Source organism: Rhodamnia argentea, chromosome 10 (assembly GCF_020921035.1).
Source record: "Rhodamnia argentea isolate NSW1041297 chromosome 10, ASM2092103v1, whole genome shotgun sequence".
In the NCBI taxonomy this organism is placed as follows: Eukaryota; Viridiplantae; Streptophyta; class Magnoliopsida; order Myrtales; family Myrtaceae; genus Rhodamnia; species Rhodamnia argentea.
Window position 1 is genome coordinate 22,450,703 of NC_063159.1, and position 70,981 is coordinate 22,521,683.

At 41.8% G+C, this 70,981-nt stretch overlaps 4 protein-coding genes across 6 annotated transcripts; 2 read left to right on the plus strand and 2 right to left on the minus strand.

Moving 5' to 3' along the window:
• The first annotated feature begins 7,327 nt into the window (after window positions 1–7,327).
• On the plus strand, window positions 7,328–29,680 carry LOC115735033 (bifunctional TH2 protein, mitochondrial-like). 3 transcript variants are annotated; one of them, XM_048271929.1, is made up of 6 exons: window positions 7,328–7,555; window positions 7,950–8,070; window positions 8,671–8,934; window positions 27,791–28,226; window positions 28,399–28,659; window positions 29,182–29,680. In XM_048271929.1, exons 2-6 carry the CDS (start codon window positions 8,002–8,004, stop codon window positions 29,598–29,600), a joined length of 1,449 nt encoding a protein of 482 aa, XP_048127886.1. In that variant the 5' UTR covers window positions 7,328–7,555; window positions 7,950–8,001; the 3' UTR covers window positions 29,601–29,680. The 3 variants fall into 3 exon arrangements, with proteins under 3 accessions (XP_048127886.1, XP_048127887.1, XP_048127885.1); XM_048271930.1 differs by lacking the exons at window positions 7,950–8,070; window positions 8,671–8,934 and adding exons at window positions 26,636–26,744; window positions 27,374–27,664; XM_048271928.1 differs by lacking the exons at window positions 7,328–7,555; window positions 7,950–8,070; window positions 8,671–8,934 and adding exons at window positions 26,172–26,490; window positions 26,636–26,744; window positions 27,374–27,664.
• Window positions 29,681–41,500: 11,820 nt separating this feature from the next.
• Window positions 41,501–43,114, plus strand: LOC115735081 (thioredoxin-like 3-3). Its single transcript, XM_030666149.2, has 3 exons — window positions 41,501–41,842; window positions 41,960–41,985; window positions 42,750–43,114. The coding sequence occupies exons 1-3, from the start codon at window positions 41,501–41,503 to the stop codon at window positions 42,967–42,969; spliced, it is 588 nt and encodes a 195-aa protein (XP_030522009.2). The 3' UTR covers window positions 42,970–43,114.
• Window positions 43,115–43,672: 558 nt separating this feature from the next.
• On the minus strand, window positions 43,673–45,662 carry LOC115735080. The gene is made up of 6 exons (XM_030666148.2): window positions 45,289–45,662; window positions 44,822–44,919; window positions 44,551–44,622; window positions 44,334–44,458; window positions 44,106–44,178; window positions 43,673–43,985 (listed from the first exon to the last, which is right to left on the minus strand). The coding sequence occupies exons 1-6, from the start codon at window positions 45,614–45,616 to the stop codon at window positions 43,881–43,883; spliced, it is 801 nt and encodes a 266-aa protein (XP_030522008.1). The 5' UTR covers window positions 45,617–45,662; the 3' UTR covers window positions 43,673–43,880.
• A 1,318-nt stretch (window positions 45,663–46,980) lies between these two features.
• Window positions 46,981–54,211, minus strand: LOC115735079 (protein PTST homolog 3, chloroplastic). Its single transcript, XM_048271574.1, has 13 exons — window positions 53,885–54,211; window positions 53,633–53,752; window positions 52,662–52,814; window positions 52,071–52,582; window positions 50,934–51,144; window positions 50,434–50,497; window positions 50,291–50,341; window positions 50,123–50,176; window positions 49,728–49,847; window positions 49,203–49,321; window positions 47,880–47,931; window positions 47,632–47,789; window positions 46,981–47,158 (listed from the first exon to the last, which is right to left on the minus strand). Exons 1-12 carry the CDS (start codon window positions 54,064–54,066, stop codon window positions 47,691–47,693), a joined length of 1,737 nt encoding a protein of 578 aa, XP_048127531.1. The 5' UTR covers window positions 54,067–54,211; the 3' UTR covers window positions 46,981–47,158; window positions 47,632–47,690.
• Between the last annotated feature and the right edge of the window lie 16,770 nt (window positions 54,212–70,981).

Sequence of the window (70,981 nt, forward strand, 5' to 3'; positions counted from 1 at the left end):
TACCTGCATTTCAATTGCTTTGCCTTTACAACCATTTATTTTCTTGTCCCAAATGAAAAAAAAAAAAAATCCATTTTCCTTAGAATTCACCGATTTCATCCTTATTTTAGAATTTTCACAATTGTAGGACTACCCCCCTTTTTTTTTTTGGTCGGATAGGACTACCCTTTTCATTGTAAACATTTTGTACCGCAATCCATGGGATTATGCAATTACCATATTTACTTTATCGGTTCTTTAGAAGTTAGAAATATATATTCTCACGCATTATGCATATCTTTAATTTGTTCAATTTTAGTTTATTTTTAACATAGTAGATGTATCAAATCGACTGAAATTCTAAAACATATTATAAAATGTGTAAGAAAAATTGGATTTAAATTTAATTTTCAATTAAGTTTATCCGTCAATGTTGCAACCTCTTTGTGTGTCTAATAGGGGGATAAAATTGCAATAATAAAATGAGTGATTTTTTTCCCCAAACATAAGACATGTCATCTTCAAAATTTTTATTAAATTTATTTCATTATTCAAATTGAGAAAAAATTACCAAAAAAAAAAAAAGATACTCAGTTCATAATTGAGTGTTTACAGTATCTAAATTTTTGTTTGTGTCGTAAAAAGATAATGAATAATTTGGAAGATAATTTCCTGAAAATAATTACTCGTATTGTTTGAAATAATTAGTCAATAAAAAAATTTCTTCATTTTAGATAACAGTATATGTTTAAACATTTTCCTGAAGGATAAAAATATTTTTATTTTATTTATTTTTGTTAAATGATATAAGCAATCGGTTACATAAAAATGTGAGCATTGTTTTTTTGTATTGGGTTTGGGGGACTTTATTAGCGCTTAATCCTCCTGTTTAACAAAGTATATTCCCATTTAACTTTGTGCTTGTGCTTGACACAGCCAGAGGTGTCAATATGAGTTCAAAACTTATATTTCATCTACTTTATTGAAAATGGGTCAAATATGAGTTAGTCAAATTTTATAAAATGTGAATAAAATTATAAAATGGGTTAGCCTAATTATATGTGATTCGTAAATGGGTTTGTCTTCTAACTAATTTATCAGAAATAATAAGTAAAAGAAAGAAAGAAAAATAAAAAATAAAATTGAAAATTTGAAAAAGCGATAATGTCACCCCCCTCTATTGATCACCACTGTCGTCCACTGCCGCCAACCACCTTCCTCCGCAGCTATCTGTCGCCGTCCCCACTGTCCATCGCCGACTAGGGGTGAGCAAATTGGACCGGACAAACCGGGTTGGTCCGGTCCTTGAGGGGGTGGTCCGGTCCCCCGATTCCATGGTGGATGGGATAGGAGTGGCCCCCCTAAAGTATGTATAATTATAAGTTAGAATTGAGTCTGATGAGAATAATATTCTACGACTAGAAATTCATTATACACACACATAAACAATTAAACAGATTAGAAAATTTGAAGAAGCTCAATACTCACTCCTCTCCTCTCGCTCGACGCTTGGGTCTTGCTTTCATAGCGTAGCTCTGTTCGGCGCTCGCTCCTCTCGCCTTTGTCTCTCCGCTCGCTCCTCTTGCCTTTGTCTCTTCGCTCGCTCTTCTTGCCATCCCATCTCTCGCTCTTCGGCATCGTCGCTCTACTAGCATCTTGCAGCCACTAGTTGACACCTACCGCGGCACCGGCATCGTCGACTCGTTGCTTCCTCTCCTCGTCTCTATCCTCACTCGATCGCTTTGATCTCATATGATAGTTGTACGATGGTCATGTTTATGTATTATTAGGTTGGTTGGTTGAGATTGAAAGATATTAGTTTATATCCAAAAGTTAGATTTCTATAAGCTACTAGTGTTAGTAGTCCTCTTGGGATTGGATCGCCGATCCTGGTGCGGTTTGGCCCCGGTTACATCTCCGGTCCCAAAAATTTAAGGACTGGGATTAGTGGTCCGATCCTTGGTTCCATACCGGGATCGAACCGGCCCGGACCATGCATGCCGCTATTGCCGACTACCTTCGTCCATCGCTAAAGAAAAAAGGAAAGGAAAATACAAAATGATTTTAAAAAAGAATAAAAAATTAATTTTAAAAAACAAATTAAAATATAAAAATAATTAATAATTTTTCATAATAACAATAAAAAATTGAAAAAGAAAATCGTTAAATTTGTATTGTATGTGTCACGCCCCAACTCTCGAGTATGCGGCATCCTTACCAAAACGCCTACGGTCATAAAAGATAATGCCCCAAGTATGTTATTGACCGTCCATACTATAGCGCACATGCGGAAACGCGAATTCTCCCAAATCAAGAAAAACAGTAGGGATAGAAATAAAGTCAATAACATCGGTCATATATCAGAACAACTGTCAATACAGTACTAAAAGCGGATGATCATTAACCCTATAGAGCTATAGTCACATATATAACCCCATTCTTCGGAGTGGCTCTCTAAGACCAACAAAAAAGTATAAGGGTCGGGTAGGGTTAAATTCTCATCTACTTCCAAAATTCACATAAGTACCTATCCAAAAACCTACGAACCCTTGAAGTCATGGTGAAGGGTCGTTGCATCACTGTGGACCTGAAATGGTTAACACGGGGTAAGATAAAAATCTCCGTGAGTCAACGCCTAAGCCCGGCTAAGGCGTTGATTCGTCCGAAGGGTCCTAACAGTCAATCACATACAACATATATTTATTTCAATCACATGTAGCTCACATGCTGGAAATCACACAGTATGCAATATTTGACATAATATACCACACATAACAAACCATGATTGTCACGTCAATCACACACGCAGACACCACACGTGGTCCGATTATTAACGACCATCCGGTTCAATTGCACACGACGGGTGTGACTTTACACTACGACGGGCGGTGTTTATTAGCAGAACCAGGCTTCATCCCTTACTTCCGGTGATGGCATTTGGTAGCCCATGTGACTCGTACGACCGGCATGACACGACACTACCAGGAATCCCAAGAAGGGCTTCGATCCATCACAGGTTGTGACCGGCATCCGACAATCCGTGTAATCCGTACGACCGGCACGACATGAATTGACGTGCATCCGACAAGTCGTATGGTTCCGTACGACCGGCATGGTACAAACTTGACAGAAATAATCCATCGTGTGACCACTCAAGCATACTCAGCAAATAGCCAATTTATAATCCGCATTTAGTCAAATGCTCATGCGATATGCTCACACCGCAAAATTCTTGAGTAATCACACAAATGCATATGTTATCCATGCGACCTCGCATCCTTAAATCAAGTGATCGAACTCCAACCAATCAATCAATTTAACTAGCCATCCATCAAGACATTTCATCAATTAATCCACATAAATTATAATGGAGCGTAGATCAATAATTCTATGACAAACATTCAATCCAATCGTACATAATTAAATCCAAATCATCAATCGGTCATACGCTCATTCTTGACCTATTATTCGCTCTCGATCAAGCAATGTCAATCAATTAATCAATTATTCCGTCCAAACTAGCCACAATTAAATTAATTCAACTAATTAGGGCCATTTAACTTAAACCGAGTTTTTAGCCTAAACCGGCCCTAATTAATCTACCAAAACACCCTAATAATCTAATTAAACTAATCCAAACATAATTAACGACCTAACCAAGGATTAGAGGTTGACTCACCGTTAATTACGCGAGGTTAAGCCGATGACGATCCTCCGAAAAATCCTTGGCACAAACTTTGGGCTCGAACGGGTCGCGAACCAAAATCCTCGAACTACGGACCCAACTTCTGATTTAATGTGTCCACGGGCTTGATATAAGGCCCAACTTTGTGCCCAAATTAATTGGGCCTCAGCCCAGCTCGCGGGCCCACAGATTTGGGCTCAACAGACTTGGTCCAGCCCAAAAACAAAGCATCCACTTGCAGAAACAGGGCGGGGCACAGCTAAGGGGAGGTTGTTCTGGGGGTCTAGGGTTGGTGGTGGCTGTGTGGGGTGGTCGGAGGAAGATAGTGGTGGCCGGCGGTGGTTCACGGTGGCTGGAGCAGACGTCGACAGTAGCCAAAACAGGTGTAGAGCAGTTTCGTTGGTACAAAGGAGCAGAAACAGGGGAGGTGGTCGGGGACTGTTTCGGGGCTCTGGTGGCGGCGGAACTTCACGAGGCTGGTGGGGATGGTTCGAGGGGGTTTTGGGGAGTGTTTGGTGGCCGGAGGTGGGCGGAGTAGGGCGGCGTGGCTGCGGATGAGGGCTGAGCACAGAATCGGGTATCATAGGGGTCAAAACAGGGCAGACTGTGGTTCGGGGCTGTTCCAGCCTTTCCGGCGACCTCGCGGCGGCTGCAAGCAGTGGAACGGCGTCACAGAAGATCAAAGGAGATGGCTGGAGGTCGAGGTGGTGGTCGTGGGGGTGGCAGTAGCTCGGAGCAGCTGCACCACTTTTGCAACCCCAATCCCGGCAGAAAATAGGGTATGTTGCTGAAGCTTCTAGCAGCCGGCTTTCCGGCGACTCCGGCGGTACGATGGTGGTCCGGCGGTGTTGAGGGAGTTCTATGGGTGTTATAGTATGGTGTGGTGGTTGTTTTCAAGGGTGGTTGTCACTGAGAATGAAGAAACGACGGGAGGAAGAAGGGCTGGAGTAAGTCGGCTAAATGAGGGGGGGTTATACGTGTGCAGCAAAAGAGAGGGAGAGAGAGAATTCTGGAGAGATGACTAAGGGCTGAGTTGGTCATGTGGGGTCCACTGAATTAATGGCCTTGTCCCTTAGCTCATAAAACCCTAGGGGTATTTTCGTAATTTCACACTTTGGCAGGGGGTATTTTGGTAATTTCGCACCCTAGGTAATTCCGGCGTCCAGAAACCGGACGGAGGGTTATTTAATCCAAACTCGAGTCAAAATAGCCCGAACGAAGATTAATATGAAATTTTCTAATTCTAAGACGCAATTACTCATTTAATCGGAATTTATTCCTATTTGAGTAACGGTCCCGGAAATTTCCGATTTCCGATTTCTAATTTCTTAACATCCAACCTTGAGCATCAAATTAAAATTTTCTAGTCGTTCCATAGACTAGATCTCACTATTTTGATTGCCCAAATTTTCAGGGTGTTACAGTATGGAAGTGTTTTAACAATATTATTTTTCTTAAAATTTATAAAAAAAAAAAAAATTCATGATTTGGTTAAATATAAAAGTGTTTAAGTAACACAGATTGGGTATGAGTAATTAGATTTGAATTGCATGAAAATTGGTTAATATAGATTAAATGGGTCAATATAGGTTGGACCATATTCAGCCCGACCCAAATCTGGCCCGACCCACCAATTTGACCCCTCTAGTCATAGCACACGTAATCCTCGTTTATCTCAACGGAAAGCGTGGGTGAACTAATTACGGAAATCCATAATATAGATTCTGATTTAGCTAAGGCGATGAGGAAAAAAGAAGAAGATGAAACTAACATAAAATACGGGGAAAACTTCAATTAAGGGTCTTAAGTGTAATTATTTTCTCAATTAAGGGCTTGAACTGGAATTTGTTTCAAATAAGTGCCTAAAGTGCCCTATTTATTTCAAAAAAGGGCATAACCGAAGAGCATTTTCGTCCTTTACTCTTTTTTGACAATTTTCTCCTTTTTTTTTTTCTTGCTCTGCTTTTCTTTTCCATTTCTTTTTTTCTTTTTCATTTTCTTTTCCTTTTCCTCTCCCTCTCCTCTCCTATCTTCTCCTCCCCTCCCCCTGCCATTGCTGGCCTCAGGCGATGGCCGCCCTCGCCAACGTCTGGCAGGCAACCCTCGGTGGACCCCTCGCCTGGGTCGGCGTCGGGCAACTCTAGCCCGAAGCCCTGGTCAGGCGAGGGCTACCCACCAGAGAAGGCTTCTTGTTCAGGAACTCAGCAGTGAAACAATGAAAGATGCAGGCACAGAGGTCCACCACAGAGACGCAGGCGCAGAGATGACTCCACTGGGCAGTTCCACCAACCTCAGAGAGACGTCTGAGTTCGTCAAGTCATTTCCTGTGGTGGGAACCATTAGCTATGACAACACCAGCAACAGCAACAGCAACCCGACAGAAGGTGGTGGCGTTCTTGAGGTTTCAGGGCAGAGGAGGAGAGATGGAGCGAGCTCGATCACGAGTAGGAGGACAGAGACCACCGCGACTCTGCTTCAGGATTCTTCAACCCTTTCTAGGCCTTTTTCAGCTTCAGCGTGGGAAAAAACTTGTCCAGAAGGAACTTCCCTTCCAAGTGGGACGACGCGGAGAAGTGGCTCATGAGCAGTTCTTCTTGCCACACCTCGCCCGCGCATGCCCTGAAGCCACTCGAACCACCTAGAATGTCCAGGCATTGTGATGGGTTCAGGCACAGCAACAACAACATCGAGGTATTTGCTGAGAAGTCAAGGGTCACCGAGGAAGAAGTCAAAGTGGTCTCTCAGTTTCAAGTGTCTCTGTCTTTGGGCCATGAAAATCTAGCCAGCGCATTGAATGGGATCTCAACTGCCTCTGCAGATGTACTCCTAAAAGGTATAATATACTTCCTTGGAAAAAAAAAAACTTCGATGGAGAGGCTTTGACCCTTTTCGGCTCTTTCACTTAAAACTGTTAACATCTTGGGCTCCCCTAGGGTCACCATCTTCCCCAACTCTCATTCACCATTAGCGCTGACTTTTTCTTTTCAATTTCTTGTTTCATTTCTGCTTTGCGTATGTTTTTAACCTGCTCTGCAAAAGGTGAGTCTAGGAATGTAAAGAAAGGAAAAGAGGCACACTCTGGTTCTATTCGTCAAATTCTACTGATCTTTCTTTTGAAAAGAGAAGTTGATTTCCATGGACATCAAGCAGAAATTCTGCATGCTCAATTTCTTCTTTCTTTCGAAGGCTGGGAGAAGGGGAGGAGAGGAGAGGGGAGAGGAAAAAAAAAAGGAAAAAGAAAAGGAAAAAATTGCAAAAAAAGTAAAGGACAAAAATGGCCCGTCGGTCAAGCCCTTCTTTGAAACAAAGAGAGCACTTCGAACTATTTTTTGAAACAATATTCACTTCGAGCCCTTTTTTGAAACAATATTCACTTCGAGCCCTTAATTGAGAAAGTGAGGGGACTCGAGGCCCTTCAATGAAATTTTCCCTAAAATAAATGAGTAATCTGAAGGGCAAAAAGGAAAATTAGAAAAGTTGCACCAGAAAACCGTTTTCTGTTAATACAAACTCCGAACTGAAAACTGTCAACTAACTCACATATCTTTCATTTTGGCGCTCTCTTCACTGTTTTGCCTTCCACTCTCACTTTACTGTTGCTTCACTGCGATCTCCAATGGCGTCTCCTTCTCCAACGGCGTATCATCTCTCTCCCATGGCGTCTCGCACTTCTTCTCCCACGTTTTCACCAGAAACACCTTGGTTGATCGAAACTCTGCTCGAGGACGACCGTAACCTCGCTCAGGGGCTCCGCGTCCACTCCAGCGTGGAGGCGGTCTTCATCAAGTTCACTCCCTTCGTCATCGCTCTGGCCGCCGGGAACTTGAGCCTCGACTCGTTCCGCCATTTCATCTCTCAGGGCAAGAACTTTCTCAAAGCGCAGGCAGATGCGTATGTCCTCCTAGTCCTCTACCGCCTTCTTTCTTCCTCTGTCCATTGTTAGCTGGCGGATTCTTCGTCTTGGTTGTGTTGATTGTCCTAGTTGAAGATGAGTCCACGTATTACGATCTCAAGAAGTCGTGTCACGACACTTTCGATTCTATCCCAATGCGAGCCCTCTTGTGGGTAGTCTTCTTTCTTATTCTGTTCATTGTTTGTTCGAAGAATCTGGGCTCCGGAGGTGTCGATGGTCGTAGGAATTGAAGATCGGTATTGGCTTTTGGAGAAATTCAAAGTGAACGTCACTGATTCTTGCTTTAGACATCTGAAATTTGGATGGCATGGAATTATAAGTGACGATTAGTTTCTATTTTTGATATTTGTCTCATATCCCAACATTTGTCAGGTACGAATCCGCAGGGAACCGTACGGACAATCCACGATATAACAACATTGCTATGATCAAATTGTGCAAGTTAAGAATTATCGTTTTGGAGGAAATGGTAATGCATGATTCATTCCTGCAGGTAAGAGCGAGGCCATTCTGTTTGTCAACGACGGGAGAGTGAGGCCATGCTTGTTTTATTCTCTTTGAATGCATCAATCAGATTGAAAGAAATTTCTGGTTAAAAATAAGCAAGATTTCTGATTTAACATCACGGTAGAGCGAAGATCTTCTTCATGATTTCTTCGGTTTTCTTTGCACGGCTAAAGAAAATTCTTGCGTTATCATGGTTGATAGCAGAGAGAAATGCCTGTCGTTACCGTAATGGTATTAAGGAGGTGTTCCAATGAAAGCAGCACGCTGCATCACCAAGATTCTCCCGGAACAACTCATGCTGGAAGCTTTGTGAAACTCGAACTGTTCACTGTTAATAGTTTGATGAATTTGACGAAGAAAACCTCTGTGCAATGAAAGTTCTTCTCTTTTCTGTGCTTCAGTGGTTTTATCAATGTTCATGCCAGTCAGAATAACTGCCAAACTTCTTGTCAGTTACCTCATGTCTAAGCCATTGAGTTCTCATTACTACAACTCGTTGTGTCATGGCAATGTTTAGGCTTTCTGTCATTGATTCCCGGCAAGTGCTCTATCGGTGAACTCATGATGTAGCTCTTTTCATGGACAGGAATGGGGTTTGGACGTTACCAAAGACGCCACACCCGATCCTGCAACGGCGAATTGCACTGAATTTTTACTGGGGAAAGGTGTCGTCAATCTGAAAACTCCGCTTGAGAAGACAATTGCTGCAATTTTCACGCTTGGCGCCCTAACACCTAGCGTTCAACTATGCCCTTTTTTGGCGGCGGAGCTCCGGATGTTGCCAAGTTTTAGGGCAGATAGTCACCCTTATCGGAACTGGATCAAAATGTATACATCTGAAAGTCACCAGGTTGGTCTCATTTGATTTTCAGCATCAGTTTCAATCCAGTTATTCTTTGCTTATACTAAGGAAGTGAAAACATAATCAGCATAAAGCAGAAATTGTCGGTACTAAGAGTTCATTCATTCTTTTCTGTGATTCAGGAGTTGGTCGTGAAAACTGATGAGTTGCTGGATATACTGTCTGTCAACTTGACGGAAGATGAGATGGATGTGCTTTCCGAACTGTATCAACGGACGATGTTACTTGGAATAAACTTCTTCAATTCTCTACCATTTGCTCAGCCCACAGTAGTTCCTGTGACAAAGGGACTTAACTCTGCAGAAGATCGGTTGATGGTTCTTTCTGATTTTGATCTGACTTGCACAGTTCATGATTCATCAACAATTTTGGCAAACATGGCCCTAGTAACTGCTGCGAATTCTCATCGTAGTTCATCTGCGAGTCCTCTTGCTCGGATGTCATGGGGTGACCTGCGAAATACGTGGGTGGAAATCTGCAACCAGTACGCACAAGAATGTGAAGAATGCATCGAAAGCATTATTCCAGCTGAAAGAGGTAAGCACGCTGTGAATTGGATTATGCTCTGAAACTCAACACCATGAGATGAGTGCTGAACAGTGTTCGATTATTTTGATTTTCCTACCTCCTGTAGTGGAATTTAATCATAGTTCGCTGGTTCAAGCGCTTGAGCAAGTGGCAGAGTTCGAGAAAAGAGCGAACTCCAGAGTTATCGAGTCTGGGGCTCTTAGAGGTCTGAAACTTGAAGACATAATAAGAGCTGGTAAAAGCCTCCTTCTTCAGGATGGTTGTATTAGTTTCTATCAGAAACTCACTCAGATTAATGTGGATGCTAACGTTCACATTCTATCGTACTGCTGGTGCGGTGTTCTCATTCGGTCATCTCTTTCGTCAGGTGCGTTCCTCAAAACTTTTACATTCAAGTGACATTCTGATTTCCTCTAATTTCATTCCCCTCGCACCATTCGACATGTAAAACCCAACTTATCAAAGATGGCACTTCTTAACAATCTTCAATGACTCATGTGGGTTAGTGATGATTCTTCTGGCTTTTGATGCTTTGGTGCAAGTGCTACCAAGGTTTGTGGCTCTATTCTGCTTCGTTTCTCCTGAGTTTAAGCATCCTCTCCTAGAGAGCACCTAAAGGCCCTCGCTTCAGTCTTGCGGGTCGAGCGATTTAATCCTGATGCAATGTAGGAAAGAAGCAGAGATAGTAACTGCAAATGCCCCCTAAGGGAATTATGTGAATGGGAGGCATGTAGATGTTCCCAAGCATTTCCTTTTAATCCACGGCTGCATCTTTTTGGTGTTTCTGATAAGGTTCATGTAAACGTTTTGCCACTTGAAGAATAGGGAATATATATCTACCTGATTCTCTTATTTTGATGGGGAGCAGTGGGTTTCGATCCCTCAAATGTCCACTCGAACGAGTTGATATTCAATGAGGAGCTTCTGAGCACCGGAAAAATGGTTCGGAAGGTCGAGTCCCCCATCGACAAGCTCCAAATGTACAACCACATCTTGGAGAAGGACGCGGACAAGCCAAACAAGTTAACCGTCTACGTGGGCTACTGCGTCGGAGACATACTGTGCCTGCTCGAAGCTGATATAGGGATAGTGATAGGGTCGAGCGTAAGGTTGAGGAGGGTGGCGAGCCAGTTCGGAGTGACTTTCGTCTCACTTTTCGCGGCCACGGTCGAGAAGCAGGAAGAACTCACTAACGGGGGCTCTCTGGACTGGAAGGGAGCGAGGTCGGGAATTCTTTACACGGCCTCGAGCTGGACAGAGATACATGCTTTCTTGTTGGGGTGGTAGGACACTATTGTTTCGCTGGGCGCAAACAAACATTAGAAGATAGAACACACATGTACATAGTTGAATACTCGAAATCAGACAACAAGATGGTGGTTGATTTTACTTGATCAAGTCATGTTTTTATTTTATTTTATTTTTCTTTTCTTTCAGCCATTGTCGGTCGCCGGTGAGCAAGAAAAAAAAAAGAGAAAAAAAAGAGAAAAGAAAGATTGAAAATAATTGAAAATTCGAATGGTAAGTTCCTCGAGGAAAATTGGGAAAATATTCTCCTATTCATTTGGCCAAATAATGATAAATATTAGTATTTTCTTGAAAAATGATTTTTTGAAAAATAGTTTCTAGAAAAGTTTCATTTTCTGCGAAGCAAACGGAGCCTAAGTATTGGAAAAAAGAAAGAAAGAAAGAAAACAGTGCCAAAGTAAGGATGAAACGTATTATAGATCAGATAAAATCAATGTTAATTACTTCTTAAGAAAAATTTAGTTTATTGTTGAGCATATACTTCACTTTTCCGACAAATGGAATATTGGTATTTTCATGGTGGCCCCGTGCGCTCCACACTTGTCTTAATTAAGAGCTTGTCAAAAGCGAGACATACATACGTCTCCCTACCTCATTGTTTATGTACTAAATTACACCTCGCGCTTAAGATGACGAAGCCCGTGCTCTGCTCGTGACTAACGTGAACCCGTCTATCTCGACCAATTACGAGAGGATTGGCTCACAATAAAAGGTGGTCGTGGCTCCCGTCCCATGATTCCAGCTAACGATATACATCACGGTGGTTCTCCTTCTCCCTCAATCGTGCTTGATGCTCAGCAAGGAAAGATTCTATAATAAGCCGGTTTGACGAGAGCGGGTTGTGGTCGTCGGAGCCAGAAAGGGCATGAACAAGGAACGGCTCCTAGCAGGATTTTAGGATGGCGAATGGGGCAAGAATGAACTGAACTATGCACCGAACATGAGGCAACGATTTTGCAATACATACGTGAAAATTGAAATTAACTCATGGAGTCGCATTTTTTTTTTTTGTGGAAACTCATGAGGGCGCCTTTTGACGTAACATAAATATTTAGCTTTGAAACTTCAAAGTTAAGCATACTCAAATTAGAGCAATATCAGGATGGTTGACTCTTTGAAACTTCAAAGTTAAGCATACTCAAATTAGAACAATATCGGGATGGTTGACTACTTCGGAAAGTGCCGGCCTATATGCACAAAATCATAAGATTTGGTATGAGACTAGTCAAAGCGGACAATATCTTTTATGAGTTAATCCAAGATATCACAAATTTCGAGGCATATATTTCTAGGGCTCTGTCTTACTTAATTAATGTTATCTTATATGACATTGCCTTTTGGAGGTTTTATCCATCTTGCTTGGTGTACGGGGTTGCCTGTCACTAAATTAGCCCCAAAGAACAATTATTGGATTCCTCTCTATTCAGTGTTAAATTAATCTTGGGAGAAGTTGATGACAGTCGTCAAACTCGTGCGGAGAATCATCTGTTGCATATCGTTGGCTAATATATGAGTTTGGATACTCTTATCTCTGCATAGTCCTATCTTTGGTGTCTCAATATGGAGGGGGTACATATAGATCGTTAACACTCTTTGTAAATCGTAGTAAAATCGGGTAAAAGTGATATAATTAATTAATTATGATCCCACATTAATAAAATATTGATATTTAAATTACATCAACGTTATTATGCACATTAAATTATGTGATAACTGTCTTGGTGGGTGAAAGTTTTCTATAGGAGCATACCTTAGTTTAAATGGGTAATCTAAGTCAAACCCCCTACGTCGGTTACAAAAAACAATTACAATGACAAAAGGAACATTACATTTATAGAGAATGTACGTTGTTTAAAGAGAAAGCACACTCTGGCTCAAATAAAAAAACAAGAAAAAAGAGAAAGCACACTAACACTTCGGAGGGCCAATTGGCTAGTAGCATTCGTTTTCGCCGATCGTTCAAAGCTCTATGTCCGTATCTATGCATTACGCGTTTAAAATCCTTCGACTAAACCCAAACGAGTTCTTGGACTTTGGCCCAAATAAGGTTGAGGCTCAAAAGGATTATCCACGCGGGAATCTTTTATCGAACTTAATCCGTTCGTTTTCCAATAAGGAGTTCCGGGTTAGTTTTGGACAAAGAGTGTCAAATGCGAAAGATATTTATATTGAGACGGAGGGCATGATACAAACTCTTGGCAATCCGTCAGCCCACTTGTTCGACAATGAGACCAACTTCGACGCACCAAGATTCAAGGTACGACTCCAGAGTTTAATCGACGATGCCAAACCAAATTGTAGGACACAATGCCAGGATCTAATCGACGACTTTGGACGGTGGATGTAGAACACAATACTGGAATTTAATCGACGATATTGGACAAGATGAGTGACGAGTACAACACTGGAATTGAATCGACGATCTTGGACTTAATGAGCCGACGCCGGAATTTAATCAACGACACCTAGCTCTCGGTATGACCCTCACCGGAATTGAATCGATGATGGGAATATGAAAACTACAGTTAAACTAGAAACTAGGTAAAAGCTAGGTAAAAGAGTTAAGGCTTGTTTGTTGAGTTGTTCGGGGGTCTTTTCTCGTTGAATGACCCGCGATATTTATAGGGAGTTTCCTAGTAACTCGCCTCGATCCTCTACTCCCGCACGGTCTCCCGTTCTTCGACGGTTTTCATCGACGGTTCCCGGATTCGCGTGCCACTTCCTCTCCACCTTTTGGGATTACCGCCATTTCGCGTAACCGCTTTGATCGTGGTTTCTTCGCGCGTCTTTTCCCTCTACTTTTGGGAATTGCAGCTTCTGACGCGTGGCACCCTCTTGATCCATCAGAGCCCGATTCCGGCACGCCTAGCTATAGATAATCATACCTTCCTCACGTACCTGTCACGTGACACCCTAGGGGATTCTAGGTGTCAACATTATGCCCCCTTTTTAAAAGAGGATTAATCGAAGATTTATCTATTTTAAAAGATATCCTTCGATTCGAGCGTAATCGGCTGCATCCTCATGATTACTCCTTTTCCATCTCTATTCCCAAAGCGCGGTCGTTTCGGATTTCCCGTCCTATTTGTTTTCCCACATCATCTAGGCTTTTGATTCGGACCTCTTTTCCACTTGTGTAAAAAGTCCTCCGTCGTCGTCTTCCCGCTTTCCAAAACCCTAAACCCTTTGGGGCTTTGTTTCAATTCTTTTCATGGCGACTCAAACCTTCGAACTCACGCCCGGGCAGCTTGTTGGTCGCTTTGACAATCTAATCAATAGTGAAGATGCTAACAATTGCTTTCTCAAGTTGCTGAACACCGCCGGAGAGCACGCTGGATTTATTTTGGGCTATAGTCTTCGAGATCACAACCGCACCCCAACATTTCTTCAGCCTTGTTTTCCAACGAGGAAAAATGAGAAGCTTCCCATTCAGGCTATGCCTCCGAGGGATATATGGTCGTCCCCATCTCCTCGATTTAGAAGCTTTCCCTCGTATGATGACAAGTTCTACTCCTGGTTTCAACGCCCGCGGAATGACCCACCAACCGTTTCTTCTTGGGCAGCTTCGGAAATAACAACAGCCCTTGAGGTTAGCATGTTAGCACAAGATTTGAATAGAGGACTACTAGGTTCTATTGTGAGTTTCTGGTTGGCATCGACCAACCGCTTCTTCTTCCTGTGGGGCCCTATGTCGGTCACCCTTTTGGATAAGTTCGCGATAGCTGGCCTTACTTCTCATGGAACCCCTACTGTTGACCTTGACGGCTTCGACGATTGCCCTATCTCCGAGGATGCTCTTGCTTATGGGAAGTTCTTGGACGCCTTCTGTAAAACTTCCGGCCCGGTAACTCTTATCGAGCGGATGACTTTCCTCCTCTTTTGGTTATCAAAGTACGTGTTCTTTAGTCCAACACTCAAGGTTTCCAAAAACTACACTATCTTGGCTTCCAATCTAGCATGGGGGAGAAACATTGCTCTTGGGCCCTTGGTTTTAGCAATCCTGTACCGTAGCATTACCCTTGCTTCCTTGTCGATGATGTCTAAGGATGAAGGCGTACTATCTGGTTCGCTTTGGATTTTGCAAGCTTGGGCGGCGTTCTATTTCCCTTTCTTGTTCGAGAGTATACCCCGTCATCGGGGAAGTGGGCCACTTTTTTCCTTCGGCGTACGATTGCTTATGGCTGCCCAATTACAGATTCCCGCTGGCATTTCATCTTTGTATTTTTACCTCCAACAAATTTTATCATTCGATGTGGCGATGGTAGACATGTTCCCTTATTCTTCTGCCAACTTTGATTCCATTTTTGATTCCGGATCGTCTAAATCGTATAGCTTTCGCGAGTTCTGGACCTGTATTCTGTCCCCTGTTGATTTGCCCATATGGATTTGCTCTAAAGGTAGATTCTATCCTAGTTTCGAACCTTACTTCCCTCAATACTGCGCTAGGCAGTTTGGTCTTCGACAAGCTATTCCTATGCCCACTCCATATTCTGTAGACTTTCCTTGGATGGCTAGGAAACCCTACAATCTTAAAGTCGATGCGCCTTTCGCCTGTTGCACTCGGGTTACCAACTTGATTCACCAGCGTTTCTCTAGGGACATTCCGGGAATTCTTCGATCTAGCCTTAGGGTCACGCCGGGGTTCACAAACCGGTGGTTGTCATTTGCCTTCGAGAGCCCTTATGAAGACGCGATCTCATTGCTTCTGAAGGATGGCGGGATAAAACTTCCCAGCTCCCTACCAAAGAAAGCCGACAAAAAGGGTGCCGCCAAGGCTCTCCGATTCGTTGATCCCAAACCAATGGCAACTCCCTCTGCCGGTAAGCTTATCTATTCTTCAGAGCTCGATGAACCTAGGGAAATCGACTTACCTATTTTCTATCCGTCGGATGAAGGTTCGGATGATGATGGCAGAATAGTCGGTGAGACGATCGCCTCGCTCAAGTAGCAGAAGAGGGCTCCTCGGTCTACAGCAAAATGTCACAAACCTTCGACGAAATCTCCAATCGCCCAGGCTTCTCGGGCCGCGTCTTCCCTTTACAAGAATACGCTGGTCATCGAAAGGTTGGATGACATTTTATCCATCGATGACCTACCTGTTTCCGCAGGATCGCCTACAATCCTTGCTCCGTCGCCATTAGTGACTTGTGGCGAGCCTTCTCCAACCCTTATTGCTTACCGGGCGTCATCATTAGGCGACCCAACGCTAAGCCGTGAAGATCCTCCTGCTTCTTCCTCAGCCCCGGTTATCTTTCAATTAGTGGCTGGTGACGCTCCGGATATTGGTGCTGCTCAAGACACTCCGACGGCATCCACCTCCTCGATACCCCAAGAAGATTTACAATCATTCTTGGTAGGCGCCACTCACCCTTTGGAGGAAGGTGATCCCTATGGTGTAGGGCAGGGGGACGTCTCTGTGGGATCGGCAGCCCTTAGCAAACCGAAGGTTGCATTATCTCGTTCTTTGGACCTTGCCCATTGCGGAGTTGGTTCATTTATCAATAATCCATCGACGCTTTAGGGCATTAAATCTATGTTTGCTGAACTGGTAAAAGACGAGATTAGCGTGCTGCTTCCCTCGGACGTGGTCACGCGGCTTAAACTCTTCCAAGAGCACTTCTCTAGCGTCTTCCGCCAGTTTCGACTGCATTGGGATCAAGTTACAGCTCTTGCTAACCTTGCAGACCAATCTCTTGGGTCGAACGTCGAGATACTGGAGGCCGAGCAGGTGGTAAGCTAGAGACGACGATCTCTACAATCTGTTGTTGATGAGATAACCGAGCTGGACGAAATAGAACTCGTCCTCGAGCAGCAGAAGATGGCAATTGAAAAGGAGATAGAGGAGATTCGACGCCAAAAGTCCGTCAAACTTCTCCGCTGATCTAATGTCGAGGACCGATTGAAGGCGTCAATGACCTCTTTGGAAGAGAAAAGGTAAGCTAATCTTTCCAAGATCGTGCAACAAGAAGCAGAACATTATCGAACTAGGAGTGCTTGTTTGGTTCGGAACCATAAGTTTGAGGATCTTTTTCGTAACTTGCTTATGGATGTACAAAAAGCCATGTATTCTGAAAGATCCCAATGAAACTGTTTTTTCGCGCCAATACTCCCACGATCTCCCCATGTTCACGATGCTGGCTTACTAGCATGAGTCGGTTTCCTTAACGTTTCCAATATATATATATATAATGACCATTTTTGATTATCCAGTGACATCTCATCATGGCAGGCCATCATCCAAATTTTGTAGGAGTCCATGCAGCTTCTTATTTATCTCGTTTCGATGATCTTTCATGCTGTGAGGATAAGGGTGAATTATCTTTGTCTTTCATGGATTACCAACCTGATAATGGCCACATTGTCCTCGGTCCACATCTCAATCGTTTGTCCCCTCCTTTGATGCTAGTAGAGTGTTTCCCTCGTCATTATGAAGAGGTCTTTCCCATCGAACAATCAACCATCTGTGCTGCCCCCTGGTTAACGTGCAATCACCGATTTGATTCTTACCCATCCTTTGATGACCGATTCTTTCGTTGGTACATCAGGTTGAGGGAGAATTTTCCGACATATGGGATCAAGCTCGGATTGGTAGAGCGTTGCGGTTACGTGGAATGTCCGTCGATCCTTTGGAATATGGCCTTGTCGGTAGCTCGTGTTGGTTTTGGTCACCCTCGTCTAATTGTTTCTTTCTTCCCACCGGTCCGGTGACTATTACCTTGCTCGACGTTTGGTCTATTGCTGGCCTTTCTCCCTTCCTTGAGTGCAATAATCAACTAGCGGATACTCAACCTCCTTTCAACACTTGTCGGCATCTAGACCTTCCTTATGATGAATTTGTAAATCACCATGCTAGGCTTTCGGGACCCATTTCTCCAAAAGAGCATCTAGCCTTCCTTTTATGCTGGTTAAGTCGACACATCTTCTGTCTCCCCACCTTGCAAATATCTTCAGAGTTTCTATATTTAGCATGTACGATTGCTCGTGGGATCAACGTAGGGCTAGGTCGTATGGCTTTAACTTCACTATATCGTGGCTTATCGGCTGCACAAACTTCTTTGACCGGGGAGCACCTCCATGTCTTTTCGGTCCACTTGTGGATCTTGCATGGGTGGTTGCGAATCTACTTTCCCCAGTTGTTTCAAGAAGGCACGACTCTGCTCCGTCAAACTACAATGCTTGAGTTGACTATTATCAACGATTCCGAGCTGGAGTTGTTCAATCGAATACTTTGCCCATTACCCGATAGCTTCCCTTCTTTCGACTGCTTTCTCAATATATTGCTATCTCTCACCGACTTTGAGTTCTTCCGGCTGGCTGTCAATGAAGGAGTCCATAATCCATCAAGTGACAATCCTAATGTTCATCTGTTTTGGATGAGCATCTTGACCCCATCCGATCTGTCATTGAACTTGTCCGGCGGTGGCACATTCTCGTCGGGCTTTGAAGTCTATAATCCTCACTACCGTGCTCGCCAATTTGGGCTTACCCAAGGCATTCCAATGCCCGTGGTGTATTCGATGAACTTTCCTATCTCCGATCATCGGGAAATGAAAGTAGACATAGTTTGTCACATTGATATTGCGCATGCCATCCTCGAACGTGCTCACTTCATCATTTTTTTCGGTCATCCATGTAGTTCCCTACTTTTTGACAAATGGTGGGCTGATTATCGTCTTGCTCTATTCTCTGAGCACGCCGACGATGTCCTCTTGAAAGTTCATTGGGCTCCATTGGGTTTGTTACACCCTTTTACGAAATGTGTTGTGTCACCTATGTCGTATGTGAATATGGAGTCCTCAGCTGATGAAGGTACTTGTTCCCTTGCTTTGTTGGCTATATTCGACTTAAGCATTGACTAACTCATTTTCAATACAGGTGATTCGATGGCTTCGGATGGCAATTCCGAAAGTGCCCTGGATACTCCCTGGGTGGCCCATACTAACATGGTAAGTGTTTCACATGGATCGTCGACTCGGTCCTCCAATGACTATCATCTCATCCGTGCTAAGTGGCTGCGACTTCATGACTTGCTGGGAAGAGAATATGCCAGCATATGCAACGACATGGTCGTGGAAGATGAAATTAAGGCTCTCCTCACTTTCTTGGCTCATTTGCCGTATGCTTTTCAATGTCGAGTCCTTGAGCCCATTGTTAATGAGCTTTTCTTTACATTTAGCTCGACTTCGAGATCATACAGGGCGCGACAAAAAGATCTGAAGGTCATCATCAAGCTAGATAAAGATGCTCTTTTTGCTACCGAAGAACTCGCGTGCTCTCAAGATATTCTTGATACTGCGGAAAACGACGGACATATTCCTCTGCGGACCTTATCCGCTCGGTTAATGGCAACCCACAAGTAAAAGATTCTTTGCAATTCTCTGAAGCTTGATCTTCTACAGGCCAATTTCTAGAGAGAAGCCATTATTGATGCCAATCGTAACAATGATATGAAGCTTCATAGGTTTGTTTTAAACATCCAGCAATATGTATTATAATTCATCGCCTATGGCTTTTAATGTGACCCTTGTCGACTTCATTGCCCCATTGTTTGGGTTTGTCTTCAACGAGCATTCTTTGTCTTATTGTCAAATCCGCGTAGCCCATCATGACGCTATCTCGAAAGATCTCTTTTTCCCTCGCAGCATTTAATGATAGACACCGTTTCGAGTACTTCTTTTCAAATGGAATAGTTGCGACGCTTCGATGATGGTAACGATTAGCTAGGGAACCGTCACCCACGTCATTATGGTCATTTGCATCTTTCCACTTTTCACGATGCACTCCTCCTCCTCGTAACTCGATAATCGTCCATTAACTTTATTGCCTTGACCATCGGAGGGTCGTGGGCAGATACGTGGCATCGTGGGGGCAACTGCTCTTGATCTTTGCCTATAAATAGCATGGTTTTCCAGTGGTGAGTCTTCACTCATACTTTGGCCCTTGCAAACTCAGAGCACATCTTTTCAAAGCCATCATGAAGCCTTCGTCTTCCTCTTCGTCAAAAGGTACCTCATGGCTTGTCTCTTGAAATCCTTACTTCGAGGGCTTAGGTTCCTCGGGTAGTTCACAATGGGGGTCCTCCATCCCAGTTGACTATCCTAGACTTCTTAGCCCTCGATTGGTTTGCTTTGAACCATCATCACCCGACCCTCTATCGAAGGTAATACCTTTGTCCGGGTGATTATGTGGTTTGCAAGTTCTTTCGATATCTTGTACCCGGACGCCATCCGAGCCAATTCGTTAGCTTTCCAATTCTTGCTTCTTTTGACATGGATCAATTCATATTCCGGAAAGTTCGACTGCAATCCCTTCGCCAAATCATGATGTAGAATGATATTTTTGCTGAGACATTGGTATTCTCCATTGAGTTTCTTTATAACCAACCGTGAGTCTCCTTTGATTCTCGCCGACCCGATCCTCATGTCAATCAAAATATTCAACCCCACAATCAAAGCCTCGTATTCAGCTTGGTTATTTAAGCATTCGAAGTCCAATCTAAACATGAGCTTCGTTTTTTGTTGACGAGGGGATATGATCATAATCCCCGCTCCGGATGATCATAATCCATGGTGCGATATGAAGATAATTTTCGTCATCTTCTATTTTCAAGCTTACGGGTACTTCGTGATAAAATCGGATATCGCCTGCCCTTTTACTGCTTTGAGCGGCATGTAAATTAAATCGATTTTTATTAGAGTAAACGCCCATTTTGCAATCCGGCCTCTTATGATTGGCCCGGACAACATGTACTTAATTACATCTGTTTTGCAAATTACATATACCGTGGTTGGCAACATGTAATGTCGTAATTTCATACAAGCGAAGTACAATGATAAGCACAACTTTTCGATGGGCGTGTATCTTGTCTCAGCATCATTAAGTATCCTACTCGGGTAATAAATGACCTGTTCTTTACCCTCTTCATTTTCTTGGGCCAGCATACTCCCTATCGTTGTATCACCTGCGGATAAATATAACTTCAATGGACTTCCTGCCTTTGGTGGTATCAACACTGGTAGCTTGATCCGGTATTTTTTTAACTTGTCGAAAGCCACATGATGTTTCTCCTCCCATACGAACTCTTGTTCATTCTTCAATCTGAGTAGCGAAGAAAAGACTTCGATCTTTCTTGACAAGTCGCCTATAAAACGTCGCAGGAAATTCAATTTTTCAATTAACATCCGTAGCTGCTTCTTATTCATGGGGGGCGGCAATTCTAAAATAACTTCAACTTTGTTCTTGTCTATTTCTATACCTTTCTAATGAACCAGAAAGCCTAGGAAATTACCAGCCCTTATCCCAAAAACACATTTCAAAAGATTCATTTTTAATTTGAACTTGCGCATTCTAACAAAAGCCTATTCTAATTGGTTTAAATGACTTACATGATCTATCTTAAGGATGACATCGTTAATGTAGACCTCCATGAACCTTCCAATCATGTCATGGGAAATAAAGTTCATTGCCCTTTGATAAGTGGCACTAGCATTCTTTAGTCCAAACGGCATGACGATCCACTCGAAAGTACCGATAGCCCCAGGACACCCGAAAGCTGTCTTGTGGACGTCTTCAGCTGCTATGAAGATCCGATTGTATCTAGAGTGTCCATCCATAAGAGACATAATCTCATTATTGGAAGCCGAGTCAATCAGCACATCGGCCTTAGCATTTGATACTCGTCCTTCGGTGTAGCCGCATTGAGATCATGAAAGTCAATGCATACTCCGAGCTTACCATTTTTCTTTTTGATTGGCACGATATTAGACAGCCATTCGACATACCTTGCCGTCCTTATAAAGCCAGCAGAAAGGAGACGCTCAATTTCCTCCTTAATTTTGAGGACCACTTCCGGAGCAAACCTTCTCGGAGCATGTTAGTGTGGTCGAAACCCCATTTTGATTGGTAGTCGATGCTCAACCACCTTTCTATTCAGGCTAGGCATTTCATGGTATTTTCAAGCGAAACAATCATTATATTCCCTTAATAGCCTCACCAACTGATCTTTAAACCGCTGATCAAGCAATTTATCGATGTAAGTTGGTTGTGGACAAGCATCATATCCGAGGTTTACCTTTTCTAACGGGTCTTGAGCTTGAACCGCCTTTGCGTCTTCCTCCATTGGAGAATTGTCGAACTCCCGAATTCCCTCTATCATCTCGTCTGATTGTCTAGCTTGTTCGGCCTTGTAGGCCGAATGCCCCCTAACGAAGGCTTCTACTAATAACTTGGCTCCCATCGACCAACCGGGTGGGTGACTCCGCCGGTTCCTTCCTTGGGATCTACTCGGTATTTCCCTTGTCGAAACGGCAGAATGCGATATTTCTTGGGTCAACCTCGGGAGGTTCAAATATGCGAAGGCGATCATCCGTTATGACCTTATCTCGCCCAAATATACGAATCCAAGTCACACAAGTTTGCGAGTTAGCCCTTACATATTCTACCTTATCACCATTCCAAAATGCTAGCATTTGGTGCAATGTTGATGGGACACACTTGTTTTCGTGTATCCAGTCTCTCCCTAGAAGTAGATTATATGACCTGTCAGCATCCACGATGCAAAAAGATGTCCTCGATGTTTTAAATCTGACGGTCAAGTTTGCCACATACATGCCTTTTACTTTAATGATCTCGCCGGTGAAATCGGACAACTGGATGTTCGATGGGATAATCTCATCATCGTTCCTTCCTATTTTCTTGAAGAAACGATATGTGATGAGATTTAATGTTGAACCTCCATCTACCAACACCTTCATTATTGGTCGCCCATTAATCTTGGCATTTATATTGAGCGACTTCAAATGATTCGAGATCTTCTCCAGTGGTTTCTTGAACTATATGATTTCTTCGTCATCGAAGCGTAACCGAGCACTCTCCTTTTCTTGTACTATTGCTTCCTCATTGTGACTAGTCAAGGGCGGCTCCGATCGAAACTCATTAGGCAACTTAACTTGGACCATACAAGAGCTTAGAGGCGATACTAACTTGCTTGTGCGATCTCCGAATTGAGATTTTGGTTTGGGGGAGCTCTTGAATTCAATTTGTCCGCAACCACCCTTAGTTGGTGGCACCTCCTCGGGTTTGCGTCTCCGGACCAAATTTCTCGCTCTTCGAGGTCTAGGACGACCTAGAGCCGTGGTCACCGGCTCGGGGTTAAGCAGTGTAACCCGTCGTTGTAATATGTGAGCTCTTCCTTTCCCTTGCAGCCTCCTTTTTCTGGTGCGGGTCATGACCCCTTTTTCCTTTTGAAGCTCTATCGCCTCATATCGGGATCCCTCCAAGGGGTCGCTGGGGATTTTAAGAGTCTTATGGTATCGAGGCCCGACTGAAGCATAATAATCTGATTGGGCGTTGTTGTCGAATCGCTTTTTCCACCCGTTCTTTCCTTGAGGGTAAGCTGGTGGAGGGCCATAACTCACGTAATAGTCAAACTTTCCGCTTGGTTCTCCCAACGTGTCAATCATAGGATCCCCTTCTCTGTACCGCCCAATCGGATTATTGCTCTGTTGGGCGGAGCGAGTCCTTTCTCGCTCGGCAGTCTTAGTGCCGAACGAGAAAGGCGCTCAGCACTTTAGATGCCGAGCGGATTCTAAATCGGTAAATATTTTTTTTTATACCTAATTTGATAAATATTTTTGTTTTTTTTTGCATAATTTGGAAAAAAGCCCATCGGCGAGAGCAAAGTTCGCTCAAACTAGAGGCTATCAATGAACAGAACTCTTGGCGAGCTATAAGACTCTTTGATAGTGCAAGATGTCGACACGACAAGATGGTGAGAATAGTACAGAAAATATGAACGAGAGCCTTCACGAGTCGACAACTGGAAGAAGATTGTTCGACAAAGTCATCGACGACGAGTTCAACCAGATATATGGCTAAGCGTCAAGGCAATGTAATTAGTGAACAAACAGAGGTTCGTCAACACGTCAATCAGAAGACGAAAGTAGTGGATCGACTCAAGCGCATGATTGCCAGATAATTACACCAACAATCTAACAGATTTGTAACTACTTGGATAATCTAAAAGCCCACGCTGTAATCATTGTAAACTCTCTCGCACAATTAATCACAGAATTGCATATTCATATTCCTCCTTAATTTTCCGGCAAATTTACATTCCCAACACTTCACCTTTCTTGCAACCTTTGGTTTGCCATACTTGCATTTCAATGTTTTTACTTTTTACAACCCTTTACTTTCTTATCCGAAATTATTGACCCATCAATTTCGACAAGCCATTTAGGTATCTATCGGGATAATTACCAAAAAGTCATAAACCTATTGTAATTGTGCTAATTCAGTCTTAAACCTTTTGCATTTATATCAATTCAGTTCATCCGGCCAATTTTGACCTGCCGACGCCGGCATGAAATTTTTTTAATAATATTTTAATATTTCAAAACTTTTAATTAATTTTTTATTTTTATTTATTAATTTCTCATTCCTTCTTTGCTTTCTGTTTGTGGCCAGCGAGGTTCATTGGAGCTCGCGAGTCACCGGGCGAGGGTCGTGGGTGAGGCCGCCTCATCCAGATTTGGGCAATTAAAAAAAATAAAACAAATTAAAGTATTATTAAAAAAATTCACATTAGCTCTGGCATATAAAAATTGACTAGATAGACTTAATTGGTACAAATGCAAAAGTTTTAGGACTCAATTGTCAAAATAATGGTTTAGACTGAATTGTCACAATTATAATAGGTTTAGAACTGTTTTGGTAATTTTTTCAGTATCCATTGAATAGAAAATTACGAATCAACCCCGACCCCTGAAACAAAAAATTGTTAGCTTGCATTTGCATATAGATACTAGGACCATTTCAATGAAACTCAAGTAAATTGTATCGAACTGGAGCTCATGGACTTAAACAGGGAAGCTCTGAGCTTAATCTAATTATCTGGACGAAAGCCCGCGAAAGTGTGATTTTCGGCCAAGCTTATTGAATGCCTCAATAACTGAAATTCGCATATGGGAAGCAGATTAGGAAAGATTGATTTCTCGATCAAACTTGAGAAGCAATTAGGCTATTAGAAAAACAAAATTACGGTTCACATGGCGAATAAAAGCAATTGGCATAATCTTCAAGATACTCTTACGCGCGCAGCTATTTGGAATAAATAAGAAAGTACTTAGATTTGAGAGATCGGTGGATTTCTTTATTATTCTCGGACCATCCCATATATTCGTGTTTCCCCTTCTACAATACAAAAGAGGAAATATGAGCATACGTAGACAAGAATAAGATTAGAAAGTACGTGGACTCCGTGCATCAACCATACCGCCACGGCCTTGGTGATGATAGTCACGACCCTGTTGCTGCGGAATCTCGCAGTTCACTTCGGTCTGAACCCGCTGATCGTCGTCATCGCCTCGACGTCTCGCGCCCATCTCGCTTAGTGGATCTCAACTCCAACCGACAGGCTAAGTCGAGCGTCGCTTTCTTCTGTTTGATCGGGTGCGGTTTCACTTTGTGTTCGATTCATTGTGATAGTGTGATATTCAGCCCACGCGCCACCACCTTTCGCCGGAGCTGCGTCACAACAAGTCTCTGTTTTTGTCGTCGCGGATCTGCAAAAGTCCGTCGGCCACTCTTCTCGATGTGTGATGCCTCTGCCCCATCCTCGTTCGTCACGGGCACCCGTAGTGGTCGACACAAGTCTTTATACCACGGATCAGCTTTTGGGTAACATCTCATCTCACATACTCATTATTTTCTCAACGGACTTTATATCTTTAGGACTCCTCTTATTCAATTGATTGTCTTTCAGCAATACGATGATGTTGATTCATGAAGTGGTCATGCTTGGAAATTATACGATTGAAGGAGGAGTTAGAAGATGGATAGAAAGTTTGGTCAAATTGGTGTCGAAATCGTTGCTCTTAGATTCTAAGTCAGTTTGGTGCAGTGCTTTTTCGTGCTTTGCAATATTGAATGGCAACCAATTCAGTCCTAAATCCATTAATTGTGCCGCTTCATTATTTGACAGTTTAATCATAAACCTTTTGACAATTTATAGTGATATAATTATATATGACCTATACATGTAGGAATGGCATTCCATGTGGGCCGGTATACTTAGGCATTAATAAGTATATAATAATTTGCATTATTAGAATATTCCCTGAATAGGTGTGAGTTGTAAATTTACTTGCATGAATTATTGACGATAGTAGAAATACTTTCCATCGGCGAATTATTTCAAGCGATCGATATTAGAAAAATATTTTTTAAATCATTTAATTTTCGCGAAATAAATGAATTTTAACATATATCATCTTTAAAAAAAAAAAAAAAAAGATACTGAACGTTGCGACGGTTGCACCAGAGGATCTCTTTCTGTTTTGACAAACCCCCAACTGGCAACTGTCAACTCATTTTGGCGCTCTCTTCCCTGTTTTTGACTTACCACGCTCGCCTTTGTTCACTGCAATCTCGAATGGCGTCTCGTCCTCCGATGGCGTCTCGCTCTCCCATGGCGTCTGGCTCTCCTTCTTCCACGTCATCTTCACCAAGAACACCTTCGATGGCGAAAAGGCTGCTCGAGAACGACCTCAACCTTGCTCGGCAGCTCCGCATCCACTCCAACAGGGAGGTGATCTTCATCAAGTTCACTCCCTTCGCCATTGCACTGGCCGCCGGGAACTTGAGCCTCGACACGTTCCAGCATTTCATCACCCAGGGCAAGAACTTTCTCAAAGCGTTCGCTCAAGCGTAAGTGCTCCTAGTCCTCCATCGTCTTCTTTCTTTCTCTGTCCATTGTTGGGTTGCGGATTCTTTGTCTTGGTTATGTTGTTGGTCTCGTAGTTGAAGATTAGTTTCTATTTTGATATTTGTCTCATCTCCCAACATTTGTCAGGTATGAATCCGCAGCGAACAATACGGACGATGAACACGCAGAACGCGAATTGCTGGAGTTAAGAAAGATCGTTTTGATGGAGATGACAAAGCATGAATCATTCCTGCAGGTAAGAACGAGGCCCTTCCGTTTGTCAAGGACAAGAAAGAGGGAGGCCATGCTTGTTTTTTTTCTCTTTGCATGCATAAAGCAGATTGAAAGAAATTACCCTTTAAAGAACAAGGATTGAAAAATAAGCAAAGTTGCTGATTTAACGTCACGGTAGAGTGAAGATCTTCTTCATGATTTCTTCGGTTTTCTTTGCACGGCTAAAGAATATTTGTGTTGACATGGTTGATAGCAGAATAAAGTTCCTGTTGTTCGTGTAATAGTGTTAGGGAGGTGATCCAATGAGCAGATTATTTACACACGAAAGCGGGAACGCCGCATCACCAAGGTTATCTTTGAACAACTCATGATGGAGGCTTTGTGAAACTCGAGTTGTGTTCCAGCGTCGATTCGATTGCAAACTTAATGCGCTTAGTGTGATCGTCATTCTTGAGTTCTTCTCCTCTGTGCTTCATTTTAGTCCGAAATAACTGTCAAACTCTCTTTGCAGTTTCCTCATTACAGACATATGTCTAAGCCATTGAATTCTCATTACCACTCCTGGTGTCATGGCCATGTTTAGGCTTTCTGTCATCGTTTCCCTCTAGTGCTGTATCGGTGAACTCATAACGTAGCACTCTTCATGGACAGGAATGGGGTTTGGACGTTACCAATGACGCCACACCCGATCCCGGAACGGCGAATTGTACTGAATTTCTACTGGCTGCAGCTTCTGGTAAAGTTGATGGAGCAAAATGTGTCCTTGAACTGACAACTCCGTTTGAGAAGACGATCGCTGCAATTTACACTATTGGTGCTCTAACACCTTGCGTTCAACTATACCCTTTTTTGGCTGCGGAGCTCCAGATGTTGCCAGGTCTTAGGGAAGATAGTCACCCTTATAAGAAGTGGATCAAATTGTATACATGTGATAGTCACCAGGTTGGTCTCATTTTATTTTCGACGTCAGTTTCAATCCAGTTATTATTTGCTGGAAGTGAAAACATAATCAGCAAAAAGCTGAAATTGGCGATGCGAAGAGCTCGTTCATCCTTTTCCTTGATTCAGGAATTGGCTGTGAAAACTGAAGAGTTGCTGGAGAAACTGTCTGTCACCTTGACAGGAGATGGGATCGATGTTCTTTACAACTTGTATCATCAAGCAATGATACTTGAAATAGACTTATTCAATTCTCAACCATTTGCTCAGCCCACAGTAGTTCCTGTGATAAAGGGACTTAGTACTGCAGAAGATCGGCTAATGTTTCTTTCTAATTTTGATCTGACTTGCACAGTTCATGATTCATCAGCAACTTTGGCTGAGATGACCCTAGGAACCGCTCCGAAATCTGATTGTAGTCCATCCGGATCTGAGCATAGTCCATCTGAGAGTCCTCTTGCTCGGATGTCATTGAGTGAATTGCGAAATATGTGGAAGGACATCTCCAAGCAGTACACACAAGATTATGAAGAATGCATCGAAAGCATTATTCCACCTGAAAAAGGTAATCAGGCTATAAATTGGATAAAGCTCTCAAACTTTAACTCCACAACTTCAATGCTAGATTCTCTGATACTCAACACCATGTGATGAGTGCTGAAGAGTCTGTTAAATAGGAGGGTGTTCGCCTATTTTTGTCCAGTGGCATCTGATTTTGATTTTCCTATCTCCTTCAGTGGAATTTAATCATAGCTCGCTGGTTCAAGCGCTTGAGCAAGTGGCAGATTTCGAGAAAAAGGCAAATTCCAGAGTTATAAAATCTGGGGTTCTTAGAGGACTGAAACTTGAAGATATAATAAAAGCTGGCAAAAACCTCATTCTTCAGGATGGTTGTATCGGTTTCTATCAGAAACTCACTCAGATTAATGTGGTTGTTAACGTTCACATGCTATCATACTGCTGGTGCGGCGATCTCATTCGGTCATCTCTTTCGTCAGGTGCGATCCTCAAAACTTTTACATGTCAAATGGTGCTTCTTAACAACCTTCAATGAATCATGTGAATTAGTGATGATTCTTCTGGCTTTTGATGTTTCGTGCATGTGCTGCAGTGGTTTGTGGCTCTATTCTGCTTCTTTTATCTTGAGTTATTCAAAAGCATTCTGACGATTGTTCCTGACGCAATGTAGGAAAGACGCAGAGACTAACTGCAAATGTCCCTTAATACGTAGGGTAACTCACAAATGTTTCCCTTGTGCAGTGGAGACAAAACAGAAACAATAAACACGTGAATGAGGACCATGTATAGGTTAGGGTTTACTCCGATAAGCATGCAGATGTTCCCAAGCATGGACTTTGGACATTAAAAGGATGTGGTTTCATCTTACTGAACCTGATACACATTTCCACTGATCCACAGCTGCATCTTTGGTGTTTCTGTTAAAGTTCATGTCAATGTTTTGCCACTTGAAGAATATGGAATATGCATCTATCTGATCTTCTTATTTTGATGGGAAGCAGTGGGTTTCGATCATTCAAATGTCCATGCGAACGAGTTGATATTCAATGAGGAGCGGCTGAGTACCGGAGAAATGGTTCTGAAGGTCGAGTCCCCCATCGAGAAGCTTCAAATATACAACCACATATTGAAGAACGACGCCGATGAGCGAAACAAGTTGACCGTCTACGTGGGCGACTGCATGGGAGACATACTATGCCTAATCGAAGCGGATATAGGGATAGTGATAGGGTCGAGCGAAAGCTTGAGGAGGGTGGGGAGCCGATTTGGAGTGACTTTCGCCCCGCTTTTCGCGGCCACGGTCAGGAAGCAGAAAGAAGTCACTGATGGGGGCTCTCTGAAGTGGAAGGGAACAAGGTCGGGAGTTCTTTACACGGTCTCGTGCTGGGCAGAGATACATGCTTTCTTGTTGGGATGGTAGAACACTAGGTTGCACATGTGGATTAAAGATAGCATTGTACATAGTTGAAAGCTCGCGATTCAGACAAGAAGATCGTAGCTGGTTTTACCTGGAGCCTCAGATCTTTATATACGACAATTTTAGCGGAAAATGATTCTCTCCTTTCCAAACAATGGGCAAGATGGTATGTTAAAATTTGCCTACGACACAATCAGTATGTCCCATAAATATACATTCAGGTGACCCTCGAGCTCCATACTTGTAATTGTAGGGTTTTATAAATATTGTTATGGAAGTAAGCGATCGAACAATTAAATAGATGAAATAAAAAAAAAAAAGATCGGACATAAAATTTATGTGGTTTGGTCAGTATGGCCTACGTCTATGGGGGGAGCAACAAAGAATTCTATCATAGATCAAGCAATACAACAATTATAGCCACACTCAAACACTCTTAGTATTTTCTAACCCCCAATTTCATTCAATCACATGCATAGTGCTTAACCTCACAATTCCTTACAAAGTAATATCTCAATCTCACAAATGAATTCATAAATCTTACCACAAGATTTAATTGGTTTCAATTCTAAAAGCTCTCGGGGTGTAATTCACAAAAAAGTCACACATCAAATGCTCTTTACAATGAAGAACAACACTTCTTTCATATAAACAAGAGGAGGTTCCACAATAGAAAACCTACTCCGACTAGGAAACCAATTTGAATTAGGAAAGTTTTCTTTTCGGGCTCAAATTGGAGACATATTTTCAACAATCATCATATTGGCTCGATTTTTTAGCCAAGTCACAATCGCTTCACTAAAAAAGCGAACTTTACCGCTACTCTCCCATAGCTCCTCATGGGCTCAACTGCCACATACATCTTCCAAGTCCAAACCTCGCTCTAACTTCGCCATAACTATGGAATTTTTATGAACCCGGTACTATTTTAGAGACATGATATGTTGGAATTAGATTTTATCGGGTCAAGTATGTACGAAATTGGCACAAACAAGGAAAGAATTTGGACAGTGCCACACGTGGACAAGCAGAGGAGCGTGTGCCAAGACACGGCCAACCCTTAGACACGTGGCGTCCATGTGTCATTGCCGTGCACACGTGGAACGCGCACGTGACTCGTGTCACATTCTGGTACGGCTACAAACCGCTGATCGCAAGCTGACTAGACTAAGCTAACTAAGCAAGAATAAATAGAAATCAACGGTAGTTCATTCAGCAACTCTTGTCGAAACCTTTGTTGTTACCCCCGCCGGAATGCCGAACATCTCTCTTGGTCGTACCAACGCCAACCGTTCATCCGCAACCGTGCCACCGTGTGCCACCATGCGCATACCCTTGGCCATCGCCATTGACCGATCGCCCTAGCCGATCGCCTTAACAGTTGTTGTTGTCGTTCGCTCGCTATGGCCATCCGTTTGTCTCATTCGTTTATTCGTCTATCTAATCGTTCGTTTGTTTTCTCACTTAGTTGAGGCAAGTAGATCTCTATCCTTATTACTATGCTTTCTATGATTACGAATGTGAATGTTGGATTCTGATGATTGATGAGTTGTGGTAGAGGATTGGATATCAATATGAGATCTACTGTCTATGAGAATCGTGTTTGCCTTGTTAGGATTCTAATATCTGCCGTTGATATGAGATATGTTTGGTTGTTTTGGACATTCCTCAATTCTGTGATATTACAGTTGGTTTAGTCATTTGGAGTAGAAATCTACTGCTAGGTGTAACCCACTCACTCTGATAGTTGAAACCCTTTTTCGGATCAAAAGTATGTCAGATAATCCGATTTCGGTATAGTAATATCTCTATGGTGAGCCTCTGTGGATTGGTAGGTCCATACGAAAGCATGTTCATGTCCGACTTAATAGCCCATAAAAAACTCGATATAAGATCATTCGATTGAGGGTTTATGTGGAAGAGGGACCTCTAATTGATTTAGTTTCCTTTGAGTTCTAGGCTGTTTACCGTAGTGGGATAACAAGATGGTTAGGTCCTACTCCACCTCACCATTTCAACGCGCCCGGGATCGCGAATGATGAAGATGATAGTGAGGTGTTCATTCCTCATATGGGTTTGATATCGGGTTCGAAGAGGAATGAAGTACGAGCATATGGCAATAGAGTTATTAGTACTCGAAGTAGTTTAGTTTCCTTGTGATTACTCCTTTATAGTACTTCTCCCGTATCAATGTTGCAAATAAGTGAAGTGGCTATATGAAATATGTAATGAGTGGATGGTGAGTTTGAATAAATGAGTTCTGAATAAAAGACTTTTGTTGTTTGAAATGCCTATGTTATCTAGTTAGGGCATCATGAAAGGCCATACCTTTTGTTGACACCTAAATTTTGATTTTTCTTAAATTATTTATTTTTTACAAAAATGAGAATTAGCCTTGATTCTCACAAAAAAAATTAGTTTTCATGCATAGCATATATAACTTAAGCATGCATTGCATTTGTGTTTTTGCGCCAATGATGGGATTTGGATCCGGATTGACATGCGGAAGACCAAGGCCCATATTCCATAATTCGGCCATCATAAGGGAGCAAGTGTCGAAAATCACAAGGCCTTAGGGTCTAATTTTCAGTCCCCTAAATTTTGATTTCGGAAAAGGCCTTTTAATTAAAGTTTACTAATCAAAATAAGGCCAAAATTTAAGCCCGCATTATCAAATTTTGACCTAGGGTTTTTCTATATAAACATGGCTAGGTCACTTTCGAGGGAGGGGATGTTCAGTACTTTGAGGGCAAAAAATTCGAGAGAGAGAGAGAGCGCACAAGCCATAGAGCTCTCGGTCCACGGAACACACACGGAGGTTTATTGGTCAAAGTAGCAACTTCCATCGAGAGCTTGACGAAGATCCACTCGCTTGGGACTTTCAAACGATGTCGGATCCATCATGATGAATTGAGAGTCCAAGTTCAGCCTTGAGGAAGAGGAATCAACCCACGTTGGATGCATTCTCCTATTTTCTAGCCACAAGTCCCGACAAACAGCTTCCATCGACGGCTGCCCAGCTTTGGTGGTCCTTTTGCCCGTGATCTTCGGTGATTTTTGGTGCAACCAGTCTTCACCGAAAGCTTGCACCACGCAAGAGCGAACCATCGAGCTACTCGAGCCAAGAGAAGCCATTGAGACGTTCATCACCGTCGGGGGTCCCTGCTCGTGTCTCCTTTGCCATTGATCCAAAAGCGCAAGGCTTTGTCGTCACGTTTCGACGAAAGTCCAAAAGAGTGCAAAGCTCGCAACCAAGGTAAATCACCTAACTTTGATATTATGATTATTTGATTGCGAATTTTGATTGATTGAGTCGTTTGTCCTAGATTGATGCTTGCGTTATCGTGAAATTGCTTGTCCTAGTTAATTTCTGAATTGGTTTGCATGATTCAAAAGTTAATTGGATAATTTTGAGCTTGGACAAAATAACACTCAATTAGAAAGATGCATTGCGTTCTTCCGAAATTTGTGAATAAATTGCCAGATTTGATATGCTCATAGATTGGATTGGGATTTATGCTAGTCTTTTGAAATCTCCATGCGATAGAGCTCCTCATCCAAAAAGGAAATTGAATTTTGACTCATTAGGCAAGATAATCTCTTTTGAAATCCTCGAATATAATCTCATGATTTTTTCGAAATTTTTGAGATAACTCTCTGATAGATCTTGTCTTATGACTTTGTGGATGATTGCATATATATCATGAGCATATTTTTGGATATTTGATTTTGAATTTAAGATAATTTGAATCCCGATCACATCTTAAAGATATTGTGCACATCTTTTGGAATGTTCAAGATTATCTTGTGGTGAATTTGAAACCATTAAAAATTCTGATCATATCTTTTAGGTTTGGATAGTTATCTAAAAAATCTTTTTTTTAAATCTTAAGAGATAAATTTTCCTGAAATTGAAAAAGATTTGAAATCCTTTTTGGATAGGAGCTTATCTCCTTGAAAATTTCAGAATCCCTTAAGGATTTTAAAAATTCAATAAATATTTGCACATCTTTAAACAAAACTGCCCATAACACATGCTCCCCAATTGTGCCTTGTCCCTCGGAAAACGTACATTAAAGGCAACATATGACTTCGATCTCGAAGTATGATCGTGCCCGTACGTGTGAATTAGATATCAAATCCTCGATCTCGAGGAGCGGATCGCTAATTCCTAAATAGAATTTCAAGGTTTGCCCTATATATATAGGGACGACGGTAATTCTATAATTTATTCACTTGCTAACCCTAATCTCGGGGGATGTTGTGAATAAAAATCGGAATTTCGGATTTAAAGGTGTTTTATGGGCAATATTGTTTATTTTTGTTCAAATTTCATTGTTTTCATGGTTTAAATAAATTCCTAAAAAATCCCAAAAAAAGATATCACATTTTCTTAAGCTAAATCACATTTCTATTCACTTTTTGCATGAAAATATTGTCTAATAAAATTAGGGCTTTGAGAAATCAATTTCTTAAGTTAAATTAGATGTTACTTCACATTAGAGTAGTTTTTACCTTTATTTTTTCATGAATCCGAAAATACACAAAAATATACCAAAAAAATACCATCCACGTTGCATAGCATTATAGTTTAGTTTGCATTATTATATTTTCCTTGTCATGCATATTTGCCACGTCATTATGCCATGTCATGTAGTTTTGCCATGTCATTACATCTCACATGTCATATAGGTAGGTTGCATTAGCATTGCATTTAATAAAAGAAAACCCCAAAAAAATTTTTAATTCAAATCATCAAACTAAGGATTTTTCATGAAAATCGGGTACCGAAAGGGCATTAATTGAAAAGTTAATGTAACAAAGTCCCCGAATCCATTTAATCTCTGGTTCGTATGAAATAAAGTATTTTCTCCCGAATACTTTATTTAGGTTTCTAATCTACCTACCATAAAAGATTAGTGGCGGCTCCAATTTAAAATCTTGGCATGTAATTGAACCTAAGTTGCAATTCGGTAGGATTTGGGAGAGTTCGGATTAGGTTAATTAATCTAATTAACCTAATGATCCGTTAACCTGAAAAATTCAATTTTTAGGTCGTGACACCTTTTGTATAGGCATGCATGTCGATTGAATGTTTTTGTTTAGACATGCACTTGTACCCGTATAGGCTACTTTCGCATGCGCCGATTACTCTGATTAAGGAAAAAGATTGATTAAAGAAGAGAGCGAGATTTTGAAAAGAATTTCCGTCGGGTTGTCAGTAGTATGGAACACTACATCCTATCTAAATGTATCAGAGTGGTTCGTGGAGTGGTAAGGTGCGCTAGTGGATGAAGTGTTTGGTAGATATGTACGCATTTAAAACTACAAGTGCATGTGATTGTGATTGTCAAGAAAAGTAGCATATGCTACTTATAAGATTTTGTTGATCACTGCCTAAGTTTGATGATCGTTATAGTTATTTGTGGATATAGTAAGGTGATCAACAAGTGGAATTGAATGATGAGTTTTGATGGCAATAGTTTGCCTTTAGGATTGAAACGTTGTGTTTTGATTATTAGATTTGCATATCTAAGAGTAGATATGGAAATTCTATGAAGTGTTGACCTTTGTGGATTATAGGACTTGGTTGTGAAGTTGTAAATGGAGTTTAAATACTGATTTTGAGTAATATGAAATATGGATGATATGAATGCGACCGAGGTGATATAGGTTGATTTTAGATTGTTGATCTTTGAAAGGTCGCTTGATTGTTATAATTAAGTCTAAGTTGTGAATTTGTGATATACCTAGTCTAAAATTGAATAACATGCATTGTATAGATTTATTGCATAAAAAAACTGTTGAATTATAAAAACGTGCATGCATGATCATATCATTGTTTTTATATCGAACTTGAATAACTGTCGACTTAGTATGGGATGAGCTGATAGGATACTTAAAAACCGTGGAAACATGATATGGGACGTGTGGAAACGAGATTTGCTCCGTAAGTGTATGACTTGGGGATGAACTATAGCAGCCCGACCTATGTCCAACTCGGGGAGTGTACGCTGGGGCAAAGATAAGATTTGTGCAAAGGGCAACTCTTGGCTGTCATCTCGGAACAGAGTGGCGGGGAGGGGGGCTGGAATGAACTAAGTTATGCATTGAAAGTGTGGGTCTAAGTACTGTGCTAGGTTTGATATCGTTCTCGATTATGTATCGAAACAATTTCAAAAATCCGAGTTGATTTTAAGCTTTTTGAAATCCAAAGTGTTTTCGGATGTCGAAAGTTCTCAATTTTGGATCAAAATGGTTTCGAATCTAAAGTGTTTTGTGCTTATGAAATGAAACAGTTTTCAAAAGCTTAATTGCATCGTTTTTGATGTTTTGAATTGATTTAGAAATGGATTTTGAAAGTCTGAAAGTGAATCAAACTAAAAACTATAAATATGGCATTGCAACTTGAATATTGAAATGAAACATGGTGAATGAAATTGAGATGCCATCGATAAAAAATGCCAGAAATGCTTGGTGGTGATTGGTGAAAGTCCGTTGTGATACCCCTGAGGATAATGCCAAGGAAGATCCCATCCGTGTGAGGGATGTGTTGTTTGTATATGTCTGTAGTGGTACGCTATGCAGAGGTCTAGATTGCGTCATGAAATGCCCGGAGGTTGATTCCTAGAGATTTGGGGATTGTGTCGGACTTATTTGGTTTTGTGAAATGATTGTGTGGAATATTTTTTTTCGTAAAAAATAGAACCACGGGCTTGGCATGTGGAACCGGCATCATAAGTAATAGAGGATATTGTCCTAAGTGATGCCTGGACATTTTGAAATATGGGGCAATGATGAGCCTAGATGTGGCCAAATGGACCCGTGGACCCGGAACCGGCCCGTTTACCGGGCCCACGGTTCCAACCCGGAACCGGAACCGGTCCTTGAGGGCCGGTTCCGGTTTGTAAATTGTTGGAACCGGCCCCGAACCGCCGGTTCCGGGCTGGTTCCAACCCGGTTTTAAGAAAAAAAAAAAAAGGAAGTAGGTTTGATAAAAAGAGTAATTGGGCTTTGGAGCCGGAACCGCCGGTTCCTGAACCCGAACCGGCGGTTCCGTCGAACCGGCCAATTGTAGATGAGCCCATTATTGAACATTGATGCCATTTGAATTAGAGAGATTTGAAAATGAGATTGAGAAATATAAATGGAATATATGAAAGAGTGGTTGTGGTATTATAATATTGAAAGATAGAAGAGAACGGCACGATGATGTTGCTAGACTATTGAGGTCGATGATGATCCTATTTATAGGTTAAGCTTGAGTGATATGACAATTGAGATTAGGATATGCAGAGAGTCGTAGTAAGGTCACATGATAGAGTAAAAAGAAATTCACCATAAGAATCTCTCTATTTAGGAGGGAGCAAAAGAAAGATCGAAATTTCGAGGACGAAATTTTCTAAGGTGGGAAGAATTGTGATGACTCGAAAACCCTCACCTAGTTATGGGTGAATTAGTATTTAATGACTCTGGATTATGGAATAAGTATTAAGGAATCTTTATCCAAACTCTCTAGTATTTTTAAAAAATTTTTATGGATCCGGTACTATTTTAGGGACACGATATGTTGGAATTAGATCATATCGGGTCAAATATGTATGAAATTAGGACAAACAGGGACAAAATTTCAATAGGGCCCGCACGTGGACACGTAGGGGAACACATACTACGCGTGCGGTTGACCCTTAGTCATATGGAACGTGCATGTGATACGTGTCATGCTTTGGTGCGGCTGCAAGCCGCTCAAGTTCTTGACTCATCATAAGTCGACTCTACTACAAGTTGCCGATCGCAAGCTGATTGGACTAAGCCGATTGAGCTATTATAAATAGAAATCAACATTAGTTCATTCAGTAGCTCTTGCCAGAAACTACGGTCGTTACCTTGATAGAGTGCCAACTCTCTCTCTCTTGACCGTACCATCGCCGACCGTTCATTCATGATTGCACCGCCGTGCATCACCTTGCGTGTGCCCTTGGCTGTCACCATTGATCAACCGCCCTAGCCGATCGCCTTAGCGGTCGTTGCCACGGTTCACCCGTTGTGGCCAACCGTTCATCTCGTTCGTTTGTTCCTCCGTTTGATTATTCGTTTGTTTTCTCACTTAGTTAAGGCAAGTAGATCTCTATCCTTATTACTATGCTTTCTATAATTATGAATGTGAATGTTGGATTCTGATGATTGATGAGTTGTAGTAGAGGATTTGGTTATCAATCCGAGATCTACTATCTATAAGGATCGTATTTGCGTGGTAGGATTCTAATATCTACCGTTCATGTGAGATATCTTTGATTGTTTTGGACGATCCTCAATTCCGTGATGTTATAGTTGGTTTTTTCGTTTGGAATAGAAATCTATTGTTGGGTGTAATCCACTCACTTCGATAGTTGAAACCCTTTTTCGGATCAAAAGTAGGTCGGATAGCCCGATTCCAATACAACGTCTCCGTGGTGAGCCTTTGTGGATTGGTAGGTCTATACGAGAGTATGTTCATGTTCAACCTAACAGCCCATTGAGAGCCCGACATAAGATCATTCGATCAAGGGTTTATGTGGACGAAGGACCTCCAATTGGTTTAATCACCTTTGAGTTCAAGTCTGTTTACCGTCGTGGGATATTAGGATAGTTAGGTCCTATTCCACCTTACCAATTCAACGAGCTTGGGATCACAAATGATGAAGATGATAGTGAGGTGTTCATTCCTCATACGGGGTTTTGATATTCAGGTTCGAAGAAGAATGAAGTACGAGCAGATGGCGATGGAGTTATTAGTACTCGAAGTAGTTTAGTTTCCCTGTGATAGCTCCTTTGCAGTACTCCTCTCATGTAAATGTTGTAAATAAGTGAAGTGACTGTATGAAATATGTAACAAGGAGTGGATGGTATATTTGAATAAACGAGTTTTGAATAAAAGACTGTTGTTGTTTGAAATGCGTGTGTTATCTAGTTAGTGAATCATGAAAGGCCATATCTTTTGTATAGTCGTGCCTGCCAATTGAATGTTTTTGTTTTGACATGCACTTGTGTCTATATGGCCGCTTGATTATTTCTACTTAGAGCCTCCACATGCGCAGTTACTTTGATTAAGGAAAAATATTGACTAAAGAATAGAACGAGGTTTTGGAAAGCCTTCCTGTCGGGTGTCGGCGGTATGGGATGCTACACCTGAAATCTTGGAGACTCGTCAAATGTAACTTCTCTACCGACAATATGTGAACTTGATTTCGGACACCACAACCAATAACCTCGCTTACCTTGTGCATAACTTAGGAACATGCGTTTTCTTTCCATTCTATCAAGCTTACCATTATTCACGCGAACATCACATAGGCTACTAAATATTCTAAGAGTAGAATAATCAGCAACGTCATTGACCACACCTCTTTAGGAATTCGACATCCAATCGTAATTGATGGAGATCGATCCACCAAGTAGCTCGCCATATTGAGAGCATCTGCTTGGAACCTTCTAACCATACTAGTACTAGAAAATCTTTTATGGGTCATCTCTAATAATGTTTTATTCATCAACTCTACAACCATGTTATGGTTGACTAGTACCAATGCGGTGTCTCACTATGTCTTCCTTTATGCTAAATTCATTCAAAAACTCAAAGTACAAGTCCATGCTATTATGAGTCCACACATGCTTGATCCTCTTACTAGCCTCCGTTTTTATCAAAGCTCTTAACTTTCTGATCCTAACACCAAAATCAAACTTGTGCCTTAGTACAAACACTCAAGTCTTCCTTGAGTAGTCGTCCAAAACTATTAGCATAAATCCGGTAATTTTCCTCGAAAGAAATTGCAACAACTTGTGAACAGCCAGGTAACTCAACTTTCCTATCTCCGCGGACTCTCCGACAATCATACTAAACTGCATTTTTCCATTGTTGACTTAAGTTAAAATGCCTACATACGTACAATTTATCATCAATATAACCACACAGCAAATTCCTTTCACTTAGAGCCTTTAGGTTTCTCTCGCTAATGTGCCCTTAAGGCATACGTCGCAATTCGGACTCTCGAACGGATCCGACGTCTACGTGGCGAAATCTATTACTATCTCACCTAGAAGCTCATACAAGCCATGTGCTTGATTGCTCTCATTATCACCAATGGACCTCGAATAACCTTCAGAATTCTACTTTCTAAAGTATACCGACACAAAGATGAATTCAAGGCACTCAAGAAAATCAAGTTTTTCTTCAACTAGGAACATGTCTCACTCTAGTGAATGTCCTCACGATACCATTATGATTCCGATTCTAGCACCACTAACACCCACAACATCGTACTCAACGTTGTTGCCCAACCGCATTTTTTTACTATCCATGCATTAATAAGTAATAAACCAATTTCTATTTGGTGTAGCGTGAAACAAACAACTAGAATCTCTCATCCATCTGTCAAACAACAAATGCTCGGTGATAGACAAGACAAAATTTGCATTATCCAATTTACTATCAGCTATAGCTGCAACATCATTTGCAGATTCAACGGTAATTCCCTTACCCTTCTCGTTCTTCAGTTTAAGGCAATCCTTTTTAAGATGCCCCCTATTGCCATAGCTCCAATAGATAGCACCCATAGTCCTAGACTAACTACGTCTATTCGGGTTTATGTTACTTCTGCTAACACGTGTACTACTTCTTCTTCTACTTTCCCTTATTAAGGCATCAAATATAGGTTCACTAGATTCTCTCCTACGGATGTCCTAATTTAGAATCAAATTACAAAATTCATCAAATGTCAAGCTTGTTGACCTAAGAGAATTACTAACAATAGTAAAAGTAACATTTCAACTATCAGTCAATGAAGATAATAGAATTAAAACATGCCCTCATCTTCAAAGTTAATGTCAACTGAATTCAATTTACTCACGGCCACATTAAATTCATTGATATAATCAGCAACCGATGCATTTATGCCCATTTATAAGTTAAATAAATGTTTTATCAAATAGACATTGTTGATAGTAGATGGCTTCCCATACATGTTCGATAAGGCCTTCATCAAACCCACAGTGATTTTTTTTTTTTTTAATGATGTTAAACACGACTTTACAAGCAAACGTTTGCTAAATAGCATCCAACGTTTGTCTGTCCGATAATTCACATTCAGCTTGCTTCGTTAAGTTAGGCTTCTCCTCAAATATGGCAAATGCATAGTACTTTAATACGGATAATCTTCAATCTTCATCTTTTAGAAACCGAAATCCTTCCCATCAAGTATGTTGATTCTCATGTTTCCTTCTACTGTAACCATCGATTGGCTTCAATTCGGTCAAGCATAGCTCTCATACCAATTGTTGCAGTAGTAAGCAATCGAACAATTAAATAGACAGAATAAGAAAATAGATTGGACACCTGATTTACATTGTTTTGGCCGATGTGACTTACATCCAAGATGACAGCAAAAAAAAAAAAAATTCATAATAGATCAAGCGATATAAATGATATTACAACTACACTCGAGTCATTCAAACGTTGTCGGTGTTTTTCAAACTCAATTACATCCAATAACTTACACCTGTTCAGCCCCCCCATTTTCCTCATGAATTAATCTCTCAATGTCACCAAGAAATGCACAAATATGACCACAAGATTTAATCTGCTTCAATAATAAAAGCTCCTAGACCATAATTCACGAAGAAGTCGCTTCTCGGATACACTTCACAATGAAGACACTTGTTATATGTAGATAAGAGCGAGATCCAAAATCAGAAACCTGCTCCAATTAGGAAACCAACTTGAATCGGGAAAAATTTCTTGTAGGCTCAAATTCAATACATATTTTTAACAAGTACGCGGCACTAATCATGACACTTACATGCGGGGAAAAAAAAAATTGAATGTGCTACATGTGGTGGACCAGTTATTATTTAGTACATGGTGGATCATGCACCAAATAATTTGCCCGCTCTTGCACAGTGAGAGTCCCATCGTGGGGGGTCCGATCGACGACAGAGTTGGGAAACATCGGACGCCGAACATTCTCAAACATGGAACACTAGAACCAGACGACGGTCTAACGTTACCCATTAGCAGAGCCCGAGGTTCTCCTTCAAAAGAAGTTGGAATGGAGGGCCCATCGAGCGGCAAAGAGGACGGGGCAAGCAAAATGTTGGGCGACGCGGCCGTTTCGGAGATGCCGGTGAATCGTCACGGCAACATGAGAGTTGCTTCGAGCGACCCCGACTTGTCCCAAATCATGAAGGAAATCAAGTCTTCTAAGTCCCCTGTACGTGATCGGCTCTTCTTTGCGATCTTTCAGCTGATTCTAGCTTTCCTTTTCTTTTCCTTTTCTCTTGTGGGACTGATGGGCGAACTCAATTGAAGATGCTTTTAATGCCTGCAGGCAGCAATCAACTATGGCGCCTCTTGGTACGTTCCCCAGCAAACATTTCTGTGTTCCCTTGTGCCAAAAACTCGAGAGTTTCTGTGCCAACGCTAAGTGTGGTTAGGGAGATCAACGACCACCATGTGTTCGATTTAATGCTCCTGAGATAAGCTGGCATAGCAGGCTTCTCTTTCACTCTGCAAACAAAGGGGTGAACTTTGCATAGGGAAACTAGTGGAGGGTCTGGCATTATAATGGATAGTTTGCTTTGCTCATGGCACCTGGTGTTTTGTGGCCCTTTCTGTTTGATGATAGGTATTAGGTGCACATATATGATTTGTTGGTCCTTGGTGCGTAATGATTCCTGTGACGTGTGAGTTGTTTTTATCATGGTGAAAGAAAGCGAAGAGATTTTCTTGGTGAAAGTCTGTTCCTTAGACGACCGCTACTGGTGCTTGCGTTGTGTCTTCATGGACGAAGTGTTTTACAAGGTGTACAATACTAATTGTTGTTGCATTCCATATGTTGATGTCTAATTACGTGGTTTGTTTGCTCAAAACTTGATGTTTAGCACAAAACAGCTAGCTTTGTTCAAAGGGTTGATCAGGTTTTGTTACGTCACTTAGTAGAGAAAATGTAATTTCTCAAACAACATTTAATAGCACTTCCTTATACACGTTTGAACTGTGGGGTGCTTAAGCAGCATTTTCTCGACGCCTCTCTTTCTCGTTATTGCTTGTAAAACATAATGCTGCTTTCTCTAATGGCCTGAACTCTTGGATATAAAATTCGTTCACCACCTTTTCAGGTGTCATGTGTGTAGTCAGATTCTCCCAGCTTTCTGCCAGTTGAGCAACAGCTTTCAAAAATTGTCATTTGTGTATGCGGATATTGATGAGTGCCCAGAAACAACGCAGCACATTCGCTACACACCTACCTTTCATTTCTACCGTGACGGAGAAAGGGTGGACGAGATGTTCGGTGCCGGAGAAGAGCGACTCCATGATCGCTTGTGGCTGCATTCCTGAATGTCAAACTTGTTATGAATGTCTAGTGGCAGAATTCTTTCGTAGTCATGCTTCTTATAAAACATATATGTAGTGCAGCAGATTATAACGTGTATTTGCTGTGATTGCTGATTCTTAAGAATGGCAAAGATTAGCTTTCAGCTCATGTATTTACGATATGTTAACCAGAATTAGTTGCATTGCCTTGCCGGCACCTGCTAAATGCAAGAATATGTAGGATCATGTTGGCATATTTTCTTAATCACAACCTACAATAGACATTCTGATCAGTAATTTCGACGTAGGCAATATTTGTGCCCACATGTTTCTTTGGTTGACATGCTTTGACCTTGATGGAAGGCATTTGCTTCATCCTGAAAACTTATTCTTGTTGCTTATATATTACATATGTATTTCCAATCGCGAATTCTTCACTGTAAATTGGAGTGGTCGTTTGCAGTTGTGAAGACCGTGAAAAACAGATGGTTTCACTCTTGGTCATGTGGCATCGATGCTTCTACTTGCCCCAACTGATGAGTATTGTTTCACTTGAGCACATCTCGCGTCTTTCTTTACATGATTAAGAACCGATATACGTCTAAATCATTTATTGACCTTATCAATGAACGGTGATGGAAGAAAATTGCAAATTATTGAAAGCCTTCTGTAAGTAACCTATTCAGGACCCGATGATTATTTTCTACCATTTTGTGCAATGTGCATCAACATTCAGCCGAACAATGTGAGCTCTGCATCGGTTTATTCTGCCCTCTGTCTATCAGCATTCTGTTTTGCCATAGGAAGAACACAAAAGAAAAGCAGAACACATGGATTTTGTAGAAACAACTTCTCACTCCTTGCATTCTGTCCATCTCCGAATTTGATACAATATCTATGATTGAAAACATCCTAGAAAGAGGTATAATGTAACATTAGTAGCTGAGGCCAAGTTGAAGTCCAAGGGCTGCATGAAGGAGAAACAGAGTCATGATCCCACTGCCCAGGATCCCGTGGACATTTCTTAATCCCGGATTACCCTGCATATCGCGACACGGATGCGAATGATCAGAGTAAATACTAATTCGAGAGACTCAAGACAAACATCGGAATCTTATCTAACAATTAACCAGAATGTGGACCGGCATTCAATTCGTTACCTCAAACAAGGAAGGTAAAATTGTCTGTACTGTCAAAAGAGTTAGGCCTATGAACCCCGTGACAGCATGAGGACTGTAAACGGCAACCTCGCGGTCAGTGAAAATAAGGAGGGAGTGAAAATAGAGAGCAAGAATAAGTGTAAGTCAACAACGCCGAGATAACAACTTAGAGACTGAAGAACTTTTCTGTAGCAGAAGTTGAACGCATGATTTAAATTGTGAGAGCACCTCTTGAATATAGGTTTGTCCGAGGTGAGTAGCGACGTTATACCGCCGGTTGCACCAAGAGCAAAGAAGAAAAACATTCCACCGAGAAGCTTGGGGTGCAAGTCTTTCGCCTTGGCCTTCTCTTCCTGAGATAAACGGTATGTGATTGGCAGCTCAAATACTCGAGGCAGCCATGGATTTCAGTAGACAAGCAAAGCAAGTCTTGCTAGAGTCTTACCACATCGTCAGAATACTTAATACGAAAACCAAGATATGTTCCGTACCCTCCCATTGCAAAGAGCACGACAGCCTAAAATGTTACGAAAGAATCATTTCAGAATCACCAAATGAGCATCTTCCGGACAGAGAGCAAAGATCGGAGAAACCTTGAGTCCAGGATACGAAAACAATTCCTCCCCACTAAAAAGAGTGATTAAGAGTGGGTTGACGGTTCGATAGTGTCGAGAAGGTATTAGCCACCAGACCTAAGAGAAAGGATGAACTTTTACCATGTTGCCAGGGTGACCCCAATGCACAAGCCAATCAGGGAGACTCCAGGATTTAACAAGCTCAACGAAAGGCCCAAACAAAGTTCTCACTGTCCCAGCTGTTATGAATCGTAGCCAGGTAAGCGATACATGCATGGCATTGGATGGAAAACAGCAAAACTAAATGTGATGCAGCTCGATGCATTGCGACCGACCTCATCATACGGAGAGCAATTCAGACCTGTTCGATAAGTAGTTGAAAGAGAAATATATAATGCATTGTTTAAAGCACAGTTGAGAGTCCTACATCATGGTAGATGGGATGGAGAGGACGCGCGGCAACTAATAAAATCAAGCAAAGTCCACAAAGCAAGAGAAGGAACACAATCTCCTACTTGATGTAGTGCATTTCGTTTGAATGTCCACTGTTCAAGCAACCAAAACGCTCCCCTCGCAGAGAGAGAGAGGGAGGGAGCGAGACGAATTACCTCCAGGAAGCGCGGCGAGGAAGATGAGGGGAAGAGGGGAGAAAGAGCAGATGAGAGTCTCGCTGGGCCGGTCCGCCGTTTCGTCCATGTCTGAGTCGGCGTCAGCGATGGTTTCGCGAACCTCGTCCTCGGAAGCCAAGGACGTGCCGGGGAGGAGAGCTCTCTGGGCCTTAGTTCTGAATGTAGCGCAAGCCGAGAACGAAGGAGTTGATAGCAGCAGTCGGACATTGACGGGATGCGACAAGGATAGATAGCGCAGAGGAAGGAGATGTGGCGGGGTGCTGGAGCAGTAGCGAAGAAGACCAGCAGCAGAATTCACCATCGCCATTGCCAAAAGCGCAACACAACACAACCAAGCGCAGGCTCTCTCTGTTTCTCTCAGAGAACCCCGAGAGAGTTTGAGCTCAATAGAGATGGCGTGGGAAAGGTGAGGAAAGGGACACGCTTGTGATGCGAGCATATGCCGCTTCATAAGCACACGCTCCTCCCTACCAACCCAATGCCTTTTGGAGTATCTCTCTACAGTTCCTTTTTCACGCAATGGTGAGGCCACGATTTAAGAGTTTGCATCGCTAAAATGTTATCACTCGTTTTTTTTTTTTCCTTTTTCCGACCATATGAGTGCCATTATTTTATGTACAAGACCCACTTGAGCGTCATAACTTTTTTTTTTTTCGCTCACTTGAGTGATATATAAATTTACAATCGATCACTTAAGTGTCATAACTTTATAAAAAAGTTCCCAATAGGTATTATGTCAAATCGAGCTTTTGAAATTTGGGTGAATATTTTTGTAAAAATTACGGCATTCAAGCGATCAATCGAAAATTATGATACTAAAATAAACATTTTTAACTCAAAGATGTAAAAAGAAAAATTTATGGCACTACGAAAGTGACAACACAGTTGGAATATGTGAAAAATAAAAGGTCCCAATTGACCTTTCATGTTCCATTTTAATTTTTTGCGAAAAATAAACAATTCGAAAACCATTTTTTTTATAAAATTATTTGAAAAATAAAGGCCCCAGTTGGAATATGTTTTCGGCTATTCCTCGGTAGCGTTACTATGTAGCTTAATTTTCAAAAGTCGTGCCGTGATCCGCATGATCACAAGCCAGAATCACACCTTCTGAAGAACGCTTGTAGTTGAAGTTTCCAAATTGGCAATCCGAGGAAACTCCCCAGATTGCGGGAGCTAAGAAGGGAAAAGCTCCCTCAAACCATGTAAGCTTTTTTGTTCATGCAATACAAATGCATGCTCGACGTTCTTTCCTCTGGAATTTGCTACATTTCTATATCTGCCACTACACTCTGTTTTCACCTCTTTTCCTTTCCTCTTTGAAATTTGACCCCGGATTATTGCAGTGAATTGAAAATTTTCACTGCTATAAAAAGATCCCACACGTACAAGCTCCCACTCAAAATCTCCTTGTCCAGCCTGCGTGTGACGGACTGTACATGCTTAAGCGGTCAATTGCTTTGCTGACCAGAAACGCGGGCCTATGTTCTACTTCCTCTTCTTAATTTCACCGTCTCCCAAAGAATTTGTGTGCCCATTTCGTTATTGGAAAATGCAGTCGATTACTGGCCATAGACTCACAGATGCCTCCGCCTCCATCCTCGTGTCTCAGACAGTTGATATTCACCTAGAGCATGACATGCTCTGCATCACTAGCCAGGTCCTCAGGCTCTGCATCACTATCCAGGTCCTCATCCTGTGCAGAGAAGAGGCTACGTGAATCCAAACTGCGATATGATCCTTCACGTCTTGTCTTCTTCATCAATACAGGCACCTTGACCATTTTCTCCCACTGTGCAAGAATGTTTCAACTGTCATCCATCAGCAACCTTTCAACCGCCCCGCAGGTCTGCATGGACAGGGGCAGTAGGAGAAATACAGTAAGAATAAGAACCAGCTATAGAGATGTGATGAGGATGCAGAGTACATGGTGAGTATATCCTGACACGAGGCTTTGCACAGTTGTCATATGCAAGATTCTCTTGCTCTGAGAGAAGGTCATGTTAAAAGGGTCCTATTGACAACATATTTTATTTAGAACAATTCAATTTTTAAAGAAATGATTTTGTATCACAAGTGCATTGGAAACTGCAAAGTTTCCTTAAATTGATTGTGGACACTACTTATCGAAATTCGTGTTATTAATGTGTGTAAATGAATGCTTCTTCTAGATAGACGATCCTACCTCTCCGTGGGGCTAATATCCCAAGGAGAATCACAACCAATACGAGCTAGTAGGGTTCCTATGAAGTAGATTCAGAAGCAGGTTATGCATGCTAGATGCTAAATCCTTGTGCAAGGCGTTTTGACGGATATACTCACTATACCACAGAAGTGGGTATGCGTACAGATATGAAGCACGACTGCCAGCCTCGACCATATCATCTATCGACCCGAAGGACATTGTTACATATTGTACCCCGTGTAACTGACTCCTTTTGGGGATCAATCCTCCACTCGCCATCAACTATGAATTTTATCTGCTACAAAACAGTAAAGTTATAAGAATGGCATGAATGATTTATCTCCTGGCAGCAGAAAAATGGACACAGATGGAACTTGTTCCATGCCTCATATGTCCCAGGGTAAAGCCACAGCATTGTCGACCAATATCTAGATTTCCTGCAAGAAACAAGAAACCACAAACAGATCCACGGTTCAATTGAAAAAGAGGGAGATTAATTGGATCAGATCCGAGATTGAGATTGCCATATCACATACACCATCGAATTTCAAAGGCAGGCAAGAAATTGACAGTAAAAGTCGTGCGCTCTTATTGCATGTAGACATATAGCTAGTTGAGTTGTCTATTAGCTATATATTACCTCATAATAAAAGCAAGCAAACGGTTTGCAAAAGCCGCATCAATATGCAGAGCATTAAGGAGTCTGAACTACCACCTTTTGCGACCTACTACTTTGACAAATCATCTAGCAGCCTCGACTCTACCGACTTTCCGCCATTACAGGAAATAAGTGAAATAGAGGTAATGCTCCCCAACTCTGGTGTGTATTTGCAGGTTTACACACAATAGGGAAAAACCATAAGGGACAAATAGCACTAAAACAGCGGAAACTTGTCTGCATAAATGATTGCCGATTAAATAGATATTAACAACTCTTAAGAATTTTCAAAAGTCCGGTCCCAAGAAGTCAAAACTGCTCTTGAGATGTTCCAGAACAAGCGTTTAAACATTTAGGTCAAATTAATATGAAGGTTGCAATTTATTGCCTTTAAGAAAAATGAAATTTTGAGCTTAGTCTAGAAAGAACAAAACCTATGTGGAAAAAACATGTTCCATTTGTTTGCAAAAGCCGCATCAATATGCAGAGCATTAAGGAGTTTGAACAACTACCTTCTTTTGCGACCTACTACTTTGACGAATCATCTAGCTGCCTCGACTCTACCAACTTTCCCCCATTACAGGGAATAAGTGAAATAGAGGTAATGCTCCCCAATTCTTGGGTATTTGCAGGTTTACACACAATAGGGAAAAACCATCAGGGACAAATAGCACTAAAACAGAGGAAACTTGTCTGCATAAATGATTGCCGATTAAATAAATATTAACTTTTAAGTATTTTCAAAAGTTCTACGGTCCTAAGAAGTCAAAACTGCTCTTGAGATGTTCCAGCACTAGCGTTTAAACATTTACATCAAACTTATATGAAGGTTGCAATTTATTGCCTGTAAGAAAAATGAAGGCGGCGTGAACTCTGATTCGATCCAGGTATTTTGAGCTTAGTCTAGAAAGAACAAACCTATGTGGAAAAGCATGTTCCAGGCATCAATCCAATGGAAGGAAAAATGTAAATAGTCAAAAAGGGATTGATAAATCAATTAACTGATCATTCACATAAACTACATCAGAGGAGCAAATACTAGACCTTGACCCAATAGTGTTTGTAGCAGTAGCTGATGAATGGGGATCCATTTTAATCGGGTGATGCCAACCATTGAAGCTACCAGCCACCTCCACGATATCACCATTGCCAGAATACTCTATCTGAACCTGATAAAACAACAAAAATTTACTAGTGTCAACCACGTCTAAGCGGACCTGGCTACTGCTAAAGTGAGACGTATACAAGCTTCGGCTTTAATGTCCTTGGGATGACTTAACAAAAAATCGGGTAGTAAAACAAGAAAACCAGTACATTTTGTGAACGGACATTACAACTCTCAGGTGAAGCCATTTCCATATTTTAAGTTTTTATAATATGATAAGGTGCTTCTTATATAAACATCATCCATGTAAATTAAACCAATATCTTAAAAGATTTCCTTGGAATAGCATTCCTAAAGCTGTTGGAGGTTGACTAAAAATGGAGGGAAAAACTCGGACAAACTTCCAGGCGCTTACAGTACATTGCCAAACATCAAAGGCTAACAAATTATCACATGGATATGTACGGTACTTCTTTAAGCCCGGAAAGGCTCTCCTCAGCAGCCTGTAGTTCTGCATCTTTTACTGAGACGATCTTTTGGGCTTTGTTGATCTCATTCTCAGCATTGGTTCGCAACATTTCCAGAGCAAGCTGAAGGTACAATGACAAGCCAAAATTTGAGTAATTGAAGCAGAGAGACAACACCATACATCAATAATTAGGAAAAATATGTTACAAATTTAGCATTCTATGATGCATCTACAATACAGTGAACATCAACGGAAACATTGAATGGGAATGTATGCCTGAAGTACTTGAGCTGATCCCAGAAGGAGTACTCAAGATTTGGCTTTACCAGTTTGTTAGGATTATGCAAGAAAGTTGACTGTTCTCATTAAAAACTAATAGTAGATCTGTCAAAATACCTTTTCCTTTTCAATCTGTTCCTTCAATCGAGACAATTCCAATTCCTTCTGATGCTACAGCAACAAGATCCAATCAACATTTTCAAATATTGAGCTTATATTCCCTATGCATTCACCGAAGAAAACTTCTTTGGAAACTCCTATAGAAAATGGTACAGAGACAAGTACCAGCATAAATTTGAGATGACTCATCTCAGCTTGGCTCTCCTGCTTTCTTATCTGCATTAGAGGCATGAACTAGCATAAGCGTCTACACTATCGATCACATTTTTGTTGCATACTGAACAAATGAGAGTGTTTAACATACTGACCTCCTCATCCAAATTGTTGCCCACGTCAGCATCAAACAATTCTTCAACTGATGACTCGCTGTACCTGCAAATACTCAATTTTCCATCTTCAGCCCAATTAGAGGACACAAATTTGCAACAAAAAGATGAAAGAGTAAGAAAGAAACGACTTTGCGCATTGTGCATCATTTTCTCGATCTCCAAATTTCTCAACAAGAAGTTCACAATCATAATAAGGACTGATAAATGTGTAATCATACTAACAGTAGAACCCCAATTTTTGTGGTAAGCATGTGAAAATTGTGATGTTAATCCCCCCATGAAAAAAAAAATTCTGAACAAGCGGAAGCAAGCATTTAAATTACTTCATGACATCGACAACTCAGAAAAATTTAGAGTGTAGTCAAACATCAACCATTTTTTCCCAGATCTGTCAACTGATTGACCCATAAACCCCTACTTCATTAGATTGAGAGAAATATACCCGAACTTCTAGAATAAAATGAGCTAATAATTCTAACCTGACAGGAGAATGTACTTTTGCAGGAGAGACCTGTCTAGCTGTACTTATATTAGGTGTTACAGCACCATTGCTTTCCCCATGCACATGTTCTGACTGCTCCCCATTATGGGTCTCCAGCTGAAGCTCTGACCCTGGCTCACTCATATCGGACTCGGCGAAACTCCGGTTTTCTTCGTCATCAATCTCACCGGGTGCTTCAGTTAGTTGATCTGCAGATGCCAGAGTCAGTTTAACGTTTACCATAACTAATGACATCTAGGACCAGGAAGAATGTAAGATTCTCCATTCCAGATAATTGCATAGATATTTACTAGCAGCAATTACACTTCTCTTAAAGGATCTGGAAAGATGGAAACATCACAAATGTAAAGATAGAACACCAACACCAATGAACATAGTGTCATGAGGAATTTCTTGACCGGAGAAATATGGCATAACAGACTACATAATCAGAGAAATATAATGAGAAAAAGAATCAGTGACTTTGTTTTTGTGGAAACAACAGAGCAGGACTATTGCCTCTTTTTTTTTTTTCCATTTTTAGGAGGATATCAATTAACGAAGTCATGTCGCCCAGCATAGGAATACTTGATTTCATGGGCTCATTACTGTAGTTGAGTATGAAATGGGTGTTTTTAGATTCTCAGTAGCAAGACACAGTAACATGCTAATGCTTGCATTATGTGTTACTTTCAATCTTAATTTGGTCAATATCACGACAAAGTTTATACTGAATGCCGTCGTCACTTTGTTTCCTACATTACTTCAGTCTGCAACTCACAAATACCCCTAAGCAAAAGAACCAACTCTGAGTTAAAGAGCAGTTCAGTAAGCCTAGAATATCTATGGTACAGGATGCGCGAGCATTCTGCAATTAAGAATCCATAATGAGCTGAATGTGTGTCTATATATATAGGAAATAACCCATGCAACTCTTTGAATCTCTAGGATCTTGACCTTCATGAAGTACCCTTGCTGCAGCCTGGAACCAATCCATGTTTTTCCCCATAATATATAGAACCATATTAACATAGTCTCAAGCACAATTCCTTACGTGCTTCTGAAGCCTCATTTAATGAAAGTAAATCATGGCAACCATGTTATGAAGAGAACACCTGGTAATTGTGGGAATTACCTTCAATTGGTTCAAGATATCCATCTTGCATAAATTTTGCTACCCTCTCCTCCAAGGATGGCTTAGCACATGTTTCAACACATGTATAACCATGATTGTAAGAATTGGTCAAGGATGTCTCCTCAAAAGTAGAGCTAACCCATTCAAAGTGACCTAATGGAGTAGTAGAGTCATTGGCTGCTGTGACCAAGTTAGTAGAAGTTTCAACTGGCATGAAGGTATTGCTATTAAAGGAGTTCTCCGGGTCCCCATCTACACTAGCAGAGGTTTCTTCCACAATTGAAGTTTCCATAGATGATGGAGTATCTTCGATCATACTTTCCACCACATGCTGTGCGGTATTATCTTTCATAGACAGACTAAATGGAGTTTCAATGTGCATGTTACTATTGCCAGCAACGTCAGAAGATGAATTAATATCAAGCTCATCAAAGCAGTCTTCCTCAAAAGATATTCCAACAGATAGAGAACTTTCTTCATCCAAACAGCCAGCATTCTCATTCTGACCTTTTGGATTACAAAATGCTATCAGAACAGTATGACCGACATTAGATAGCAAAAAGGTAAGAAAATCGTGAAGAAAGCTTACCCTCTGATTCTTCTTCATTGGCACTAGTAGCTTCCTTTTCTTCATCTATGTTTGTCTCCCTATCAGATACATAGAGTGTCATTGCTACCGAGTTCGAAAGAAGTTCCCTGATAAGTTTGTAACCCCTCCTTCTAATAATATATGCAAGGTCATCCCTGCCCAATATCAAGTCCAATTAAACAATCCTCAGTCAAAACTCTCAACTTTGAAAGAGTACGCTAACATTTGTACTTTAGCTTACCTGATTTAGTTCATTGCACAGGAAAAGGGATTGAAATAGATTTCCAATAACTTGTGTTTTGAGACTAAAAGTCATATCTAGATGATCATTTTTTAAAGTATAAGGAACCACGCATTCACGAAGAACGTAAAAGAAAGGTAGCATTAGCAATTCCAAAGAATTAAACTTTGATCTGGCAAAACCAAACAATTGAGACCAATTACCAATTCATGTTGTAATCCATTTGCAGGTAAAACTGAAAAAGCGGCACTAATAGATGGTAAGCGATCATCTAATTTATATGAAAGTGTCCTCCCTTTGAAATTTCTGCATTTTATAACAGTGAGGCAATGATCCGTAGCACCTATTTCCCGGCCCGAATCAATGTGCAGGGGAAGCTTGCTTAAGCATTTCCAAAGGGGCACAGGCAGATATGACAAAAACCTCACATTTAACATCAACCTCTCCAGCTCTCAAAACCATCATTCCTTATAATATGACAGTCTACGCATGAGGTACTTGAACTCATCCTCAAGGTGGCGAAAGGTCTCAAAATTCCATGCTACTGTACATACACATTTCCAATTCAAATGAAAATTGGGTGCACTTAATTTTTTCCACAAGCTGGACTCCCAACTTTTACGATTATGCAATTGCCCACACACCTTATCTCGATGCCAACCAAAGCAAACCCCAGAGTACGCAATTAATCAGTAAGTACACGGGCGCGCGCGCATACAGAGATTTGCTGACCTTCCATGCTGCAAAAGCTCCTTTATGGACGGAACATGACCTTCAGGAAGCCCCGCAGAAGCTAAGAATTCCTTTATGTCATTGCATAGCTCTACATTGCTCTTCGTCTTCCTACCAGACCTTTTAAGCGCGAATAAAATCGAACAAAGTAATCAGCACGGCTCGGAGCAATCACTCGCGTCGGTGTAGAACCGAATGATTGAAAAAAGCAATCCAAGGAAAAGCGAGTGAAGAGGATCCGGCGAAGCGAACCTGGACTTCTTGACGGAAGCGACGCAAACAGCGGAGCGCCGACCAGGAGAGCAGTCCCGAGAGACGAAGCGAAGCTCGTGGCTACGTTCAAGGTGGGGTTGGTGGTGACGGCAGGGGAAAAAGAGCCTGTGGGGAGAGAGAGAGGAGGGGAAGCTGGCGAAGCGAGGGAGAGGAGCGGCCATGGAAGCGCAGAGATGGGAGCTCGGAGCATCGAGGAAGAATGTGTGATTGGGCGTTCGAACAGAGTCATCATGAGCGAGAGCAGTGACTGAGAGGCCCCGTGCGCTCCGAGTGAATCCAAAACTTGCTGGTAAATGCTGATTGTGACCGAAGGCTTATCTTTTCTTGGAAAAATTTTAATTTTTCTTTTTCTTAATTCCCTTTTGGAAAAAATTAAATAATAAAAAAATAATATATTTTAAAAAAAAAAATTGTCGCTAATTTCGCCTCCTGAAGTGAGCTTTTTTCCGACAAAAGATAATCACAATCAGCATTTTTCAGCAAATCAAAATTGGCATTGAAGTAAACATTTTTCGAAAAATTAAACACTTAAAGTGATCGTTTTGAAAATTTTTTATATTAAAGTGAGCGCCGTATGAAAATTTTGACACTTGTAACGTACTTTAGCCGTGATTCTAAAATGATTTTACCGCAACATTTTAGGCTGTGTCCTGGTCTCTATTTTCACTCCCCCCTTGGGTTCACTAACTGCGATGTTGTGGCTACGGTCCTCATGCTGTGACAATTCTTTTTTACTGTACAGACAATTTCACCTTCCTCGTTTGAGGTAACGAATTGAATGCCAGCCCATATTGTGGTCAATTCAATTGTTTAAATACTCCTCAGTTGGGGCAACTAGAAGCATGGGTGCCACATGTGACATGACCAAGAGTAAAACCATCTGTTCTTCACCGTCTTCGCGGCTGCAGACGCCTACTCCAATTTCAGGATGAAGAAACTGCCTTCCATCGCGGTCAAAGCATGCCACGCAAAGGAGTATGTGCGCAAAAATATTGCCCCGCAGCATAATTACCGATCAGAATTTCTATTGTACATTGTGATTGAGAAAATATGCCAGTGTGATCCTATATGTTCTTGCGTTTAGCAGGTGTCAGCAAGGCAGTCTTTGCCATTCTTAAGAATCAGCACTAGCTGCAAATACTTCTCATAATCTGCTGCACTATAGATATGTTTTAGAAGAAGCATGACTATGAAAGTTATGACACTCATAACAAGTTTGACGTTCAGGAATGCAGCCACAAGCGATCATGGAGTCGCTCTTCTCCAGCACCGAACATCTCATCCACCCTTTCTCCGTCACGGTAGAAGTGAAAGGTAGGTGTGCAGCGAATGTGCTGCGTTGTTTCTGGGCACTCGTCAATATCCACCTGCACAAATGACAATTTCAGAAAGCTGTTGCTCAACTGGCAGAAAGATGGGAGAATCTGACTTCACACATGACACCTGAAAAGGAGGTGAACGAATTTCACATCCAAGAATTCAGGCCATTAGAGTAAGCAGCATCTTGTTTCACAAGCAATAACGAGAAAGAGAGGCGTCCAGAAAATGAAGCTTAAGCACGCACACAGTACTAGTCGTGTATAAGGAAGTGATGAAAAATGTTGTTTGAGAAATTACATTTTCTTAACTAAGGGACATAACAAAACCTGATCAACCCTTTGAGCAAAGCTAGCAGTTTTGTGCTGAACATCAAGTTATGAGCAAACAAACCATGTAATTAGACATCAAGATACAGAATTCGACAACAATTAGTATCGTACACCTTGTAAAACACTTTGTCCAAGCAGGTGCAATGCAAGTACCAGTAGCGACCGACTACGGGAACAGACGTTCACCAAGAAGACCGTCTTCTTCGCTTTCTCTCACAATGATCAAAACAATTAGAGTCCCAGGAATCACTCTGCACCAAGGACTAACAAATCAAATATGAGCACCTAATACCTATCATTAAACCGAAACGGCCAGAAACTGTAATACACCCAGTGCCATGAGCAAAGCAAACCATCCATTATCATGCCCAAGCCTCCCCCATTTCCCCTATTTAAAGTCCACCCCTTTATTTGCAGAGTGAAAGAGACAAGCATGCTATGCCAGCTTATCTCAGGAGCATTAAATCGAACACATGGTGGTCGTTAATCCCCCGCTTAACCACACTTAACGTTGGCAGTGACTCTCGGATTTTTGGCACAAGGGAGCACAGAAATGTTTGCTGGGGAACGTACCAAGAAGCGCCATAGTTGATTACTGCCCGCAGGCAATAAAAGCACGTTCAATTGAGTTCCCTCGTCATTCACAAGAGAGATGAAAAAAAAAAGGGGAAAGCTAGAATCAGCTGAAAGATCGCAAAGACGAGCCGATCACGTACAGGGGACTCAGAAGACTTGATTTCCCATCATGATTTGGGACAGGTCGAGGTCGCTGGAAGCAACTCCCAAGTTGCCGTGACGATTCACCGGCAGCTCCGAAACGCCCGCGCCGCCCAACATTTTGCTCGCGCCGCCCTCTTTGCCTCTGGATGGACCCTCCATTCCAAACTTCTTTTGAAGGAGAAGTTCGGGCTCTGTGGAAATGGATAATGTTAGACCATCGCGTGCTTCTTGCGTTTCATGTTTGAGAATGTTCCGCGTCCGACGTTTCCCGACTTTGTCGTCGATCAGACCATTCGATGGGACTCTCCCTGTTCCAGAGCGGGAAATTTATTGTATATTTTAGGGTAGAGATGGCCAGTTCCGTGGAACCGCCGGTTTCGGTTCGGGAACCGGTGGTTCCGGTTCCGGGTTTGGAACCGCCGGTTCCGGGCCGGTTCCGGTTTGGAACCGCCGGTTCCTAGGCCCAAATTGCTCTTTTCCCCCATGCTTCCTCCTCTTTTTTTTTTTTTTTTTAAAGCGGGTTGGAACCGGCCCGGAATCGCCGGTTCCTAGTTGGAACCATGGGCCCGGTCAACGGACCGGTTCCGGGTCCACGGTTCCATTTGGCCATGGCTATTTTTGGGTGCGATTGTTTTATTGGGAAAAAACCACCAAAAACCTTTAACTATGCCAACCGTGACACATTTACCATAAACTTTTTTTTTTTGGTAAAGTAAGTGTGTATTGAACTTTTCAAAAAGCTAGGTACAACTAGAAAAAACCGGGCACAAAAACCATGAAACATGAGTGGCACCATGAGTGCCAAAGAGGGTTCAACGGTGAACCGGTTGCAAAATACATAGCAGTGCCTAGGACGGGTGCACCCAAGGCAAGGCCAACCAAAAGAAGTAACAAAGAGGCTAAACATGCAGCCGAAAAAACAACAGAAATGAAAGTACAAAATGAATCCAAACGCCCGGCGGCGGTGATGATAACATAAGGAGGCAGCATCGTGCAATGGTCATGGATCCAAGAGGCACCAACAAAAGAGTAAGGTCCAAAGAGGCGAGCCGGTAGACCTCGGGCGGAAGGGAGACATCAGGTACGGTGGCTGTGGATGTGAGAGTGATCGGGTTGCATGAAGTCCTAAGAGAAGAACAACAACCGTCCAAAAGTAGAGGAGTCCAGATTGCATTTTGAGGTCGAATGCGGCAAGATTCAAGAGAGGAGAGAAGGATGCAGCATTAGCAACATGATCAAGTGTTAGTGAGGCTTCCAAGTAGTGGAGGAGAGGGCCAACGGGAGGTGATGAACCACGAGGAATCCAGCGGAAGACGGGGGCAACCGGAGCAATACAACCGTGAGAGAATCTGAATAACATAGCAGAACGACAAATAAAAGCGTAAAGAAGAGCCAAAATAAAAAAGGTTACAACAGTAGGGAGGGGGACACCAAGAACGGAAGGAGACAACGGACTCCAAGAAAAACGAAAAACAACAAAGAAAAGAGACCCGACGGAACTAACGAAGGACCGGCAAATAGCTCCTGCAGAGTGTCAATACCATCCGAAAAAACCCGGAAAATTGGGGTAGCATGAGAAGAATATGAGAAAGTGAGGCATCAGTTGAACAACCGGGCGAAGCACCTGTGGAATGCGAAGACAATACATTGAGATCCCCTACGCCCTCATGGAGACCAAGAGGGAATATCGATCCACGGGGAAGAAGTGGAAGGTGAAATTAAAAGCCGAGCATCAGCAGTGCAGATTCTGTGAAGGAGAGTTATAAGCCCCCATAAGGTTGGCGCAATAGAAGCAGATCCACAATGCTACTAGGAAGGTACAGCAAGGTAGATATTCAGTAGTAAGACCAAGAACGAGTACATAAGAAAGCTGGAGCATGGGTACAAAGGAGCCATTCAGCTATCTGCAAAAATGGTAGGAGACAAGCCCCAATTCCTTTGTAGACTTCTGTTGTGAGGGTGGTCACGAATGGGGGAAAGAGCGATCGCTTTGTCTTTAACCAATTTGTTAAGATGCAACATAATAGCCGGCATAAAGAGAACTTTGTTGCGAAAAATAATATTATTCATCTCCGTCCAAATGATATGGCATAGGGCACCAAGGGAGAATCTAGCAATGCGGTGCCAAAAGGATTGGCTTCCTATATGTTGCTTAGCCCACCGAATGTGATCATCCCACGAGCGATTGCGCCAACTCAAGTTACAATTTGTTGCCTAGGTAGCTGCAAGGCCGTGAGTTATATGGCATCCAAAATAAAGATGATTTATCGAGTCCGGTCTTTGTCGACAAAAGGCACACATACCACTATCAATTCTGCGATATTGGAGCAACAATACCTGGGTAGGTAAGCGATTATGGGATGCCAGCCACATAATAAAGGCGTGTCACGGTGCAAACGACTTGTCCCATACGAAGGAGTGCCAATGGAAATGTTGTCCATGAATTCAAAGAAAGTCCCATGCAGATGATACGGAGAACCGGCCGGACGAATGGGGTGCCCATGAAAATTTATCTTGCTTGTTTTCTACTAAGGTAGGTGAAGGCCCCAACCAATGTAGAATTCCATCCAGCATAGTAGAGGAGGACCTAGCCGTGAGGTAGACATAGAAATCTCGTACCGTCACCTCTCGAGGTATACCGAAGTGATATATGTATCCTGGCGGAAAATGCTTGAAGAGGGGACCATTATTATGCCAATGGTCAAACCGGAAGGATGTGGATAGTCCATTACCAAGTTTCCATTTGAATTGGAGGTAATAATCGGATCGGAGGTCTAGTATTTTCTTCCAAGCCCAAGAGCACACCCCGGGTCTATTGGCTATCCGGAAGTTGGAGTTCTTCAGAAATGTAGAGTGTATCCATTTGCACCAAAGCGATTCTTTATCGGTGAAGAGGATCCAGATGTGCTTAAGGGTGAGTGCCGTATTGCAATCCACTAGCCTACGAATCCCCAAGCCCCCCTCATCCTTGGGGAAGCAAATATTCCTCCAAGATACCTTAGCCCCACCAACCCCTAGGTCCGGGCCTTTCCACAAAAATTGTCTCAAGATAGTCTCAATCCTGTGTAAGATTGACTTCGGAAGAGTAAATACGGAGGCCCAATAAACATGGATAGAATGAAGGACCGACTTCGGAAGTTGCAACCGACCAACGTAGGATAAATATCTTTGGGTCCAAGATCGTAGTCTAGACGTGATAGCATTGACCAATGCAATACAATCCGACTTGGAAATCCTCGAAGAAATAATAGGGACTCCTAGGTATCGAAAAGGCAATGTTCCTTCTTGAAAGTTGAAGCATAGTCGGATTTGTTCCTTTAAGGAATTGTCACCTCCCGAAAGGAAGATTTCGCTCTTCAATTGGTTTGGTGAGAGGCCCGACCAGCTAGAGAAAGTGTCTAGCCCCTCCTTTAATAACCCGATGGAGTCAAGATTTCCTTCGGCGAACAAAAGAACGTCGTCAGCAAAGAACAAATGGGAGATCCGAGAAGACTTACATCGCCAATAAAACTTGAAGCCCGGTAGAATAGTCTTGGAGTGTATGATGCCCGAGAAGACTTCCATAATTAAGGTGAATAAGTATGGAGATAACGGGTCCCCTTGTCGAATTCCCCGTGAACTGGAGAAAAAACCATGTAGCTCCCCATTAATGGCAACGGAAAACTTAGGGGTAGACACACATTCCATGATCAAATTGATGAGAAAATGTGGGAATCGAAAAGCCCGAAGAACCAACTCTAGGAAAGCCCAATCCACCGTGTCGTAGGCTTTGCGGAAGTCTACCTTGATGGCACATTTCGGGAGATATGGTACATGGTGAAAATCCGCAAACAACTCTTGTGCCAACATAATGTTGTCACTAATCCTCCTACCTTGTACAAAAGCCGTTTGCGACGGAGATACGATGGACTGCAATAGGGTAGCTATCCGGTTGGCTAAGATCTTGGTGATGCACTTGTAGATGGTATTGCAACATGCAATAGGCCGGTAGTCATGCGTAGCCAAGGCATTGGGGGTTTTCGGTACTAGGCATAAGATGGTCGCATTAATTTCTTTTAGCAACCGCCCGGAAACAAAGAAGTCCTTAATAGCCGACACCACCGACGGCCCAACAACTTCCCAAGAGGATATATAAAATTCCACATTAAAGCCATCGGGTCCTGGAGCTTTACCTTTGGCTAGAGAGAAGAGTGTGGCTTGTATTTCGTCCTCCGTAACAATGCGAGAGATAGACTCAATTTGGTCCTCTTGTAGTGTTCGACCAATAAAATCACGAATATAATGCACATCAGGTTGAAAGAGTGCAGGTCTTCCATTCAACAACTCTTCAAAATACCGAGTAATATGAGAGGAAACCCGAGCTGGTTCTGTGAGGATCTGTCCGGCCGAAGTGGAAACTAAAAGGATATGGTTTTGGAGGTGCCGCTTGTTAACCGAGTGGTGGAAAAATTTTGTATTCATGTCGCCCTCCTTAAGCCACCTAATTCTCGACTTCTGCTTGAAGAAAGCTTCCTCCTGGATTCTTAGTGAAGAATAGTTGCGGAGGCATTCCACTTCCCGATGTAGAAGAGTGTGATTGTTGAAATCAAGCTGCAAATCCTGTTGGACCGAAGCAAGATGTAGCCGAACATGCTCAGTGTGTTCCGAAATGTCCGAGAACGAGCTCCTATTTAGCTGTTTTAGCCGGCCCTTTAGTAGCTTAAGCTTGCTACAAATAACGAACATAGGTGTACCACGAATAGGGGTTGCCCACACCTGCGCGACTATATCCAAGAAAGAGCGATGAGAGGACCAAAAGTTGAAGTATTTAAACGGCTTCTTGGAGGCGGGAGGGGGCATGATTCTGACCACCATGGGGCTATGGTCGGAAATACCGGGGACTAAGAAAGCGGCCTCGGAGAAAGAAAACATGTGGTTCCAATGATCATTGATCAAGACACGATCAATCTTACGTTGCTTCCTTGATTCACCGGATGAGGTGGCCCATGTGAATCGGTATCCAATATATCTCGGGTCGTCAAGGGCCGCTTGCGTTAAACAATCTCCAAATTCATCAAACGATGGGATCCATGCACTAGAGCCACCCATCCCGTCGGAAGGTTCACGAATCGCGTTGAAGTCCCCGGCTACCATCCATGGCTCAACGCAAGCACTTAGTCGAATGAGATCTGCCCAAAGAACTCTCCGAGAGATGAAAGTATGATCGCCATAAACAATCGTTAGGAGACACGACTTATTCATGGCAATGAATGAAAGGTGGGCATGTATCATCCGTGATGATGCCGAAATGGGTAGCATATCAATGACCAGCGGATCCCAACCAATCCAAATTCTACCGCGATTAGAGAACTCGTAATTGGCTAGCCAACGCCATCCCGATTGTAGAGTATCCGAGATAGCACGAAAACGAGATTGCTTGACTTTTGTCTCCAAGATGCCGATGCAAGAAATGCGTCTATTCCTTATAAGTGCTGTAATCTCGGCTTGTCTAAGGGGGGCTACAAGCCCCCTAATATTCCAGATTCCTAAAACATATTTACAAGGAGGGAGGAGGAGTGTTACCATTTTTTCCGGCCTTTCTTCCTCTTAGACTTAGGTTTGGCGGTCTTGGAGGAAGAGGGGCTATCTCCATCATCAAGAGTAGGAAATTCCACAGCTTCGGCGGTGATCGGTATTGGGAGAGCACAATCCGTGGCTCGCGATCTAGTAATTGGAGGAGATGGAGAGGATAAGTCTGCATCAAGATCGGTAGCCGCATCGCTGGCATTGCCATCCCCATTCTCAGATTGGGAAGAGTGAATGGAGGAGGTCCGTGATTTCTCAATTGAGTACATCGGTTGCCGCTGTAGAGCGGTGGTAAAAGGGCCTTCTGCAGTTAAGTTGTCCGAAGTTGCCCCACATTGAGGTTGGTTCCGAGCTGCAAAGTCTATGCCTTGGGTCCGAGCAGCAGAGTCTATGGCATCAACCTGTGGTTGAGGGATAGCTACAGCAGGTTGAGGGGAAGGCACAGTAGGTTGAGGGAGGGCCACATCGGGTTGGGGAGGAGCTATAGTAGGTTGTGGGGAGCTCAAGTTGCGACGAGTCTTCCTCTGGACCTGCTGCCACTCTCCTCTATTTAAGGGTTGAGCGGAGACATTAGGTTGTTTGTCACCGAGAGCATCTACAGTGGCGACACAAGGAAAACCGGTCGTTCCAAGTTTGTGGCCATATAATCCACAAGAAGGGCAGGAGAGAGGCTTCCATACTCTATTCCAATTTGGAGCAGCTCACCATCCCACCGTAATTTGATACTGTCAAGACGAGGCTGTGTTGCCTTGATTTCCACACACACTCGAGCAAAAGAGAGTCTCTTCATTCCCTCCGTTTGTGCGTCAACATATAGTGGATTGCCAATGGCACTCGCAATACAGCCAATTCCCGATTGCGACTAAAGAGATAGCAGGATGTCCTCCAATCTAATCCAAATCGGAAGGGTGTCATGAGCATCCTTTTTGAGTTTCGGTTTGGAGTGCCAACTTTGGAGCATCATTGTACAATTTTGAATTGAAATGTGACCCATGTCCAAGACTTTCCTCCGGAAAGAATCATCCGAAATATGGATGAAGTAGTAGCCACTATCATGCATACGCACATCCACAACTTGAGCCCCCCAAGTCTTCTTAATTACTTCTTCGGTGAGCTTGAAGTAAACTTTTCTCCCTACGAACCGTCCCACAACACATTGGTTCAGCAGGGGATTTTCATCCGCCACAATGTCGGGCGTGATATTCACGATAGGTTCCCCATCCACCATTGAAGGTGATACATAGGCAAGGTTATAGCCCTTTGTCATCATTCTAGCGACATTCGCCCAAGAGCGAGGCCGTGACTCCTTGGGTCCGCTCTTGCTCCTACGGTCTTCACGATTTCCATCCATACCAGATTTATTTGCATTAACATTGTGATCATCTTCCTTAGCCTTGGAAGGACCAGCAGCAAATTGGTCATTTCTGTCCCGAAAGTGGGTAGTAGGAGGCCTCGATTTCCTACCCCGTGATCTTCCCTCGCTTCGTCTTAGGTCACGTTGAGGTCATCGCTTAGTTTCAGCATCATCTCTAACATCGGTTATATCGTCTACATTGGCCAAAGCATCTATGACAAGGCTTCCTTTAGTACCAAGAGCATTAGGGCCAGTATTTGGAGCAATCTCATCCACTAAAGGCTGTGAGATTAGTTCGGGAACAGAGGAGGGAATTATCTCATCATTAGGCTCCATTGAGAGGTCAGATTCCAGCAGTAGACTAGTAGCTCCAACCACCGTTCAACAATGTAAGGCAACCAGCATTGAAGAACCAAGTGTAGCGGGGATTATATATGGCACAAGGTGCGGGATTAAAAGCAAAGTAGTTCACCACAATGTAGGATAGCCCGGGTGACAAATCACAAAGTCGAGCAACAGAAAACCGTAAGAGCCGAGTAACGTCACCTGCTCGTCGTCCACCCGGTGGAGCTACCGAACGATCGAGGTAGTGGGTTTGAAAAGGGTGTTGAGTCGACCCCCATGACAGAGAAATAGCTTGATCTCCCGGTGGAATTTGTCGCGGTGTCGCAAAACAGCGAAGATCCTCCAGGCCCAACCACGATAAATCGAGAATCGTATGTCTATTCCTCAAGAAAAACAAGTGATTGAATGGAGAATCCGAACAGTGTGTTTGTGGAGTAGGAAGCGGCGACCTTCCCAGCCAAAAATCAGGGGAATCCAACGGAAGGAACAGCCCGATTGAATGGAAAAACCGCCGGGTGAACAAGACCCGCGAGGGTAACCGACGGGAGCATTTGGGGGAGGCGCGTGAACAATACCCGCGCGACCTAGCTACGTCTCACTACCCTAAACTTTTTTTTGTGACACAAAAAATTCCAAACTTTTACTCATGTGACATATTTACTCCAAACTTTTTCTTATGACATTGAAAACCCTAAACTTATACCCGTGTGACATATTTACCCCAAAATATTTTTTTGTGACATAAAAAATTATAAACTTATATTCGTGTGACACATTTACCTCAAAATTTTAAGATAAATGTGTCACACGAATATAAGTTTGGAGTTTTTAGTGTCACAACAAAAAGTTTGGGGTAAATGTGTTACACAAGCACAAGTTTGAGATAAATGTGTCACATGCGTACAAGTTTAGGGTTTTTTCTGTCACAAAGAAAAGTTTGGGGTACATGTATCATAGCAGGCATAGTTTAGGGTTTTTGGTGGCTTTTTCCCTATTTTATTTGAGTGAAAGCATTTTTTTTTTCAAATTAGTTTTTTGAATTTTTACTTATTTAGTTTGCTGAAAATAACTTAATCAACGAAAAGTATATTTCGATAAACAGAAAATTCACGCACAAAATCATGAAAATGGATTCCTAAATCTAAAGAGGTGAAATCACTTTTTAGAATTGCTCATTATGAATTTTTTAATATTATATTATTTAGTTTTTTATTTTATTTTATTTTATTTTATTTTATTTTTCACCTTCTCGGTCTCTTGGCAAGCTCGAGCTCACTAGTCCCGGGGAGGTTTGACCTCTTGTGGCCGGTCACCAGCCGTCTACGAGGCCTAACGATCGGCGGAGTAAGAAGGAAAAAGAACAAGAGAAAGAATAAATAAAATAAAATTTAATAAATAAATAAAGAATTTCAGATTTTCTTTTGATTTGAAATAAAGTCATGATATTGAAGTCATTTTTCAAATGAGATCCACGTACCAGAAAAAGTTTTCGGTCAAACATCATCAAACAAAGGAAAACTAACCATTTTCCTGAAAAATAATGTCAGGAAAAGTATTTTCCTCTATAATGAAGTGTTCTCCCACACAAATGCACCCTTAGTATATGTAACATATTCAATCTTTTTTTATTTTTATTTTTTGGTATGGCATATAACTATCATGGTTAGTGACGCTGTATATTAAACTTAGTACAAAAATTGGTACAACCATTGATGCGGTGGACTCAAAATAAACAGGTCATATTCGTTGTTGGATATGATCTAATCCGACTTTTTAGATCTGCTCAACTATGTCTAGCATCGTGCGATGCACATATTCAGATAGGCGCACAAACATGACCAAAGGAGAGAATCATAGGACTGACCAAAAGAAACACAACAAATTAACAACCGTGTATAAGATCCGAACTCAACCATCAGTGGCTTCTTTCTGCTTCCTGACCGTGGCCGCGAAAAGCGGGGCGATAAGCTGCTCTGAATCGGCTCCCCACCCTTCTCAAGCTTTCGCTCGACCCTACCACGATTCCTATATCTGCTTCGAGCTGGCGCAGCATGTCTCCCCCGCGGTCGCCTACACAGACGGTCAACTTGTTTCGATCGTCGGTGTCCTTATTCAAGGTGCGGCCATATAATTGGGAGCTTCTCGATGGCAGGGCTCGACCTACTGAACCATTTCTCTGGTGCACAGAAGCTCCTCATTGAACATCAACTCGTTCGCATGGACATTGATAATCGAAGCCCGCTGGAATAATGCTTTCGATGCATGCATTCTTCGTATTCTTGTGCGTACTGCTTGCAGATTTCCTCCCACATTTCGCAGGTCACACGACGAGATCCGATCAAGAGGACTCTCAGATGGACTACAGTCAGATCCGACCAGGGCCATCTCTGCCAAAGTTGCTGATGAATCATGAACTGCGCAAGGCGGATCAAAATCAGAAAGAAAACATTAGCCGATCTTCTGCAGTATTAAGTCCCTTTTTATCACAGGAACCACTGTGGGCTTGAGCAAATCGTTGAGAATTGAAGAAGTCTATTTCAAGAATCATTGCTTGATGGCACAAGTTGTAAAGAACATCGATCTCATCTATGTGGATTGTGGATCCCTCGACATTGAGACACAAAAGATAGAACTATGCAAAGATAGAGGATCCAAATTCACAGAGGCTACGTTTGGTAGTCCGGATAAAAGTCGGGACATAATGAAATTGATCATATCTTGTGTTTGGTTCCTTCCCAAATAGCCTGGATAAAATATCCCATGGACGAGGTGAGATAATATGAATAGGATTTCTTGTCTCTAGAGTACGAGAGCTATTTTTCTCCCGGTAACAAACTTCTTAACTTACACAAACTAAAACAATAATTAGATATAGAATAAAATTTGAATTCTTATATAAAAAAACTAAATTCAAAAATAATAAATTCAAACTTGAAATGAATCTTTCTAATTCTCTTCGTCTCTTTCTCCTTTGTACTTAAGATTCATGTTGAAGCTTCACGACTTCTCCTTAGTTTTTTGTCCACGTCAAAGCTTCACGAAAATAATGAAAGAGACGAAAGTCCATGAAAGCAACAAAAAAGTCGAAACTTCTTCTTTTTCGTAACGTTGAAGTTTCATGTAAATGTTGAGAGAGTCAAAACACTATATTATCTGAAATTGCAAAGTTGAATGATAGTGTTTTCTCTCTTTTATTAGATTTGGCGTTTACCAGGTGATTTACCTAGTCATGTTTCTGTAGCCCCGTTGACATTTTTTTTTTTTGTGGTCATAGTTGAACATTATGGCTCTAGAATGCTACAATGATAATCTTATAGCCAATTTTCATCAGAAATCACTAACATGGTTGTGTGTCACGTAAGATGATCGACAACAACTGGACCATCACATTAGCGATCTTGGGTGAATATAGATCAAAAGTAGCGTATTGAAATTTCGCTCAAATATTTAGGACTAAATTGAAAAAATTAAAAACTTTAGAAATGATTGTATAAAGTTTCCATGAATCTAACCCTCCAAAAGCCTTTTGCTATGGTGGTGGCCACCCCTCTCCCGACCGGCGACCATTTCTAGCGGCGTAACATGTAACAAGAGCTTTTGCGTCTTGTAAGAGGAGAGAAATACTTCCAAAAGAGAAAATTCCCATCTTGGGCCATCCAAGATGAAGACCCAATTAACAGGCCCATTTGAAGCACCACATGGGCTTGACCCAAAGAAAAAAGTACCACGTGGGACAAACTTGGCCAATGGCTCAAGCCCACGCACACTAAATCTGTTCACACATCTCAATCAAGTGTCCTCTCAAAACTTATGATAATTGGTTTGATAATTTTCTTTTAATTAATTAAGAGTACGAACGTAGAAATTCAGCTATTTAGTAATTTATACAACGCTTTATAATTGATCTTAAATGCGTTTGAACATAATACATCGTTAGATGAGTAATAAATGGATCGTAAAATGAGTTTACAACTTATTTAGGAGTTATGACTATTTTTTGAGTCTCTTTCGCCCTCCGTTCGATTTCGCATTCGCTCACTCTTCACTCTTACACTAATTTTAAAAAATATAGATCTAATCAGATATGAGTCAACAAATTTATATTTTGATATATGATTTATAAACGAATTAAATGTATTCATTTGAATTAGGCTATTTATGTCTCGACCCGATTCCCACCAGGTATGAGCGTGCTCTGACTCGCACTGACGCATCGCTGATTTCATAGATTCGCACGTGCGAGCTCCTGAACAGTCAAGCTTCCCTTGCAATTCAAGGCCAGATCAGGCTGTCCGTACATGTAATAATTGACGGGGTCGATGAAAAAGACGATAACAAAACAAAAGCTCCGGACGACTGAGGCGATCTCAGATCCAGGGAGATCTTGGTCGGATCTGGCCCTATTCTTTCTGGTCCTTCAGAAAAGCTAAAAAACTGGAAAATCATAGAAAATTTTGGGGGGTCTCCTTTGATAATTTCTCTCTCTTGTAGGGGGCGATAATGGGTTGAAAAGATTTATGCTATGCTTTTCCTCTTCATCTTTTAGGACAGAATGATAAGAATATTAAAAAAAACAAAGAGTAATGTGATAAATTCTGAAGAATATTTAGCCTATATCTGTTTACGCAAAATAAATAATTTGAAAAACGTTTTTCAATAAATGATCCCTTGTATCGCTTACAAAAATTCGACAATGAAAATATTTTTTATTTATTAATTATTTCAAGTGATCATTTTTAGGCAAATATTTTCTAAACTATCCATTTTCCGTTAAACAAACGGAGCCTTAGATATTTTTAGGTAGTTGTTGGCGCTCTAAAAATGAAAACTATAATGTCAAAGAGTTAAGATTGCATTTGGCGGTCGGAATAGGATAACAAAATATCATATTGGGTGTCTATTGACATAGTTTGGATCGGATAAACTCAATATACTGGATAAAATGCCGGATGAAAAATCCGGGTTAGGAGGTGAGATAAATTCGGATTGGATAACATTATTTTTTAATAAGGTAACAATTTTCTTCGAAAGATGGAGTGATGTATCCGGTTTCGCCGCCCAATGCCGACCTCCACGATAGCCGATTATTGTTTCTTCCAACCACTGTGCAATGGATAACATTATTTTTTAATAAGGTAACAATTTTCTTCGAAAGATGGAGTGATGTATCCGGTTTCGCCGCCCAATGCCGACCTCCACGATAGCCGATTATTGTTTCTTCCAACCACTGTGCAATGGTCATCGCCTCCGACCACCGTTGATCGTCATCGACGTCCGCCCAATCATACTCCAACAAGCGAGGTGTGAAGGAGAAGTTATACATCATACGGCCATCACCATCGAAGAACTCAAATCTCGTCCTTTCGCGTCGTTATCCACAACAAAGGCGTATTCGTCCTCATTATCGCTACCCCGGTGCTTCACTGGTGGATCTCCATCCACCTCCTCTCTACCCCTCACTATTCTATGTCGTCAATTTCAACATCAAGTGGCAACTAAGCTTTGCGCATGGAGTTAAGCACCCTTGTGTCGGCTGCATCATCTACTAAATCGTTGCGGCCGCTACCTCCTCCGATCCCTCGACGACCTAAGGCTCGTCTTTGTCATTGTTTGAATCACCCTCGATACAATGAAGGCGAGCAAGGACTACAATTTGGGGGTGGAGATGGTGGTTGATCTAGGAAACCCGGTGGTGAAGGAGACGAACCGGAGGTAGTAGAACGGGGCCGAGATGCTAGTTAAGGAGATCAAGTGATGATATCCGAATATAGCGGGAGATTATGCTGAGCAAGTGAGCTTTTCAAAATATTTTCAAAGCCTTTTTATCCTATCTTGGTTTGCACCATACACATGATGGGATTTTCTAAAATTCCATTTCTAATCTCACCTTATCCTATCCAATCCCAATTTAAATCCGAACAACCAAACACATCTTAAAGTCAAATAGGCAATTGATAATTGATTATACATCAGCTGTGGCTTTGTAAATGATACAGACTCTAGTCAATGTTGGTGAAAGTGTCAAGACCATTGAGAGAAAGATGAATCTCTTAACAGTGATAAAGCAAAGTTATCAACTAGAAGAAGTCGATGCCGGTTATGAGTATTGACTAAGTAATGTCCATGTTGTCCATTGATAAAGGAAGGAGTGGATGGGAAATATTGTTGAAAAAGGTAACATATTACACTTTTACTAATTCTGCCCTAAAGACTGTTTAATTATGTCAATTGAGTCATCGTTTTGTCAAATGAGTTCATTAGTTAGTTAATTTTGGCCGAAAATTGCTAATGTGTATTTGGAAACTGCTAATATGTATGACAACCGTTCTATGTGACACGATCAATGCTAACGTGAACAATTTATTATAAGATTTAAATTTTTTTATTAATTTTTATTGTCTTAGTTATTTTGTATTTTTTCATTTTTCTTACCATGCCACTAGGCCCTCCCTAGCCACAGTAAGGGAAAAAAAATGAAAAAATAATAAAATTTTTTGAAAAGATATTGAAACATTATTAAAAGTTGTCCATGTAAGACGGCCGACGCTCACATTAACGGTTTCTAGCAAAAAATGGTCTGACATATGAATAAGTTGGTAAAATAAAAAGGTTCGGATTAAATTGATAAATGTATAATAGGTTAGCATTTTTTTGGACAATTTTCATGGAGTAGATGCGACCAGCATATGTAATTTGATGTTGATTGCAAACATAGTCAACCTCTGCAAATGAATCCCATTAACCCACCGATGTAAAGGACCCTTAACGCCCATTTCCAAGAGCAAGAGGAAATTCATTGCCATAAAGATGCAACTAAGAGTAAAAGAAAAAGCTTTTGAGAGGCATGGTGTGATAGAGTCGTTATGTATCCTCCGTACTACGAAATCCTCAAGATTATTGCCTTTAGCGGGGAAGAGGGTAGGGGTGATCGGTTCCCGATCCGGTTCAATTCCCCTTAAGAACCGGGTCTCGGTTCCGATTTTTCGAAATCGGGGAATCGGGTCGACTACCCTAGGAACCGGGGACCCAACCGGACAGGTCCGGTTCCCGGTTGGCTCCAAGGACCAATAACACGATAAATTTCTGGTTTTACCTTCTTGGAACCAATAACACAATCAAATTAAAAGCTACATGACTTGATTGCACAATGGTCGAAGTTATAGGACCAATATCCCCGTGTAATTAACTAAAACTTGATCTAAATGGCAAAAAAAAAAACATGTTGCCCAAAAATTACATGAGGCATCTAATCCCATATGGCATGTTAAAAAATTCTCCAGTTTAAACTTCAAACTACACAAAACTATAACTTTGCAGAAAACTAAAAGACTTCTTCACGGGTGCATAAGCAAAAGACTTCCCCAGTTCCAATGGCTGCATCAATATTCAACATTCTAATAACAAAAGCAAGAACATAATACACATGCAGTATCTACATTTTTA

What these genes read in the sequence shown, in the direction of transcription:
- LOC115735033 (XM_048271928.1), top strand. Translation starts at nt 26,216, where the DNA reads ATGGCGTCTCGTCCTCCGATGGCGTCTCGCTCTCCCATGGCGTCTGGC. An exon ending in AGCATGAATCATTCCTGCAG is followed by an intron (nt 26,745 to 27,373) that starts GTAAGAACGAGG and finishes CTTCATGGACAG; the next exon opens with GAATGGGGTTTGGACGTTAC. An exon ending in ATACATGTGATAGTCACCAG is followed by an intron (nt 27,665 to 27,790) that starts GTTGGTCTCATT and finishes TCCTTGATTCAG; the next exon opens with GAATTGGCTGTGAAAACTGA.
- LOC115735081 (XM_030666149.2), top strand. Translation starts at nt 41,501, where the DNA reads ATGCACCAAATAATTTGCCCGCTCTTGCACAGTGAGAGTCCCATCGTG. An exon ending in TCAAGTCTTCTAAGTCCCCT is followed by an intron (nt 41,843 to 41,959) that starts GTACGTGATCGG and finishes TAATGCCTGCAG; the next exon opens with GCAGCAATCAACTATGGCGC. An exon ending in ATCAACTATGGCGCCTCTTG is followed by an intron (nt 41,986 to 42,749) that starts GTACGTTCCCCA and finishes CCACCTTTTCAG; the next exon opens with GTGTCATGTGTGTAGTCAGA.
- LOC115735080 (XM_030666148.2), bottom strand. Translation starts at nt 45,616, where the DNA reads ATGGCGATGGTGAATTCTGCTGCTGGTCTTCTTCGCTACTGCTCCAGC. An exon ending in CCTCGCCGCGCTTCCTGGAG is followed by an intron (nt 44,920 to 45,288) that starts GTAATTCGTCTC and finishes GATTCATAACAG; the next exon opens with CTGGGACAGTGAGAACTTTG. An exon ending in TTTTACCTTCCTTGTTTGAG is followed by an intron (nt 43,986 to 44,105) that starts GTAACGAATTGA and finishes CGCGATATGCAG; the next exon opens with GGTAATCCGGGATTAAGAAA.
- LOC115735079 (XM_048271574.1), bottom strand. Translation starts at nt 54,066, where the DNA reads ATGGCCGCTCCTCTCCCTCGCTTCGCCAGCTTCCCCTCCTCTCTCTCT. An exon ending in GCAACAATTTGGATGAGGAG is followed by an intron (nt 50,342 to 50,433) that starts GTCAGTATGTTA and finishes CCTCTAATGCAG; the next exon opens with ATAAGAAAGCAGGAGAGCCA. An exon ending in TTTACCCTGGGACATATGAG is followed by an intron (nt 47,790 to 47,879) that starts GCATGGAACAAG and finishes GTTTTGTAGCAG; the next exon opens with ATAAAATTCATAGTTGATGG.